This window comes from Strongylocentrotus purpuratus, unplaced genomic scaffold (genome assembly GCF_000002235.5).
Source record: "Strongylocentrotus purpuratus isolate Spur 01 unplaced genomic scaffold, Spur_5.0 spur5_scaffold_17, whole genome shotgun sequence".
NCBI classification, from domain to species: Eukaryota; Metazoa; Echinodermata; class Echinoidea; order Camarodonta; family Strongylocentrotidae; genus Strongylocentrotus; species Strongylocentrotus purpuratus.
Genome location: NW_022145602.1, coordinates 19,247,107 through 19,319,195, shown reverse-complemented (window position 1 = coordinate 19,319,195; position 72,089 = coordinate 19,247,107). Strand labels below are relative to the sequence as shown.

The 72,089-nt window shown below is 36.5% G+C and overlaps 1 protein-coding gene and 1 long non-coding RNA gene across 2 annotated transcripts; both read left to right on the top strand.

The window, feature by feature from the left end:
• The first annotated feature begins 15,910 nt into the window (after positions 1 to 15,910).
• On the top strand, positions 15,911 to 28,741 carry LOC115924930. The gene is made up of 3 exons (XR_004064485.1): positions 15,911 to 16,067; positions 23,428 to 23,586; positions 28,574 to 28,741. It is a non-coding gene; the product is annotated as an uncharacterized LOC115924930 (long non-coding RNA).
• Positions 28,742 to 42,308: 13,567 nt separating this feature from the next.
• LOC100893802 lies at positions 42,309 to 70,154 on the top strand. Its single transcript, XM_030988286.1, has 5 exons — positions 42,309 to 42,401; positions 44,277 to 45,333; positions 64,538 to 64,664; positions 66,496 to 66,625; positions 67,664 to 70,154. The coding sequence occupies exons 1-5, from the start codon at positions 42,309 to 42,311 to the stop codon at positions 67,799 to 67,801; spliced, it is 1,545 nt and encodes a 514-aa protein (XP_030844146.1). The 3' UTR covers positions 67,802 to 70,154.
• Positions 70,155 to 72,089: the final 1,935 nt, after the last annotated feature.

The window sequence follows — 72,089 nt, the reverse complement described above, 5'->3', positions numbered from 1 at the left end:
AGGTCATCTCAATATCAATAAAGATCCCCTTTCGGGACTTATCTCTGTCATCTTTTTTTATTTCTAATTTTGTCTACTTGAAATATCGTAAAGTGCATGGCGGAATAAAAGCGGGACATAAAAGGGGGATAACTATTACAAAAAGAAAAAGGACTCACGGGACTCATCACATAGTCTGTAAGTCAATCACTTCCCGCCAGTGATGTGACGTCACCTCAGCAGGTATTCATGAATAAGCCACTTCGTAGATACAATCTGCGCATGGGCAGACAGATGCAATTTATACCAAAATTGTAAAACCCACCGAGATAAATACTGGATACGTGTTCATGAAAGTTATGTTATCATTCATTATTTTATGCACGGATGGTACATTCTTTGGAACACAGGTGGAAGGAGTCTTACCAAGACGGCAAACAAAGCGTATTCATGAAGTACATCATCCATGATGACTTTAGTAGTCATCATATTAAAATGCACAAAGTGGGACTCTCCATGTGCATATTTTTACCAGGGAGATCCCTCCCATCTCCCTGTTTTTACTAAGCGCTATACTACGAACTGCATTGTTGAATTGAAGATTTAAGCAGGGCTCCCACTTAGCCGAGTTGGAGCCTCGAGTTGTGGCGAGCTGGCGCGATCTTATGGCAAGCAGTTTTATCATTAAAAAATATTTCTTGATATCAAGAATTAAATTCTTGATATCACGAAATCGAGTTCCTGATATCACGAAATCGAATTCTTGATATCAAGAATTACCATTGCTTTACAACATAAAATTATTTCTTCATAACAAGAATTTATTTATTGATATCAATTACTAATAAAAACGGCTTGCCATAAGATCGCGCCCGCTCGCCACAACTCGAGGGTTCCAACTCGGCTAAGTGGGAGCCCTGCTTAAGAATAACCACTGATCATAAAACCGAGGACCTTGACTTTAAGAAAATAGATCACTTCACAAATGCCTGACTGGCGACCCTGAGTGATTGAACGTCACGTCATGACACTAACGATGTAACCCGCATTCCAGAGACTATTGAATTCAATAAGCTCTAAAGGTTAATTGAATTTGTCACTGTATCTCAAACTTTGAATAGATTTGCCGGTTGGTCTATTAAATAATAAATGACCTGAGTATTAAGAGAAACTTCAACAACCTACTTCTTGGGGTGTTGTGGTCCAGTGGATAAGTCTCCGGATTGTAAACCAAAAGGTACGGGGTTCGAATCCCTGCCACAACACTAACGTCCTTTGGCAAGACATTAATCTACGTTTGCCACACTCCACCAAGGTGAGGTAAACGGGTACCTAGTAGGATTATTCCTTGAAATGCACTGTGCGCTGATAACGGCTGCCGGAGCTATAAAGCTAGGTAGAATGCTCTTTGGAGGCGGATAAGGACGTATATCATGAAGTGTTATGCGATATACAAGAACAGATTATTATTAGTAGTAGTATGAATCTCTCCCATTACACATTCGTAGTATTGATCGTTATATCCTGCTTATATCCCACACTCGGTGATATAATGTGCATTTTTTCCCCAACCTGTTTTAATTTATTTCGTTATCTTAAATCGTCATTGCCATTATGATTTCTTTGACAACTTTGTTTTTGTATTTTGATTGTATTTTGATTTGTAACAGTTGTCCGCCTGATAGGCTTTTATTTGTACTCTTTTGTACTTTTTGTGGAAAACAAATTGAGCTTATGAACTTACGAACTCAAGGGGGGGCAATTTCCTGCTGTTGGTGTGACCATGGACCTATTACGGAATAGGTCCATGGTGTGACATAAACTCAGAAAGTAACCATTGACGAGCGCTGGCTTTCAAAGGGCGAGAAGACCTAGTCTGCATGCACATACTCTGATTTTACACTTTACCAAAAGTCCTTTAGGACCTTGATCAAGGCCTAGCTGTGCCAGTCTCTGGCTGTGTCGAGCTGGAGCAGCTAAAGTACAGAGACCATGCAATATGCTGTCAGAATAGTCTCACAGCGCAGACACTGTTACGCTAAGCTACCGACAACGGTTTGTGCCTGCAAACTAAGACTAACCACCGGCTCAACCTGGGAACTTGACTTTAGCAAGGAGTCACCTTGTACAAAGACCTTAGTAGTGAGGACATATCTGCTTCAGTACCATACAACAAAACTTACGAATTTAACCTGCTTTCTAGATACTATGGAATTTAAATGACCAATCAGGTGAATGGAATAATTTGTCAGTATCTCAAACTTTGAATACATTTGCCGTCCGGTCTAATGGATAATAAATGACCCGTATAATGGTTTTCACTTTGCTCTTTCAAAATATATCAGCAAAAGTCCAGTTCGTGACTAGCCACTTCGAAGACACTATCTGAGCATGGGCAGATAAAGTTTATTTGTATCAAAATTGCGAAACAGATCGGAACGACTGCTGGATGCGTGTGCGTCAAACAAAATGTATTCATTAGGCACCTCCATCACACTGGCATTAATTATTCTAAAATACACAAAGTGGGATTTGTCCAAGTTTAAAGGATCGGTGGATATTTGAAGGTCAATTTAAACAACAGCTTTCTGCTAATGTCTACACAGGGGGAAGACCAACTTTCATTTTAGTATAATTACTGCCTACGTCATTGAGGTGCTTCATGAATACCATTTTGTTTGCCCTCTTGAGAAGAATACTCCCATCTGTGTTCCATAGATTGTACCGTCGGCGCATAAATGAGTACATATTCATGAGCACGTATCTAGTGTTCGTCTCGATGGGTTTTTACTCAAGGCCATTTTCGCAATGTAATCAATTTTAATGCACAAATCTTTTTTATAAGTGCCTCGTTACAAATCGTTTAATTTACCTGATACGAATGCCTGTATTCCAATTTTCAGAATGCGAATTGCATACATACCGTGTTGTAGGTAGGACAAGCAATAATCCTACCCACCAGCAAATAGACCATTTTCGTAATGTAACTAATTTATACCTAAGTTCCTCGATGCGAATTATTTAGTTCACCTTTAACACATAATTGTATTTCAATAGTTCGAATGCAAATTGCATATTACGCTCGTCCTACCTAGCAGCAGTTGATGTTTGCAATTTGAATTCTGACTATTGAAATATATACAGTTTTTAGTAACAGGTGAATTAAATATTTTTTAACGAGACACTTAACAAAGATTTATGCATTATATTTGATTACGGTACATTACGAAATTTGTCTATTGTAGTTCGCGCGACCTTTTCTTGCCCATGCGCAGATTAACCGGCCTTGCACAATTACTGTTTTACACCCTTTAAAGGCACACTGTCCTATTTTTGTTACGTTCACACATCCTGTGTATCCATTTCAGTTCCGGATATTTGTAATTATTATAAGGCGTGATTTTTCGGCATGATGTCAGAGAATATCATTAACGCATTAACACGTCTATCAAAAACAAGGTAAAGCAGACGACCATGGCAGAGGTAAATATGACTCTTTAAAAATACATGTATGCAATTTATAAATTTGTATGTATTATACATGCATTTTTTACAACTTCCTCTTTTACTTCTTTTCTTCATGTTTCTCCTCTCCGTTTTCCTGACTTCATGTTATATTCTGTTTTCTTATTTGTGCTGCCCAAGCAATCTTATCATTTAGATATGATGTATACGGGTTGCAGGATGTTACATAGTCCATCATAGGAAGTAATAAATCTGGATATAGCGCTTAATTGGTACGGAATACCGCCTCTATAAAGCGCTTTACAGATATTATCATTACCCCTATCATCGAAATCAATCATGAACACAATGTGCACCATTCCCACTCCCTGGGGAGCATTCCTCCTATCATGGTCACATTTTCATTTCATTTCATTTCATCAATTTTCATTTCTGAATACAAAATAAAGTCAGTAGACATTAAAACATAATGTACATGGAGAAAAAAAATTACTGTATGAACTTAGTTTAATAGGAACTGGCCAGGGATCCTAGATAAGGGTAGCTTGGTGCCTTGTGAGCCCTGATGCGGAGGTACAGCAAAGAGAAAATGAGAATGATAGGTAGAGACTGAAGAGTGATTAGGAGAGAGACTTACAGAGAGAGACAGAGAGAGTAAGACAGAGAGATAGGGAGAGAAGAGAGAGAGAGAGAGAGAAGGGGGTGAAGTGAGAATGAATTACAAATGATTGCACACATCGTTGCTAATAAAGAATACATTAATATTCATGATTAAACAGTGTATAGGGAGAGCAGCATTAGCTCCACTGCTACTTTGAATGTACACTCTGAGTAAATATTAATTTGATCCAAAGGCAGGGATAATTTGTCAGGGCCACTATGTATATTTGATTTATGTGCCGTAGTGTTGTTAGGATAGGCAGGTAAAATTAATTTGACTGTCTTGTTGGATGAGGAGGCGCGATAGCTCAGTCGGTTCAGTCGGTAGAGCAGTGGTCTCGTAATCCGGTGACCCGGGTAAGGCATTAATCCTCATTATCAGGTCCCTCGCAGAGGACCTAAAGCAGTCGGTCGTCTGGCTGCTTACTTACAAGCATTTATGCTTTCTTAGCAGTCAGGTAAAATAACTACCACTACCATAAATCAATGAGAATGTAAGTTGAAACAGGATGCACTTGGTCGTGGTAAAGTCGAAACAGAAACAGTGCAGTCTGTACAAAAATTAATATCATTAAATTAATATAAAATGTTACGGGTATTCAATGTAAAAACCGAGGGGGCGTTGTGACCTCTGTAGCAAGATCCAGTGCAAATACATATCGCCTGTTTTATATATCTTTAATAATATTGAGTCGTCCAGACATTCGAAAATCGCCAATATCAATTACATTATGTTATATATGTATACACAGTAGTAAAATAGTATTATACAGTATGAATAAAACGTTTAAAGCCCGTTTGTAATAGTTGGGACAGGGGAAATAGACCTCCCTGCAAGGTCACTGACAGGTGGTTATCTCATCAAATCAGCTCTCAATTAACATAAGAAAAAGGGAATCATGGGGGACCAACAGGCACCGATTAGTAATTGTTTGCTATAAAGAGGGCGCAAGTAGATACAATTTAGACAGAACACAAACATTGTGTGAAATGGTTCCTTGATATAAACTCGAATAAAATTAGTATCGGTTTTCTGTTCGATCATAGTACCATGAGGGTATATTACAATTTCTATCACAAATGCTTTCATCCTCCTACTAGATCCCCATTTCACTCCTCGATGTGGAGTGGCAAATGTAGATTAATGTATTGCCAAATGACGTTAGTGCCATGTCAGGGATTGAACCCACGACCTTTGAAAGTATGGGTGTAGCGGTATGAATTTATCAAAAACCGAATATTTCGCAAAAACTTTCACAGCATTTTGCGTAATTTGTTTAATCATGTACACAACTATATAATTTCTTGATTTATTCGCCCTCATTTGTAATATATTTCAAAAAGCCCTCAATCATGTTCATGTACTTCATTATCTACCATTCCCCTTTGCTTCACAATGTAATCGGATGACCATGCAGTACTCGACTTTATTTGTAAACTCCAGTCTTCTTTCCCGTCCAAAACGGACGAATTGGTTTGCAGAATAGAAATTGATCCTCAATGGTAATTTCGTTTCGAACACCTTTTCAATGGAATAATTTTTCAACTTCATTTACGTTGGTCCTCCTTGCTTAATAGAGGGCGATGTTACAGTGATTGTGTTGATTTAGATCAAGTTCTCGTAACAAACTGAATAGTCAGTTCCATTCATTGTTTAAAAAAAAAAAAAAAAATGCCGGCTGTCTGTGCTATCATGCCTGCCGCCCTCTTGTGGGCAAATCAAGTCATGACAATGACCATGATGAAGTAGAAAGGAAAAAAGATAACCCAATTTCACCGTTTTGAGAGTACTCTATGTATACAATCTAGTAATTTTAACATAGAGACAATTTCTGTCATCATAGTGATCTTTTCTTTATTGCGGGATCTAGATTATAATAATTGTTTAATAATAATTTTATTGCCGTATAAAGTAACTCGACCCCTTTATTCTTATTCGATTTGTTTGGTTTATTCATCTATTTATTTATGTTTAAGTTTAAGTTCATTTAAGTTTATTCATTTAAGTTTAATCATTGTATATGTTATTTTTGTAAGTTATTTAATTATTCTACTTATAACTTTGTTTATTAATTTATGTAGGCCTATGCATTTATATTTCCTTTTTTGTTGTTTATGTATTCATGTATGCATGTAATTATGTATTTATTGATTTATGTATTCATGTATGCATGTAATTATGTATTTATTGATTTATGTATTAATTTATTTCATAACATAAGATATACCATGAAAGAAAATAAATTCCATAATACCAGTTCAATCAAATTACATTAAACACAAATCCGTTACTGTCACGATGGAATCCTAGAAGAAAGTTTAAAGATCTCTAGAAGAAGACGTAGGAGAATGCTTGTTTCTTCTTTTTTTCTAGGTATTTCATAATGTTCTCTTAGGACCAGTTAATACTATAAGTAGACACGGTAAAGCGCCGGAAGGATCGATTTGAGGTTTACTGGTCGCAGTGAAAATCCAGAGCCGAATTAGAGCCCCAGTCCGCCCGCCCCTGCTCAGGGTGTATAATCCTTATCATCTTTAAAGGAAACTCCAACCTTAAATGCTCTGAAAGAAAGCAGATTGATGAAAGTTTGAATGAAATTGGACCACAAATTAGAAATTTATGAGTTTTTGAAAGTTGCAATCACTATACGTAATCATTGAAACTTCAAATTTGTTGATTCTGTAATGTCATTGTGACTTAGTATTGGACACCTTTCTATTTGTTTGAACACACAAAATGACTCAAATGTAAATGTTTCAAAATATATGACTCACGAAGGTCTTTTCTCTTTAGAGACCCTATGATAATATGCAATCTTGGATTTTAGTAGTGTCCCAAGATGGAGAAGAAAAAAAAAACTGAAATTCGTAGTAATAATTGATGGACAAGACAAGCGGGACAGTTGTCCATGACTACGTCACAACAATCATCAGTACGTCACAGTTTACTGACGAAATTGCTAATTTGAGATTCGCGTATATAGATTTAGTGATCTCACATTTTAAACGTTCATAATTCTCTTACTATCGGTCCGAATTTCGAAATTTCATCAAATTGAATCTGCTTTCTTTCAGAGAAATTTGCTATTGAGGTTGAATTTTCATTTAATTTCTTAAACTAGATGTAGACTTCAGGCATTCTAACTTTAATACAAGCACGGCCTCTAAATGACAGTTTACCACAATTCCTAAAGTCTTGAGCAGTGCCTGTCTCTGTCACTCTCTGACTGTTTCAAATAAGCAGCTGAAGTACAGAGCCTATGCAGAATGTTGTCAGCCTAGTCTCACTGTTCAGACAATATTACGCTCAGTGATTGGCAAGGGTCTGTGCCTGTAAACTAGGTTATTCGGCAGTGGGAACTCGGATTTCATCAATAAAGTGCTTCGGGATGCCCTCGGACAATTGGTGTTCCGGCTCATTAGGAAACACAAGGAACAAATGGCAATCAGTCACCACGGATACACAAACATATCACGCACTAGCTAAATATGAATGGACCTTGCACGCGACCAAACTCAAAATATTAAAGGGGAAGTATGACATATTTTGTCCACTTATGAACAGTATTGATCATGGAAATATGAAATTAAATATCTTCTCAAAGTGGTGTTCAGGGGGTGTTTCATGAACTAAAATCGATTTTTAGATCGATTTTAGGGCTTAGTGAAACGCCCCCAGTAAAAAGAAAGATTTCATATCACTGATTTACAATATACTGGCTAAATGTGAATGGACCTTGCAGGCAATGAAGCTCAAAATGTTAAAGGAGCTGTAAGACATCGATGACCATTATAGTGACAATCTAGGGGGAAGGAGATTTTGATCAAGTTCTAATATCGGACTCCCTCCTTCACTTTGTCCAATTATGAACATACTTGACCATGGTAGTATTGAATATGTTTTGAAAGTTGTGTATAAGAGGCAGACATTAAAACAAACTTTATGAGCTTTTTCTTTGTTTGCTTACTTGCTGCTAGATTTTCTGTTTTTTCAGTAAACAATTTGTATAAAGAATGATTGTATTCTGCTTAAAATTTGCCTAATCGTGTTAATCAAAATTACCTCTTTGCTGTATTGCTGAACAGCATGGAGACACACTAACCTCTGATGGGGAGGGCCGGAGGAGACACGGTTCGTTCTGGCTTACTCGCCTTCCGAACTTGGCAAATGATAAAATGATAAATATACATAGAGGATAAATAACTGATGACGGTTATGATTATCAGTACGAATAAATTGTTATCTTTGTTCTAATGGGAGTGCTAACAAGTCGAAATCCTTATCTCTTATTATCCCTCACCATGATTCGTGGTCGAGTGGTTAGGTCGCCGGACTGTCGGTCACAAGGCCCGCGGTTCGAGACCCGCCGCGGCACTAATGTCCTTTGGCAAGACATTGATATACAATTGCTACACTCAACCCAGGTGATGTAAATGGGTACCTGGTAGGAAATAATTCTTTGAAATGCTAGAGCGCTGTAATGGCAGCACAGCTAAAGCCAGGGTAAGTTTCAAGTTTGGAAGCGCTTAGTGATTATTATTATTATTATTATTATTATTATTATTATTATTAAACGAAAAGTAATGAAGTGTATTAAGAAAACTCTCACCCCATCAAACTCCGAAACGTTTTGTTCAATAATAATCTGTGTGCGATTCCTGAGATAAATAATTAGATATCAATCAGAAATACTTTTACTTTCATAATTTTTATGTTTACATTATTTTTTATTTTATAAAATAGAAATAATAATAATGATAATAATAATAATAATAATAATAATAATAATAATAATAATAATAATAATAATAATAATAATAGCCTAATAGTCCACTCCAAATTTTATTGAACCGAAACGGAAATTCTTTTTGCCCAATTGATCGTGAGCCCGGCAGCCACTGAGCAGCGCCAGATCGACGTTGCTCTATCCCTTATTGTTGAACGCCAAACAAGGTAGCAACAACTCCCAGAAATAGATAAAAATATATAAATTAATGAACATTGGTAGTCACAATAGATGACAAAAATTACAAATGAGTGAAAATAAATCAAGACTAAACAAAAGAATAAGTAAATACCTAGATAAATGAATCAATTAAAATAACGAATTAATGAATGAATAAACAAGTAAATAAACAAATGAATACACAAATGCATACATACACACTCCCTAAAATACATGTATACACCCTTACATGACTACACAAACACCCGTACATAAATGAACAAATAAAGTGCAAAGGGTAACTCGACCGCGATGACTGAATACTTTGATTGTTTACTGATAAAAATGACCTTCGGTGATTAATGAAGATTATGCCAAATGACTCATGCATTGTTCTTATGATGACGACACTGACCAGTGACCATAGACTCATTGCACAATCAACTAGTGACAAGATCAATTTAAAGCTTATATGTACAACTTCGCTCCCCGTATATAGTCTTTCCTCACAGTATTTAAACAAAGCAAATCAAATCAGTTAATGTGTGAATATCATGAAGAATATAAAAGAGAGGAAATTATAAAAAATATCAAAATTAAAGATAACTAATTTAAAAAAAAACAGATTGAAAAATCATAATTAGATAAACATGACAATATCTCATTATAATCAAGGAAGGGTGCAAACGATAATTTAGTGGTCTTGGTTGTCCCGCCGCCCCCCCCCCCCCCCATTATCAGCAGCTCCCTTGTTTTTTATCATGTAGCCCCCCCCCCCCCCCCTTCCTTCTTCACAACGAACCTTTCTTTAAGCCTTGGTTCAGCCGCTGCTTTCTTAAAAATCAACAACTTGACTTGTACTCCTCCCGATTCTATCATGAATGTAACTATCTCTCCCTCCCTTCTCCTCCCATGCTCTTGTTCCATGTTTCATCCTCTCTAATCTCATTTTGATGCATTGCTTCATATTGTACTTAATGTTATTTTCATTCTCAAAAGGACGTCACTTCAAACGTATGCTTAAGACGACCCTTTTGGGGTTTTTTTCTTCATATTTTTCCCTCCACAGGGATTTTATTGATTTTCATTTTAAACACATACAAAAATATATATTCAAGGTAATTTACATAATAACATAAATAAAATAAAATTGGCTTTTCAAGATACAAGTATTGTTGAGCTGTTGAGTTAACAGAAAACTAACAAATAAATAATTCATTTCTAACACTCATGGAAAGAAAAACAAATACAGAAAAAATATCATTTTAAGTAAACAAATTCCTGAATTGAAACCATTTTCTTGTGAATTTATTATTTCTACAATTCGAATTTGCAATATACTTTTCGTTTTTGAAGTAATTTATAATCGAAACTCTAATACTATCAAAGTCGGGCAATTGTTTCTTTATTTAGGAAGTATACACCATCTGTCGCACCACAATCAGTATATAATTCAATGCATAATTATTTGAACCTTTTAAACCAAATAATTTATCTTGTAATGAAAATGTTAATTTATTTCCGGTTCCAGTATTAATCCAGTGTTCTAACCTACCCCAAATATTTTTAACATGCGTACAATCACATAGCAGATGTATAACTGTTTCAATCTGTTCATTACAAAATGTACATTCTTTTCTTGGGACTAAATTCATTTTAAACAGTAGATCGTTCGTATATAATATGCGTTGCAAGACTTTAAACTGAAACCATCGTAAGCCCACATCAATGGTACAATTAAATCCAATAGAACAATATGTTTCCCAACTCTTATCATTCAGGTCGAAAATGCATTTCCATTTAAGAAAACTTTTACATAGTCCTTTTCTTCTCTTTAATAATATTGCATAGATATGTGAACATCCTTTAATACGTTTCATAACAAATGCCATTGTATCTGGGAAAAGAGGTTGTGGCACCTTGTTAAAAATAGTACAATTGTTAAGCCCTTGTCTAATTGCATCGCATAATCCACGATAAAAAAGAAAATTTATTTGAATATTATACTTTTCTTGAAAGTGTTCCAGAGAGAAAAAATCACCATTTGTGTCTAAAATATCGTTAACAAAACGAACTCCCTTTTGACACAATTTTTTATTATATATTGAGCTATTGCCTATTTTAATGTAATCATTATTCCATAAGGGTTGGCAAGAAATGTTATCATGATGCATGGACAAGAGCGTACTATAAACCATGAACATTCCTTTCCAAAAAGGTTCTTTGTTTTACCTGCCAGTTCCCGAAAATAATTGTTTCCCATATATAATTTTAAATCTTGCCGTTCAGGCAAGAAATATTGCAAAAGACAGAGGATATTGCTATTTATTGAGCCAATTACTAATCTCTTAATCCAGGAAATTTTTAATGATTGGCAATGTGTGTATATATCTATATCATTTTAACCCCTCCGTCTAAGTAACTTTGTGACATTTGATTTCTACTTATTTTATCAGGTTTCTCCCCCCATATAAATCTATAAAAGTGAGCATTTATATCTTTCAAAAGATTTTCACCAGGATTAGGGAGGGACAAAAAAGGGTAGTTTAATTTGGATACCAACAATGACTTGACGACAGTTATTCTTCCAAGAACAGTTAAGTATCGTCTCAACCACGATGTCATTTGACTTTTTATTTCTTTAAATTTTTCATTATAATTGTGAATTATTAATTTGGGCAAATCCGTACAAAAGTCTATACCTAAATATCTGAAATAATCATCAAACACCCAATTTAGATTTCTATTCAAAAGAACGCCATCTTTCTTGTTTTTAAATCCTCCAATCCAAATCGCATGTGTCTTCTGTATATTAACTTTTAAACCAGACATTGCATTATATTTATCTAAAATGTTTAATGCACTGTTTAATTCCATTACTGACCCATTCAATGTTAGAAGAGTATCATCTGCATATTGAATTATTTTAAGTTGTCTACCAGGTAAGCTCAAACCAACAATGGAATCGGAATTTCTAAACAAGAGACCTAGTATTTCGGCGCATAATAGAAAAATAAAAGCTGACATGGGATCTCTTTGACGACAACCTCGCTCTATTGAAAATCTTGGAGACAGGTGTCCATTGATGATTAATACACAGGATTGAGCATTTTCATAGAATACATTAACCCATTTTACAATAGAGGGACCAAACTTAAAAAAGTGCAATACTTTTCTAATAAAATCATGAGAAATAGAATCAAATGCTTTTTCAAAATCTATAAGCAGCAATAAACCAGGAATGTCATTGATATCAGTATACAATAATAAATCATATAACAAACGGATATTCTCTCCAATGAAGCGCCCTGACATAAAGCCTTTCTGGTTTTCATGTATAAGAAAAGGAAGTACGTTCTTTAATCTGTTTGCTATACAAGAGGAACCTAATTTATACATGTACACCACGTTCAATAAAGATATGGGTCTCCAATTTGTCAAATAATGTCTATCTTTTTTTCCTTTGGAAATTAAAGTGATGACTTCTAACTTCTGTGTATAGGACATTCCGGATGAATATGCAGAGTTCAAATATCTCACTAAAAATATGTGTAATTCTTTCCAAAAATGTTTGAAAAATTCGACGGTGTATCCATCGAGACCAGGTGATTTATTATTTTTCATATTTATAAGTGCTTGATGAACTTCATCAATAGAGAGTTCTCCTTCGAGCTTCTGTGACATTGAAGCGGTTAATTTACTTATATCTGGATCATTTAATATTGTATTTAAGTCTACATCAACAACAGGATTATTTTTATACAATTTAGAGTAAAATAATACAACTTCTGATATAATATCATCATGCGATGTTATCTCCTTGTTTTCAGTAGTGACCAATTTGCATATACGTTTATTCACAGCATTTCTTTTTTCTAAATTCAAAAAATATTTTGATGGTTTCTCGCCATATTCCATCCATTTAATTTTAGACCTCATCTTTATTCCTTCCATTTTTTCTTTTCTTAGTGATTCTAACTGAACTTTCTTTTCATTTAATATGACTAAAGCTCTATTATAATAGAGCTATATTAAAGCTCTATTAATATGACTTAAGCTCCTTTATGGGGATATGCCCTGTCTTCATCATTCATCTAAAGTTATAAGATTGTAAATGTAATTATGTTGATGTATGTGGAATGAATAAATATCAAATCAATCAATCAAATCAAACTCATTTCCTATAATACTCATCTTCATTGTTTATAATCCAGGGGCCGATTAGGAGGACTGATCTTTGACCTTGACCTTTAGAATGGAAAATGAGAAATATGTTGGCCAAAAGCCTAGGCCTACATATTAAAAACTCAATTACCTTCATTCTCATGATAGGAATAATGACTTTAAAAAGTCGAAAAATATAAATATTTAACAAAACCGCCATGAAGCAAAATGAAAAATGTTCCTCATAGTACCCAGTTTGTAAGATTTTTAAATTTGCCGATAGACAGATTTCCAAAAATATTATGAGCTTTAAAAAAGATCACAATTTCTTGATTTGCAGAGAAATTGTTCTAACAATGTCACCCCTTTCTCTAGAATAAACCCTGACACACCTGACACCCCTGCCTGGGAACATTAGTTATACAAGAGGGTAGGTTAACCCCCTTTTATCTTGTGTTTACCCTGTTTACCCTCAGCAGGTGGGGTGGCGCCCCCTCCCCCTCCCCCACCCCACCCCATCTCCGCTGCAACTATAGGTATTCCTCCGTGGGCTAGCTAGTTACGAAGAGACTTGCGCACTGCGATATCATGGCAGCGAAATGGCAATTTTAAATCATTCAGAAATACGCCATTATATAATCAATAGTTTTAGTCACAGAACAAACGATAATTATTCAAGGAAACGCAGCTAAATTATTCAGTTGTATGGACCTTCATATAATAGAAATTATATCAACGACTTGAACATTAATGCTTCAATTCGTAGTTCTTAGCAGTCTTCTAATTTCACAAACTATCAAACCTTCATAATTATTTTAGTCCCTGATTTCATATTGTCTGAACTATAGACTATTTTTATCCATGCTCATGATGAAGCGAAAAATACACATCGACGACAGAAATGCGACAATGCGTGACAGACAACGTCCCATTTACCTCCGACTCAAATTTCCATCAAAATAGGCCTACACCCCTGTTGAATGGGGAAAGTGGCGTATGCTTATCAAGCCATTCCACCGTGTTCCCTGCAACAAACTAATTAGCAACATTTCTCAACAAAATCGTAAAGCAGTGGCGTAATTACGGCGAACGGGGGGGGGGGGCAATGGGGCACCCCCCCCCCCCCGATCCATTAGCGAATTAAAGAAAAGGATGAGATGGGAGGGGGAGGAGAGGAATGAATATGCTAAGCCTCAAAGCACCCCGTTATTAGTATTTTTTGTTGATTTGCATCTCATTTACCAGGTAAGACCGGCCCTCGCCCCCATAATGCCAGTGCCCTTGAAATAACTTGACCAACGCTACCCCATGGCGAGTAAGTCCTTTTTCACTTTTTCATTTATGCGGATCAATGTAAAGTGGGTTTTATATTTTGAGAGTTATGTGCCCATTGTTAAGTTAGTGTTCAATCAAACCCCCCCCCCCTTTTTTTTTTTAAATAAATAAATGATATCCCCTGGTTACGGGAATTTCAGTCTACAGGGATGTCAAAAGAGGGGGTAGGGTATCGAACACTAATCGGATTTTCTGTTAGCATATCTTAGACTGATAATACCGTTTTAGGTATACATGTTTGGTTTGTCCTTTAGTTTGTAGTTGATTTGATGTGATTTTGTTTGTAACTCGTTCGGCTTTTAAATATCATAATTATGAAGAGAATGTCAAGGCAGGTATTATGCAACGAAAAATGCCATTGCTCAGATTGATTATAAAATATAGTTCAGTTGCTATCAAACTTCTCATATTGTCTGGTAATATTGTATATTGCTGCATCTGAAAGTTCATTATAAGTTATATATTACATACTGAACGAAGAGACTAAATCCTAGTTAACGGTAGCTTTTGAGCACGTGAAATCCTACTTCAGGATGCTATAGGAGAGTGTCTATCGGCGTGTCACGAGTACGTTGAATAATACTTGCCCACCCCCCCCCCCCCCCCCTCCCGGCCTCCTGGTTTAAAGGTAATGCAAAGTTTTGGGAAATTCCGAAAATCGGATGGATAGTAATTCTTTAAAATTTTGATATATTTGGATGCCCCTGTGAATGCATTATAAGCCCTAGAAAATTTAACCCCTAAAACACCTCTGCTTTCGAGAAATTTAATATTCTAAAATTTACCGGTGCTCCCGGTAAATTTCAAATATTTCAAGTAGCGCCTAAGGCCATTCCATGGTAGCTGCGATCATGAAAATCTCAGAATATGCAGTTCTGATATATAATTTTCAAACGGGAATAGCAAATCGGTCGATTGTATTCAAGTAACATTGTTTTAAAGCTTAAGTAATATCAGTCTTAAGAGGGCGCAATACAACATAAAGAGTTTATTATTTACAATTTCATCACTTTAGACTCGATTTCAACCGCGACAACGTATATTGTATGATCGCATATGCTTCCAATATGTTCGTTTGAACCAAATTCATGACGCAATACCAAAACTTTCTATTACCTTTAAACTATGCAAAATTTACAGTTAAGATTATGTGAAACTATCTCCCTCACACGTCCCAGCTGTGTGAGATCCCCATGATAATCATTAGCAAAACGGGGGAAGTCATTCCCTCCACACGGATGACGTAATCTAGCTATGGCATCGCTGTAATTCACTATGTAGGCTATGCATTCCTATCCCCTTCTTGTACCCAAGAGGGGCACTTCCACGGGTGAACGGATCAATCTTTAATTTTTGTCACAACGCTTACACGGTTTATATTTTTGCGTAGCAGTGTACATCACTTTCTATATTGGTGACATGCTTGGAGTTGATTGTCTTTGGGTGCAAAGGAATAATTAAGAGGGAAACATTTCATGATGGCCACATAGAATTAAGAGTATGTACGTCCATAATTTGGTAAGTTTTATCGTTTTGTATACTTAATTTGCCTTGTTGAATTACTGGAATACTACTGATGTCATTTGGAAGGGGGTACTTTTGCCCCATCTATCCTCTATTCTTCTAATTAAAAAAAAAATGTGTCTCTTAGAATACGTTACATACTTGTATTCTTGATCTTGGTTGTTTTTTTAGTTGACAAAACCAAACATCGTTCTTGATGGGGGCAAATGGGTCAACGCCCCCCCCCCCCCCACAAAAAGGTGTAGAACTTCAAACCCTGGAAAATTAACTTCAACCGACTCTAATGTTCCTTGTAAAAAATAACAGGCTGATTTTCATCAGATGCCTTCTTTTAAAAGCAAGCAAGCAAACAAACAACAAACAAACCCCCAAAATGGGGATATCATTTCCTCCCCCATATACTATAGTGCAACATAAGAGCTTAACCTGACTGCTTACTGAAATTGTCTTTGTCATATAATTACATCATGAATCTATGAGGGTCATAGGGGAAATGAGCGAACGAAGGGATACGGCATTCGTGAGCATTACCCCCCCCCCCCCTCCTCCCCCCCCCCACCAACTTAAAAAAGGGGGAGAAGAAGAAGAAGGAGACGACGACAAAGAAGAAAAAGAAGAAGCATAAAACGCAGATAGAAGACGCTGTTAATGTAAGGCTTCTTATTAATCTCGAAAAGTCATATTGATAGTGAAAGGATGTTGTATAAATTATGATTTAATTTCAAATCCACATGGTATGTTTCCAAACTACAATACACATACATATAGGCCTTTAACGGTGAGGCATGATCTAAACATCAAAAATCACTTCCGATATAGTAATCCAACACGGCACCTAAACGAGCTAAAAAGTAAGCTGTCTCTTTTCTTTCTTTGTGCTGTGATCCCTCTGTGCTATTTTAAAACCCTTCAGTTATTTCCATTCATATTTTCAGTGATCAGCTAGGAAGCATGACTCACAAAATATCGCCATTTCCTGAAACTATTTTCAAATTCACCCTGGTTTATGTTGTCGAAAATGACCCATGACTTATAAACATGTGTTTTTGATAAAAAGAGGACATACAACATGTTTCGATTTTTGGTTCAAGGATGATCGTAGGAAGCTATACCCATCTAGTCTGCCAGATGTAATGCTAATATATGACACAATAAAGTGAATTACATCTGTATATAATATTTTGAAGATCAGGGCCCCGTCTTAATAAAGAGTTGATATTAATCGCAACTTATTTGCCGTTGAGACTGCAAACTTGCGTTTGACTGGAGAATATGCGATTGATTTGGATTAAAGCTCAACTCTTTATAAAACGGGGTCTAGCCTAGAACTTAAGATCGATACCTCCTTAAAATTAAACCCATTTATAACAATATTGCATGTTGTGGTTATTTCAAATTATTTCAAACATTCTACGCATTACATGAAAGAATGAAATATCTTAAATAAATGCACCTTACCCCCCCCCCCCCCCTCCAATCAAACAAGTTGGTCTTATTTACCTATTTTATTAAAAGCGGCTTAGTGCTTTTGTTGCCTACAATTTTACATAAATTGTTAAACGTATTTATCATAGTTTATGGTTAAGAAAAAAGATCACCAAATTGATGTTTCTATATTTAATCGTGGAGTAACTATAAATCTTAATTTTGTATGCTATGATATGTTGAAAAATCAAATTGCCTTCATGTTTATAACTACAGCAAATGCTTTATCATCAAAATACCATGACTTTAACCTCACCTTTTTATGTTATTATCACCATTACTATTATATTTTCTATATAAAGACAATGTGCAATCTAACACTTTACTATACTCGCCAAATAGTGTACAAGCGAGTGTACTTTAGATAGGGTTCAACATATTCTAATTTTGGACAGCGTGCTTACGTACATGAATTACTGAGCGCTTGTAATTAATCAAAATGCTAACCCCTCCATTAATTTTTAATTGATCGAGGATTTAAAGCAAATCTCCCTGAAACACCGTAGCCTCTTACCAAAACAATTTCTTCAATTTTGTATCTCACCTTTGAATAGCTAAAATTACATCAATGCTCATAATGGATAACATATGGAATAATTCTATACGCAACTCATTGCCATCTGTGAAACAAATCATGGAAATTGTCAACATGACTTGTCAAGTTCATTTATTTCAATATGTTATTATTATTATATCACAGAATGTTTTCTATTTCCATTCACAAAGTAGTTAATTTAGATACCATATCAGTAGTTTTAAATATGATTATGTTGGTACGTGTGAAGCAAATGATACAAATTAACACATTTTTTTAAGAATTGAAAATAAACTTAATACAATTTTTGCTCACCCAAATTGAAGCGTCGACATTTTCGTGGTATAGGAACAGTGTATTGGAATCTAAATAACTAGGCTTTTGTATTTTTCTTTGAGTGAGCAACAAACTTGGTTAAAACAATAAATGGGGTTTTATCAAACGAATACAAGTAATTCGACGGAAGGAATATTTAAACAATTTATCAATATTAAATTAAGAACAAGTTACAAAAAAAGTAACTTTAGATCACTTTTGATCAGCTCAAAACTTTAACTCTTAATCGATTCTTTTCAAACGACATTATACAACTTCACCAATATTACCTGCATGCTTCATGAATCATTTTGGACAGACGAAAAACAAGACGTCTGTAACCGAAACTAAGTTTGACGTAACACTTGTACTCTTGTCTGATTCCAGCATGTGATGGGGCACAATACGAACTACGTAATTAGTCATCCATTTATAGATGATAATTCCAATGACATGTTTTTTGTTTATATAATTCTTAATGAGGCCCAAACAGAGTACTAATTTCCGAAATAATAGACATGGTTACCTTGTAAAGCAGGCCTCGATCCCGTGCACGGCTCTGAATGGAACTACTTTGATAACGATCGCAATTACTAAATACAGTGAACTTGAACTTACAGTTTTCAACAGGGGAATTATTTGGATTAGATTATTGCAGTAAAGTACTAGTTATTAATAATATAATTACTATATTCTGCGGACCCTGTCATTACTATTCCACCGGTATTGCCAGATACATGTAGGCCTACCATTTGACGTCTGTGTCGAGATGAACAAATTTATTGTGGGCAAAACACCTTGTCTAAGGATGTAAGCAACAAGCGAGGATCGAACCCGGAACCTATCGTATGAGAGACAAGAGCCTTTACCAATAAACCACAGTGCTCCAAATATTGTATTCCAAGAAGATATCTGTTTTTCTTTTTCAGTGATATTACAAGTCACCATACCTTGCACATTGAATGTCATTTATAAATTAAAGTGCAGCATTTAGCTAAGCATGATTTCTTTTTCACTCGCCAAAATCTTTACTCAAGACTTGATTAACATTTCCGCAAACGACTCATTCTTGAAACCCAACATTGCCATTTCATCCCTCTTATACAACTATTCATATGGTATGTACTCGTTTATTATGATGAGAAATGCACACATTCATAATTACTTGATGCATTATGCCATATAAATCGTTTTCTTGTAAAAAAAGAAATTAATAAAAATGAAGAAAATACATTAGGCCCTTTCGCACAGCGGTCATCACAATATTAATGACAGTTAGAGAGGTTTTTTTTTTACCTCACTTTCTTTGCCCATGGCTAAATTTGTCATGGAAAAGTGTCATTTTCCAGCTGTTTCACAATCTGGTGCACCACTTTGTTACATAATGATAATGAGTTTTGCTTACTCAGGAAAGCGTCATCACTTTCAATCTATTCTTCCTGGGGCCCTGCAATTATTCATACCCAGCAATTGCCGTTTACTCATTTACACCTGGTTGAAGAGTGGTTAATGTGGGTTAATGTCTTGCCAAAGGACATCAGTGCTGCAGATTGGGATTCGAACCCCAAGCTCTTGGATTGAGAGTCAAGCGAATGAACCACTCTACCACGACACTCCAATAGGCGTCATGCAGCTATATTGAGGGGTACACAGTGTTGAAGCCATGTGTTTATCTTCCGATGTTAGGCTCTCAATAGAAAATCACATTTCGACTGAAATGTTATCAAACAAATTCAAATTTTGACAGGAAACATCGCCCAGTCATACTGTGACAGATAATGATTCCAATAATGTTTATAATCATTAACCCAATTTAGTTGTCTGATTTTTTAAAGGTGGAAAATCGGTGCGTCATGCATGTGATAGTGCAAAGAGGTTTATATCATGATGAAAAATAACCCTGAGATTAGAAAGAGATATATTTATTCAATTTTTATATCACCTGTTCGAGTCAGTCATCGATACTGGTGATATCGGCATTACCCTGATAGTGCATGTGAGAAATGTGGAGGGTGGGGAAACGGTGAAAGAAATGTACCTTTTTAAGGGGAAGTAATCTTCATGTACACAAGTTATATTTCAAAAATATATTTGAAATTTAAAATGTATGCTTACAGGTTTACCCTTTATGTAGTACACGCTGTCAGGCAAGAGATTTTATTATATCTCTGTTCTGTTTTCTGATTGGTCAAGCCAAGGCACTGGAAGCTGGGGTTCTTGGCCCAATCAGAACAAAGAATAGAGATAAAATTGAAACAGCACCTTTTGCATGAAATGTGTACTGGATTTAGCGCATTGTGAAAGAAAACATAATTCTGCAACATTTTTGAGGTGAAAATTGCATGATTTCGATCTTCATGTGTATAGAGACACATGCAATCGGGTGAAAATGGATTAAGCGCCTTTTGCATGCCAGCTCTATATAATGGGTTTCCCTAGGGTCTTCATTTTCAATATGCCTGAATCGGATTTCAATGATGATTGTTTTGCAATTCAGAATATAGAATTAGTTTATCAAAAACAATCGAAAGACATAGAAACAGATAGACAGATAAAATATAAAATAGAGAGAGCGGAGATAAAAAAAAAAAAGAGAGAGAGAGAAAAAAGAGAGAGAGAGAGAGAAAAGAGAGAGAGAGAGAGAGAGAGAGAGAGAGAGAGAGAGAGAGAGAGAGGGGGGAGAAAAGGAGAAAGGGGGCGAATTCAAATATACATTCAGGCCTTCAAATAGAACAATTATGAATGGAAATCTTATGAATCGCTTAAGTTATACTTCAATTAAAAAAACGAAGTATCTTTGAACGATTCAATGCGGGGAATTATTAATCATCGGATATTCGGGAGGTGCTAGACTTAATCCACTGCGGGAGATTAAGGGCTTATGCACGTCCCTTCCAAACATTATTCGGTACGGTATCGGAGAAAAGAAAATGTATCTATTTCATTGTAGCTTCGATATTTGTACTGGTCTTGAGTTAAATAAGCAAAATGCTATAGGACTATAACAATAATACGAGAACCTTGCTACTAGACAAATAGTCCATAACTTCCGAAGCAAGTTCGATGAAAATATCACTTGGACGTTCCAACATGAGTACATTTTTAAAGTTTTTAATTTCAATTGCCGATTGTCCCTCGGTTACATTCCCTCATTGTATTCTTAATCAATTATTTTATCGTTGAATTATTTCAATCATTGAATTATTCCAATCACTAATTAATTTAAATCGAATTATTCTAATTATCTTTCACTCGGGTTATTGACAGCGCCCATTCCCCGAACCGACCCTTGATAACCCGTCCATAACCGTAAACTTTTCCTCAAGTTAATATTATTAAAACCACAAACAAAAACAAACAAACGACCCCCTCCCTCCCCCCCCCCCAACACACACAAACAAACAAAAACAAATGCAGTGTGTATTGAAAATTCATTATGATTAATAAAGTTCGAAATCAATTTAATGAGATTTGACTTATTGTATGTTTTTAACTCTGGGCACAATCCGTGACATTTTTTAAATAGTTTTCCGACGAAAATGAGACCATATTACATCCGCCTAAAAGTACATTGACCGGCTGGGGACAAAACCTTAAGCAGGATGATGTAAATTAGTGTGTTTCTAATCATGGACTACGTGGGAAATAATAATTAGATTGTCGGAATTTATTGACGTGACTGAGGAGAAAAAATTTATAATTTTCATTAAAAAAATGGCCCGAAAGATAATAGAATGATGTTATGCTTCGCCCGAAACTAGGGGGGGGGGATGTTTCACAAAGATTCTAAGTCGAACTTAACTCTAAGTTGGACTTAGATATCATGGAGAGCCATTTGAAGCCTTACAATGAAATATATTCAAAAGCAAAACTTCAAGTATTTTAGACTTTTCATAAATTCCAAATTTTAAAATAACTTTAACAAAAAATATTTTCACGGATGCTAATGGCTTTCCATTTTGTAGGGGAGGGCACAACCGAACTGTGCATAGCTTATCGTCAATCTTGAGCTGTGGTATTGGAATCGTATGTCGAGAGAACATGGCTATAATTCATTCTGGATTGCTTATCCTGCAGTATATTGATTGTTTGAACCAGTAAATAAAAACAACCTCACAAAAACTTGCTGGAAATCATCTTCAATAAAAACCACTACTCTCATATGCACTTAGTGACCTGTGTTAAGCACATGGTGTCAGGCCTACTTACATTGATTTTCTTATCTTTCTATGCTCATTACTCAGCCCATTTACATTTTCTACCAAAATCGTTTGGCACATGTAATTTATTTGTAATCTTGACCATTCAATGTAATTTTGTTGTTATTTATTTATTTATTTATTTTTGATATTTTAATAGACAGGGTGACTCATTGTCACCAATAATGGTGGTCTTCCATGAGACCCTATCTTTAAGCATGTTAAGTGCACAACAATACTCTATCACTTGATTTAGTATTTTTGAGAACCTCTCCCCCCCCCCCCCCTCCCCTGCTCCCCAACACGCACAATTAAACAAATTGTGGATCTGGATTTTCTAGAAAAGGAAGAACGGAGAGGCTGTAAGCAACTAAGATATAAAGAGAGATATGAAATGGATAATCGTGTATGTTTGGCAAGAAGCCAAATCATTATCTTCATTCACAATGCAGTTTGCTTCATCACACATGTACCGCATCAATAATCATTGTAATTTTTTAAACAAAGGCAATTCATTAATCTCTTCATCTTTTGAGAGCTAGCGATTTAATTAATCACACTTATAATGATAAGCAATAACGATTGAATATCTTTGGGCGGACTGTAAACAGATATAGTCGCGATTGTTCAGGATCGAAATTATTAAACCAAAATAACAACTTATTTTACTATAGTAATCATACAATGTCGAATCCCAATGTTTGAGATTTAGTCTGCATAATAATGTAGCATGTAAATTCACAGATTGTGTGATTGTCGATTCATTTATGATATTGTTCATTATGATATGTATATTTTTTATGTCAATCTTAATTGGCAGCATCCATGAAAAACAGTCGATGACTTCAACCTGTTCGACAGCGTAGATTAGACTGATATCAGCAACTGAACTTGTCGACGAGTTTCGTGCCGCCGCCGGTCATGTTGGAGACGAAGATCCGAGTACCCAATGGAAGGGAAGCGGGCAAAAAGGATGAAGGTAGGATTTACTTTTTTATTTTGTAATCACATGTTTCTGATCAGATCTCCTCCTACTCCTCCTCCTCCTCCTCCTCCTCCTCCTCATCCTTTTCCTCCTCCTCCTCCTCCTCCTCCTCATCCTTTTCCTCCTCCTCCTCCTCCTCCTCCTCCTCCTCCTCCTCCTCCTCCTCCTCCTCCTCCCCCTCCTCCTCCTTCTCCCATCCTCCTCCTCCTCCTCCTCCTCCTCCTCTTTCTCCTCCTCCTCCTCCTCATCCTCCTCCTCCTCCTACTACTCCTCCTCCTCCTCCTCCTCATCCTCCTCCTCCTACTACTCCTCCTCCTCCTCCTCCTCCTCCTCCTCCTCCTCCTCTCCTTCTCCTCCTCCCCCTCCTCCTCCTACTACTCCTCCTCCTCCTCCTCCTCCTCCTCCTCCTCCTTTTCCCCGTTACGACAACCATCATCATCCCCATCATTAACGTCATATTCATTATCAATATCATCGTCATTATCACCATCATCATTATCATTTTTATTTTGTAATCACATGTTTCTGATCAGATCTCCTCCTACTCCTACTCCTCCTCCTCCTCCTCATCCTTTTCCTCCTCCTCCTCCTCCTCCTCCTCCCCCTCCTCCTCCTTCTCCCATCATCCTCCTCCTCCTCCTCCTCATCCTCCTCCTCCTCCTCCTCCTCCTCCTCCTCCTCATCCTCCTCCTCCTCCTCCTCCTCATCCTCCTCCTCCTCCTCCTCCTCATCCTCCTCCTCCTCCTCCTTTTCCCCGTTACTACAACCAATCATCATCCCCATCATTAACGTCATATTCATTATCAATATCATCGTCATTATCACCATCATCATTATCATTATCAAAATCACCATCACTTTTATCATCATCACCATTATTATTATCATCATCAACATCATCATCGTCATCATCACCATCATCATTTTCACTATCAGCAGCAGCAGCATCATTATTATTATCATCATCATCATCAATATCATCACCATCATTATGTTATTATCACGACCATCGTCATTACCATCATCATCTCGTGCCCCCTTCTCTCTCTCTCTCTCTCTCTCTTTCTCTCTCTCTCTCTCTCTCACTCTCTCTCTCTCCTTTTCTCTCTATCTTGATTTCTTTTCTTACCCGTCCGTATTTCTCATAACCCAATTAGGGAATATTACATATTTAGCACATTCCTCCACGGCACCAAAAAGTTAAACAAAAATAGAGAAAAAATGTTATGGTCTAATATAAGAGTAATATTTTGGTAAAAAATACATGTTAATAATCATACTGTCGGGGTGGGGTGGGGGGGGGGTACTGTGAGTAGGAAGCTAATTCATGATAACATGAATGCTAAGTTAGCCATTAATAATATTCAAATTGGAGCAGAATGCACTAACATACTTTTCCAATATCAAATTTAACAATTTGCAACTTAGAGAAGAAGAAAAATGTTTTTATTATTCTGGCTATGTGCGTGAATGCTTGACATACCCTGTCAGTGACTAATTACTTTGGTACATGTTCCTGTCTGACATAACCTAATGGATTATGCAATCAGTCTGTATACCCTGAGTGACAGGTGGAATGTCTATGAAGCATAACTTGTAACCTGCGGTCCTCTGGGTGATGACAATTAACCTGTTATCACTCCTGTTTTGTTTTCACCCTTTCATGACAATCATTTGACATTTTTATTTCATGACTGTATCGTGTTTCATGCCAAGAGTTTTAACAAGTGGAAACATTCAAGATCATTGTTTTTCGATCAAAATTTGAAATTTTGTTCAACTGTTCGGTAATATCCTAGCCCACATACTTGTTTTCTGAGACATTACATTACATTTCAAGAATGAAGCGACAAAAGATAATATTATTGCTGCCAATTTGAAGAACAATGTGCGATCAATTTGAATAGCCCTAGAAATAAATCCTGCCCTAAAAGTGTTAAACGGATACAGGGGCGTTCTTGGGTGGGAACAAGCAGCAAAACATTTGTTTGTTAATGACTTCTTAAAATCGAGTTATGTTTGTTAAAATATCATTGACCAGCTTACTACTGTAGACGTCAAATTGTTTTGATCGAGTTTTTATTTTAACAGAATACAGGCCTTAATCAATGACGGAATTGTTGCCCTTGCACGTTTAGGACGATAAGTAAAACCCCGTCTTAACTGGAAAATAAAGTCGCGGTGTCGTCCAGACGTTGTCCGGATGACATTTACCCCCTTCCAGTTACTTGAAGACACGTCAATCGACGTGACATCGAGGTAAATCTCACCCTAGTCGGGCAAGGGTGAGATTTACCTCGATGTCGCTTAGATATTGTCCGGACGTTACCCCGATTGACGCGTCTTAACTGGAAGGGGGTAAATAGGGACTTTTAGATTTGCGTGGACTGATACGTGTGACGTCCATTCAAGGCAGAGCATTAAAAGGACGTCCATCGTAGCAATCCCCATTGTCTTCGTGCGAATCTAAAAGTCCCTATTGTCATCCGGACAACGTCCTGACCACACCGCGACAGTAGGGACTTTTAGATTCGCACGAAGCCAATGGGGATTGCTACAATCGACGTCCTTTTAATGCACTGCCTTGAATGGACGTCACACGTATCAGTCCACGCAAATCTAAAAGTCCCTTTTATTTTCCAGTTAAGACGGGGTTTAGGTATATGTTTCAACATCAATTATTCAGGCGCCGCGTGGCAAACCGCAAGACAAGATATATATCATATTAACCCCCCCCCCCCCCGCCGCCCCTTCTGATAATCATGGGTCTGCCCCTTGCTTGTGTAAGCGTGATATAAGCCTGATATGTTGTCCCATGTTGACCGTGACGTGTCTTCTTAAAGGTAATACAAAGTTTTGGGAAATTTTGAAAATTGGGTGGATAGTGATTCTTTACAATTTTGATATATTTTGATGACCCTGTGGATGCATTATAAGCACTAGAAAATTTAGCCCCTAAAACACTTCTGCTTTCGAGAAAATTGAATATAAACATTTACCGGTGCTCCCGGTAGATTTTGAGAAATTTCAAATAGCGCTTACGGCCATACAATGGTAGCTGCGACCATGAAAATCTCAGAATATGTAGTTGTGATATGTAATTTCCAAAGGGGAATAGCCAATCGGTCGATTTTGGTCATTAAACATTGTTTTATGGCTTGATTAATATCTTGACCTTGAGAGGGAGCTATACAAAATAAAGAGTTTATTAGCTACAATTTCATAACTTGAGACTCGATTACAACCGCGACAACGATCACTGAATATTGTAAGATCGCATATGCTTCCAATATGTTCATTTGAACCAAATTCTTGACCCCATACCAAAACTTTGTATTACCTTTAATATTCATATCATAAAACTCTTTAAACAAATCAAGAATGGGACCTCGGAACAGATACATTACGCAACACTGCTTCATATGGCCCCGTAGACAATAGCATTTTTCATGGAATTGGTTAATTAGTTTTTCCTTGGCCGATTGAGGTTCAGTCTCCTTATATAATTTTGCTGGTTTATAATTCTCTATTTCTCTATTAACAAAGTTGTAAATTTGATATTGTATACCGGGGCCCTGCTTACAAGCAACCTGCTTATTAAGGGTATCGCTCCATGTTTATGTTTATTTTATTATTTTAATACAATGTGTCAATACCTATTTGTTCTTTTTTTAAAGATGGAAAAATAAATTGAAATTGAAATTGAAAATATGAACCCTTATTAGTCGGAAACTACTTTTGTACTTTTGTTTATTCAAGTTGAAAATGAACTGAAGAAACGACCGATGATGACACTTTAATATCGAAAAGAAGGTGGAGATATAGTGGTATAGTGGTTCATTCACTTGACTCCCAATCTAATGGTTGAGGGTTCCAATCACAGACCGGCATTGACATCCTTTGGCAACAAAACATTGATCCACATTTTGCCACTGTCAACCGAGGTGTTAAATGAGTACCAGGTAGGATGCGAAATTCATTGTAGAAAGCTCAGCATTGTGAGCTTCGTCATTTTAATGGCGCCTTGCTAGAATGCTCCCAGGGAGCGGAGAATGTGTATACAATGTGTGTGTGCGTGCGTGCAAGCTTGAATCATTAACTAGTGTTAACAATAATATCTGTTAAGCATCGGCGACGTATTAAGCGATATAAACCCATAACAACATTATCATGATATACTGTTTCATAAAAACAAAACGATTACCAATGTCCATGCATTCATCACTTATGCCCAGGTAGAGTTTGTTTATGAATAACAAAATTAAAGCGCCTTGAGCATGTTCATGTAGAGGCGCTATATAAATACCAATATGTATGTATGTCTCACAAAATGCTATTCAGAACTGAAATTTGTATCCTACAAGCTAATGTGGGTAACTGGTTTTACAAATGAATAAAATGTTAGGGAGTGAGTGGGATTTAGTCTCTCTCTCCCTTTCCACAAATTTAATTTCAATAAGATAAAACATTTTTACTTTGAAATTTAAAGAGTGCAAATAGACATATCGGCCATTTTTGTAATAAAAAAGTGTAAAATTAATGAGAAATTAGCAAATAAAAACGTGTTTCTGTTTCGTGTTTTTTTTTCTCTCTCACTTGCTCTCATTATTGACAGTTATTATCATCAATATCAAATTTTATTTTGTATCAATGTATTAATTGACTAAAGCATACGTGCTTAAAAATAATTTACGTATTTTCGTTTATGTATGATAATTTTATAATTCACATATTCAAGTGAAATCTTATTTATGTTGAATGGAATCGAATAAAGATCACGACTTTATAAAAAGTGTTGATTCTTTTCGGTAAGTGATTTCTCATAATTTCATTGCAGTATTCAAATGTACGAGATCTCAAAATAAAGTTTTATGTCCTTACTCCATTTCTCTCCATCTCTCTCTCTCTCTCTCTCTCTCTCTCTCTCTCTCTCTCTCTCTCTCTCTCTCTCTCTCTCTCACTCTCTCTCTCTCTGATATAGTTTATGATCGTACCGACGGAGCCTGCTTATACTGCGTAGCTCAGATACAACCCCTCGCTAAGTCAAGCACAAGATGTAACCGGGACTGGAATTCTACCTCTGATTCAAAGCTTCTGACAGACGAAGAGGAAGAAGAAGCAAGCTTTTCAGCTAATGTAGTGTCTCAAGAAATAAGTAAGAAGCTTACTCTCTCCGTTACCAGGGGGTGTTTCACAAAGATCCTTAGTTGAACTTATCTCAAAGTTGGACTTAACAGTTATGGAAAGCCGTTAGCATCTTTAAAAATAGTCTATAAAAGCTATTTTAAAAGGCATAAAATGTTGATTCACATCATTCATATTTTCTTTCATCAAAGATATTTCATGTTATTGATCTGGAATTTATGATTAGTCTAAAATACTTGAATTTTTGTTTTTCAATATATTTTATTTTAGTGATGCAAGTGGCTCTCCATAATGTTTAAGTCCATCTTAGAGTTAAGTTTGACGCAGAATCTTTGTGAAACACCCCCCTGATTTGCAAATGATTCTATGTTTTTTTTGTATTGAATGTCACCATGGTCACAAAGGGTACTGGGGATTTACAAAGCGATGTTTGCATAATTATATTTAAAGAGAAGGTTGAGTTCTGGGAAGAGGTGACAAATAATTTGTGATCGTTATCATTGTATTATGAAAGTGTGGATGAACATCAGATACAAAATGTTCACTAAAAAGCATTGCTCTTCAAATGCCTTAATATTCTAAATATGGCATGTAACATCATAAAAATCGAGACGGATTTTTATACCACATGCTCGTGTAGTCCCATATACATCTTTCTCTGTCCAGTGCTTGTTACTTTACCGAGACAGGGCCAATTTTTTTTTATCATTTTGATGATTCCAGAACCTTGCAGTACACACCAATACTAATATGCTAGATGATCAACCTGTTCTGATCGATTCCACAACGTTTCTTTCATAATGCATTCGCATGAACAGAACTCAACTTTATCTTTAAGTAGGATGGTGGAAGCTAATTAAAAAGTTTCCAAACCATGCCTATCTATCTTTCTTCACAATTAATTTATCAGCATTAATTCGCTAATTTCCATGTGGCTGTGGAAATATCCATCCATCAAGTAAAGGTTTTATTCTACAGATTCTAGCCAAAATTACGTTTTAGTTACATAACACTCTAACTTCGTTAGGAACTCAAGTGATTACCGTTAATAGACCGGTTATTAAACTGTCATTTTTCTGGTCTGTTTATAAACACTGTCTCCTCCAATCGATGCCCAGGGTGTCTTTATTACTAGTTGGGGTGGGAATAGAAAATAGTCTCCTCCAGATATGTATAACAAACTTTGTTGTATTTACTTCTTTTTTTTTAATTTATTTTGATTTTATTTCTGCATGGTTCATTACATTACATAGTATGATCAAGATGATTATAATCAAACAGTAGCAGTAGACTTATACTACGACCATAATACATGTTCATTAATCACGCTGGTAATACTGAAGAAACACACAGTGGTGTGGCAATATAAGCCTAAGGCTTGAGACATCGTCACATACATGTATATTTCATTCAATAAACAGTTCTGCAATCGATACAAAACAAAGCAAGCAGTTTAATCGCAACAGCATAAATACTGATTAATTAACTAACTAAACATGTACCAGACACGATTAACATTAAATGCTATTTTCTGGTCCCATTTATCCTTTCAATGTTAACCATTCACATTTGATTGTTGCATTGATGTACTTTTGTTTGGATAATATACTTCAAACTCAAACTCATGTATAACGATCAATATGCATAAAGCATGTAGTCTGTAGGTAACTGGATTCAGTTACCACTCCACACATTACAGTGTACATTCTCCACTCCCTAGGAGCATTCCACGGGCGAGTACATACCAATCCAATTAAACTAATCTTCGAAATTCTACAGGGATCAGAGGAGTATTCTTTGTAAGTGACGTACCAGGGCTCGAACCCATGGCCTGTGCATTATGAATCACGTAATTAAACCACTCGTCTACGACACCTATTGTACTAATTTTGCCAACCCTTTTCCTGAGACAAAAGTTATTAATGTTACTATGAAAAATGACAAAAAAGAAGAAGAGAGAAGAAAAAAAACTAAACATGTACCAGACACGATTAACATTAAATGCTATTTTCTGGTCCCATTTATCCTTTCAATGTTAACCATTCACATTTGATTGTTGCATTGATGTACTTTTGTTTGGATAATAAACTTCAAACTCAAACTCATGTATAACGATCAATATGCATAAAGCATGTAGTCTGTAGGTAACTGGATTCAGTTACCACTCCACACATTACAGTGTACATTCTCCACTCCCTAGGAGCATTCCACGGGCGAGTACATACCAATCCAATTAAACTAATCTTCGAAATTCTACAGGGATCAGAGGAGTATTCTTTGTAAGTGACGTACCAGGGCTCGAACCCATGGCCTGTGCATTATGAATCACGTAATTAAACCACTCGTCTACGACACCTATTGTACTAATTTTGCCAACCCTTTTCCTGAGACAAAAGTTATTAATGTTACTATGAAAAATGACAAAAAAGAAGAAGAGAGAAGAAAAAAAACGACACGATTCTACATGTATCATCCGTATATTAGAAAGCTCTTTCGCACGTGGTTGTCAATGTTGGCTTTATCATGTGTAATGAGCTACGGCAGATGGTCGTCTCATTACTGAGGGGAACATGATGTGTGCGTTTAGACGTTATCATTTATAACGGATAAAAGCTGGAGCAATAAGGAAGTTACTCGTTAGGGCCGGCTGATTTAATTAAGTTTGAAGAGAGGGTGTGAAAGTAAAGAGGGGGTAAGAGCGAGAACCAGAGGGGGTATAGGGATTAAGGAAGTGTGAAAGAATTAGCGTGTTAAACTGTTTTCTTTGTATAATGTTCTCCATATTTCACTTTGATTATCATCTTGTAGATACTGATGCCATAATAAGGATAAATTGTGTAGTTTTGTATTACTACATTGATATTAGCAACATACACTTACATGTATCTCTATATAGAAGAGAAGATGACATTAGACTGAAACATATATTTCTATAATCTGCAATTCACTTTCCGAATCTCCTTTCAATAGCTCAATAATAATTGGCAAGTTTTTAAAGTCAATTGGAGAGATCGAAATAGGTGGCAATAGAAGTGCATTGTATCTCAACATTCACCTAAGGTTCAAATGCAAGTTTCTTCCATTTACCTCCATACGACCCCCCCCCCCCTTCTTCCATCCGTTTATATCTAAGTTTTCATATTTCATCGTTAACGCCAACGGCATCTGTCGTGAAACTATGTTTCGAGCATGTTCCTGAGTTCACCCACAAACGTCCGCAAGTCTCTCAAAGCCCTCTTTTGGGGGTATTTACTTGCCATTTCCCCGTCCACCCTCTCACTCTTATAGGGGTGAAGGCGACCCCCCCCCCCTATATTTCACTACTGCACGCTAGCGTTTGGCAGATCGGCACAACGCCCTCATGCATGCCAGCCGTACAACGTAATCTACAATTATTAGCATTTTCACGAATTTTTAAGAGCGCAAATTTAAGAGCGACTATTACTTTACAGAAACGAAAATGAGACTTATTTTCATGATTAGTAAGTATCAAACTCTACATGGAGAAAAGAATGGTTCAGCGGATGTTTTCCAGTCCCAAAGTTTCCTTGCAGTTCAGAAGTTCCTCAATCTTGAAGTTCCTCAATCCCTAACTTTCCCAGTCACGAATTTGAAAGTGCGAGGAATACATATTACGCTGACCCACTTTTAAACATAACGGGGGCGTTAAACCACACACTTACTAACACTTGCTAGGTTAATAATAGCAATGATTAAGTGATGACGAATTTAAGTCAATTGTGTTACTTTCGGACAAAAAGTTTACTTCTTTAGCTCAAACTGTGCCAGAAATTGCTAGGCCAGAGGGTAGTCGCCCCAAAAGTCCGAATTCAAACCATCGCCGAAGGACAATCTTGCACGAACAGCACGATGTTGACTTGTGTTTGGTAGTTGATGTTACGTAATATTAATAATATTTAATTTTTATATAGCGCTTATTACAAATGTCTCTAAGCGCTTTACAAATATACTATTACCCCGGTCATTGGATTCAGTGCTTGCCCGCACACACTGTGTGCACAATCTCCACTCCCTGGGGAGCATTCCAGCCAGGCGTTACTTGACGCTCAAAAACTGTTTGACCAACAATGACGGTCGCATCCTACCGGGTACCCATTTAACACATGGGTGGAGAGTAGCAAGTGCGGGTAAAAATCTTGCCAAAGGATATTAGTGCCGTGTCGGGATTCGAACCCTCGACCTTCACATCTCCAGTCAAGCGCCTTAAACCACTCGACCACGACACTCCCATAATATTATAACATCTACTTATGTTGCAGTGAATCCATGTTTTCTGATTCTACACTAAACACACTAAAAGGACTATTGATGTCTTAAAGGGATTGTGCGTTATCAGTAGGCCTATAATGTATTCATAGATTCTTAATATCCTTCCAATTTGATACACAAAAATCAAACTATCGTCTATCAAATTTGAATTTATCAACATGAAATATAATAATTGCACATTCAAAGTTTTGTTGTTGTTGTTGTTAACCAGCTGACCTACCTAGCTCTCGATTTTTCATGTGTCGATTTTATTTTTTAATCCGCGACCTGTATTTCTATACATGTGGGTCCTGTCTCACAACGCGTCGTGATTGAACCAGATTGATTGTACATGTAAGTCCTCTAATCAGTCGTAAACGAAATGAAACCTGTCTCAGAACAGTACTACGGTTGACATCAAGTCGCAATTAATTTGGATTAGTTGGTAAACTATATAACACCTGACACAATTCTCTCTCACGCAATTCTATTGTGATATAATCATGAGTTGGCTCAATATGGCAATAACTAAAATATTGGTATTAAAAAGGCATCATGCTGCTTAATGTCTCTGAGTCATTTAGGCTTGAAAACTCCAGCATTTTTTTGAATGTTTTACTTGCAGAGTAACGTGTGTCTCGTTTAGTTTGGGCTAAATTTGTTTCACTGTTAACTTTTGCAATTTTTACTTTGCAATTGGCTTACCCAACCTTTAAGAAAAGTGGCGTATAATACGGCTAATATTAGCTTTGAAAGCTGATAGGTCGAATATTGTCACTCAGTCGGGTTTAATGTATTATGAACAGGTTGTTCATTTCGACCTGGACAAACTCGGCAGGGTCGCAATATATGGGGCAGTGATTGACTCATCTTAAAAAAAGGAGTATGATATTTCCCAGGATGATTACGGAGAAGAAAGTAATGAAGTGATGTTTTAACGACAGACTGTGGAACGTTTCAAATAAACAAATTAGGTCTTTCACGCTATCGGTTTGGCTTTAACAACAACATAGCAGCTGGATGTTGGGAACAATAGACTCAAAAGTACAAACTGGGATAGAGGTAGGCGTTGTTTGATCCATTTAAGAATACAGGACGGAAACATACAGTGCGGAAACATACAGTGCCAAGATGGTTTGAGAATGCGAACTTGAGGAGGAAAGTTCGAATATTCATCTTCGCGGTCCCTCAAACGTACTTTTATTTCTGTTGGATCTTAACAGCAGTGTGATGAGGATTTAGGAATAGCAGCTGATTTTATATTTGTGGCTTTGCACCTTCTACATGCAAAACGTGGATTAACTTATCCCCTCTTGTGGGATTATCCGTTTTGGATTTAGTCTGGATTACCTTTCACCAAACCGAAGGATTTTTTAAACGAAAGACTTCTTTTTAGATGGACTGAGCATTTTCATCGAAATAAAGCTCAAAATTGTTTCAAAGAAGTTGATAATATTGCTCTAAAAATAAACATCGTCATTGTATTTAAATTGTACAGCTAAATATAGTTTGACTAGTTGTCAATAAGAAAAAACTTGAGAAAAAAAATTACTCTCTGGCTTAAAATGGTTGCATTTTCGATGAAGTTTTATTTCTCAATTCTTCATGTCAGCCTTAGTCATGACTTATGTTGTTGATCGCAAAGATACTGACGTAAAATCAGTGAAAGTGGCGTTTATGGCCTGCAAGGAATTCGAACGTTATAGAAACTAATCTACCTTGGTCGCTTCCGATCTGTTCATCTGAGTTTTGTGCTGGTGGAGATTACATCTAGACTGTCTATTCAACGTAACAGTATGGCGGAAATTATGTATCAATATTACGAAAACTTGACCGAAATGCGGCCTCTGTCGAGAAGACATTCGTCCCGTAAAAGGAGTTTCAAGATGAAAACACAATTACTTGGTAATGACATCTTTGGATTTTTTGATTTCTATAAATTAAATTATTTGGAAAAAACATACTTGTACGATAACGTAGCTGTGTCTTTCTAAGAAAAGATTTAAACTTAGTTTCACGCTTTTTCCTTTAGCTGAAGTCGCGACATAGGGGTTTTGTACCGGAATCGCCAATCGGCGACCTTTTCTAATTTTTAATAATAATAATAGTGATAATAGTGATAAAGAGCATAATAATACTGATAACAATGATAATAATAATGACAATGGGCTCTTGTTCTTAGACTTGACACTAATGGCGCTCCACAATTATTACACTGGTTCTAGCATTAATTGTATTCATTCATTTATTTTAGCTCTTGGACAACAAATACCTTGTTTGTTTTTTTCGAGTTGACTTTTGTATCACCAAAATGATCATTGTAACGACTAACGCTACACTATTTTCAAATAGCTTAAGGGAGCCCTGGTGTAGGGTGGGGACTGCCCCGGTCTCACCAGGTAAATGTGAATATGAGAGAACAAGGCAATCCAGCGCATAAGGGGAGGATGTGGGAGGGGGTCGTACTACCATAATTTCAAGTTGCCCTTATATTATCCCTTGTCGACTCCCCCTCCCCTTTTCGCCATTCTATCGTACTATGTCCTCATGTGCCCCTAGAACATACGCCACTAATAAATTGAATAACATAAAAGGGAAGTTTTCGATTTCATTTTTGTTTCCTTTCTTTTTTTTCCACACCTGAACCTATTTCCGCAAAGGAAAATAATTAAGAAAACTAAACTAAAGAAGGGAATGCGTTCTCAGAATCCTGTTCTCAACGAAGTATTAAAAGTCATCATCTTTTCCATTGGCTTGTATCATAAATTTCTGCTCATAGAGAAAATAGAAGTTAAGAATAGAAGTTAACATTCAATTACTAAAACAAAATGAGAACCTTCAGCATGCCACATTAGATTACTCGCCTGAAAATACGAGTACAATCTTGGTTTTTGTTTGGATGTCTTTTGTTTCTGTTTTACTTGTCAAGCGTTTTGTGTACTTATCTCACTCATGATAAAGGAATTTTTAATGTTTTTTCCTTCTTCTTTTTTCTTCCAGAGTTGCAATCTGACCTGACTGCAGCACAGTACACAATATCTATGCTCAGGAAAAAGGTCGCAGAGTTGAAAAAACAGAGGTAAGAAACTTTGACAGCAACTATAGAGTAGGAAACATTTCACGTTAAAACAATTAAAATGGGTTTATTGGTGTAACGTAAATCTGCAATACATCACACTCATGAATGAGTCAAAACCAATAGACCATTTTCAAATTTTATGCTCAAATCTTCAATAGTCGAAATGAGAATTGCATACATTTATTGTTGCTAGGTAGGACAAACATTATGGCTCGTCCTACCTAACAACATGGAATGTATACAATTCGCATTCTGACTATTGAAATACAATAATTATTCGTAACAGGAGAATGAAATAAATTGTAACGTGACACTAAGTTTTGTGCAGTAAATTTGATTACATTACGAAAATGGCCTTTCATTTCCCAGTCTATTAGCATTATATTATCGCTATATAGGGGCCACAATATTAAATCCCCCTACACACGCAATAAATGCAAGACGAACAATTCCGTCAACATTAGAACTTAGTTATCTTTCTTCACATTCTATTACAAATTGCTGTGATTAAGTTTTGCATTAAATACCAAAGGAAAATTCCCTCCTAACTTGCTTTCCAAACTTACCGCTATAATTGACATCTCAGGGTCTGGTCCTTTAGACTATCAAACTTTACACTCATTTTACCTCATCTCTCTCTTCCTCTCTCTCTCATACACACGGTCATTTAAAAAAATGGTTCCTTTAGGGGCTCTTTTGAATGACTGCCAAAAATCTGTACTTGTGGTCAATTTGTCACACAAATTTCTCGTAAATTGAAATGGTTCAAAGAGTAATTGTTAAACAGGGGAAGACGATAGTGACAGAGGAACGGTTGAGTGAAAGTTTTAGAAATACAAATCCTCAAATCCTATAAATACATAGTAATGGTTCATTGCAAGTTTAAGAAGTCCATCACTTTAAAGGAATTGGGTACCTTTGCTTCAGATTCTAAACAAAATGCTGGATGTAGCTCATGCTGCAATCATAATTATAAACCTTTCGGTCAGTCAGGGATCCCATGACTTTTACAAGCCGATCGCCCGATTGATTATATTTATGAAAGAAATTCGAAATTTCAAAAACCATTTTCCCAACGGTTTTTATAACACTACAGTCAATTGGGGAGAATGAGTATGGTAAAACCGGTCACTCAAATTTTTTTTACTTTTTTGAGGCATTTCATGATCATTTTGAAGCGCAATTTGGTTAGGGCTTCAATATTACATCATATCACATGCAGAGTCACAGACAATAATAACACGTAGAGCCATGCATCTCAGATTTGAAAAACTGGAAACATTGTTAAACAATGCCTTTATGCATCCGATAAACAATAACAAAATGTTGAATTTTGAAGACGTACACATCTTAATTATTGATGTAGTCAACCGGGGGGGGGGGGTGACGAGATGGGGGGATGGGATGCACTGATCTCGAAAAGTGCTAAGAATTAAGAGATTTGTAAGGAAGGAAAAACCCAACATCTGGCATTTTTCGGGGCGCATCGGGAGGGGGCGTGGCCCCTAATCCATGAAGCTAAAAGGCCTGCATTATCTGCTCTGAGGGATTCTTTAGGGGGATGCAATTCCGACAAATCTCTAACAAAAATTATTTACTCAAGGAATGCCAGATTAAAAGATGTATGGGCCATTTTGTCACCCCCTCCCCTCCCAAAATCCTTCCGTGCTTTGGATTGATGTTTCATCTCTCTCTCTCTCTCTCTCTCTCTCTCTCTCTCTCTCCCTCTCCCCTCTCCCCCCTCTCTCTCTCTCTCTCTCTCTCTCTCTCTCTCTCTCTCTCAAGGGTTCCTTTAATCGTTGCGGTTATGTTTCAGGCTTGACCCCTCGATATTAGGGAAATATCTGCTTCTTCTTTCCGTGTTTTGATGACACATGACAAAGGAAATGAGCAATAACGTTGAAGTCGTCATACAGTACACTTACTAACAATCGGGGAGATGGGGCGGGAAAGTAATAACTCCTGTGAGAGTCCAGAAAGAATAATCTAGGAATTTAAAATTAATTCAATGAGCCTTTATTTCACTGTCGCAAAGACTTTTAGAGAAAATTGCAGAACAACTCAAAATTCAAAGGGGCCATTTTGGAACCCGCTTAAAAAATAAAATAATATGGTTATATTTATATAGCGCCGGTATCCGCCAGGTTCTGACGCTCATGGCGCTTTACACATATTACCCTGGTCGTAGCAGAGCTGCTAAAGTAACTAGCGCTCAAGCATATCAGGTACCCATTTATAGAAATCAGGTTCGAATTATATTGTGCCATAGAATGTTATGAAATCGAATAAAGTGATAGACAGGGCTATTATATATTGAAATTGCAGAAGGTTGATTTCTCTAAAATATTCGCGATCGTATTCATAAGAATATTGTGATTTTTTTTGTTAATATTTTGTCGAATGATGTTACGGTTGGGTCACTGTTTTAGTGGTTAAACCTAAAGGTCGCTTATACCCACCACTAATTGATGTTTTCCCCTTTTTTGTATGGGGGGGGGGGGGTGTTGAGCTAATCTGCCCCACTCCCCCATCTTTACAATATAATGTTGAATGTTAAAGCACATTTTTTCTTTTATGTAAAAGAAAACATGTGCTTTAAAATGCACTGATGTGTGGCAGTGTCGTGGTATAAGGGTTCATTAACTTGTCTCTCGATCCAAGGATTGAGGGTTCGAATCCCAGTCCAGCACTAACGTCTATTGGCAAGACATTAATCTACAATTCCTCTCTCCAACCAAGTGTAAATAGGTATTTGGCAATTGCTGGTGTCATTAAAATAATAATAATAATAATCCGGTTTTTTATATAGCGCTCAATACACCGATCCAACGATGTGCCTAAGCGCTTTACAGATATATTATTACCCTGGTCATCGGATTCAGGCTTACCCGCACACAATGTGTGCGCATTTTCCACTCCCTGGGGAGCATTCCAGCCAGTCGCCATTTTACAGGCGCACACTTGCTCGTTCAACCACATGAACGTTCGCATCCTACCGGGTACCCATTTAACACCTGGGTGGAGAGTAGCAAGTGCAGGTAAATATCTTGCCACAGGATATTAGTGCCGTGTCGGGATTCGAACCTTTGACCTTCGTATCTACAGTCAAGCGCCTTAAAACACTCCCACTCCCACTTATAATGTAAAGACCCTCATGAAGAAAAATATTGATGCTGATGAGGCTCTCCTGGGCAAAATAAATCATTATTATTAGGATGCGATACTATTTTTATTTCTGAACTGACTAATTCAAGCTTAAGTTAAGTGAGGTTGACAGCTCTCTTAGAAGGGCGTTTTAATCCATGCACTCTTTTGTACTTGGAATTCGATTCTTGTCACCTCCTGGAAGACACCATTGCCAAGTATTGTGACATCATAATGCCAGGGTGTCACGTCCACAGTTCTGTAATCCATGGTTATGGAATATCATAACCATACACGCACCTTAAAACATATCTGAGATTATTCTTTAAGTTGATTGGATGGTGATGACGACATTATTGTTAAAACGTAGAGTAACTTAGAAACAAAATTTCTGAAATGTAAACTTTACTAAATTGTATTGATTTGATAAAGGTAGGAACATCATGTGTTTGTGTTTTGAATCTGAAGCTGAATCTCAATAAAATGATGTTTAAACTCACATATCCCTGTCCCTGTTAAAACTAACTTTACTAATTAACAACAGGACTGCTATCACATGATTTTGCTACTAATGCATAATTTTATATCAAAGATTACATTAATACTATTTATCACAGATGTCACTATTATACTTCGAGTGTATTAAAGGCAATCTTTAATTTGCCTTTTCTTGACGTAGGTAAATAATAATAATAATAGTTAGCTCTTATATAGCGCATTTAATTACCGAAGGTAATACCAATGCCCAATCTTGGTTATCTGCAATTGATTATTTATACAAATGAATGTACAATATTTATGTTAGTAAAGAATTGAAATTTCTATGTCCGATGGGAATAACAAATGAATGAATTAAACAAAAATAAATAAACGTGTAGACATTGTGAACGGATATAGGATGGATAATACGACTCAGAGATACTAATAAAACAGCTCATTAAATCCTATAATGTTGGTAACAACAACATTTTAGATATTGTTATTCTTGTCGTTTTTACGTACCTTGTAATTGCTGGAATATGTTGCTACTGCTATCGTGATTGTTTTATGTTCATATATATCTCATCTGTTTACATGCAATGTATCGATTATATCTGTTATGATTTTAAAAGCATCTGCCATTCGGTCCTCTAACCGCGAATGGTTTCTTATCAATAATCTGTTTTTAATAGATTAACTAATTAATCAATAAGTAAATAAGTATATAAATAAATATTCTCAATACATTCGTGTAGAAGCAGATGAACATATGTTTACATTCAGGTTGTTGCTCAATTAAATAATCCGGTCAACTGAAAACAAATATATAAATAGTGACTATAAATAAACAGTTGTTGCTCTTTCTCACGGTAGCCAGATATTCTTTTGGCAACCCCTAAAAGGGAAATCCAACCCAAATAGACAACTACTCTAAAAGAAAGCAGACACATCAGAGAAGCAAATTGATAAAAGTTTCGATTAAATCTGACTAAATATAAGAAAGTTATCAAATTTGTAAAGTTGTAATCACTAAACGTATGGGCACTTCAAATTGGCTAAAGCGGTAATGTCAATGTGATGTACATTGTAGTGCCGGACTACTTTCCCATGTGTTCCAACTTATAAAATGACTAACAAATTATTTTTTCTAAAATGTATTGCTCAGGATGGTATATTCTTTTTAGAATACATGTAATATGCTATTTATATATTTTGAGTAGTGCCCGAAGGGAGAAGGAACTTACAAGAAAAGAAAACAATTAATGAAATTTTTTGTACGCGGCAAATGGGAGAGTCAAGTCCTGCGTCACAATCCACTGACCGAAATACTAATTTGAGATTCAAATACACTTAAATAATCTCATATTTCAAGCATTCATAACTTCCTTACTTTTGGTCCGATTCATTTCAAACTTTTGCTATTCTGCTTAAGTTATTTTTCTGCTTTCATACAAATCAACTTATTTCAATGATTGGATTGCCCTAAGATTTCATGACTTTCATTTGTATGCGACATGTATAAAACACCAGAGCCCTGTCTTATAAAGAGTTACGATTAATCGTAACTTATTTGCTATTGATACCAAGCGCAACTATGTACACACATGAGATAGGAGACTGCAAACTTGCGATTGATTGGAGGAATTGTACGATTGATTTGCATCAATCGCAACTCTAAATAAGACGGGGCCCAGAAATATTATTGCATTGTCCTAGATCCTTGGGGGGAGGGGGAGAGCGACTGGGCTGACCCGCTCCCAACCTCATCGGAATGATTAAATTACCGATCGATATTTAAGCACTCACTCAGTGAGATGTTCTTCCTGTAATTCTTATATCATATCTACTATTATTTTGATGAAGAGATAGCACTCTCACAGAATTAAAGAGTCAAGTTTTGAGCCCGTATGCTCCGTTCGCTTGCGAAACAGTGAGAGTGAGAAAACTTATGGGAAGCTACATCAGCTCCATATTTTGTATACGACTATATATGTAACCGTGTAATACTCAGTGGCCCGTGGCGTTATTTCAAAAATATTTCTGGCCCGAATTACAAAATATGTAAGAAGATCAAGAACAGAATACATTTGTTTTTTTAATATTAAATGTTGTTATGAGGTTAACTACTAAATACATTCGTACACCTTGTAAATGCTATATGTTTTGGGTGTTTTTCGTAAATCAAGAATGAAAAGTGGACTTGGTTGAATTGGGGTCTTTGTTAAATACTTTTATATTTCAGCTTCAATATGTCATATTCTCAAGAAACATAAATCGGGACGGATCCATTTTTCACATGCTTAAACAACTACAAAACTCTGAAAGGATGTTAATAATTCAGTGTTAACATTACATAGTATAAAGAACAAATTGTCCTCTCGTTTTTCAGGTTTTCCGGTTTATGTTTTTATCAAAATGTTATTTCGTATCAAAATACTTTATATGAATCTTTTTATGACTTTGTCCTCTGTAATATTATACGCATATTAAATATTCACTTATGTTTAACTCTCTCTCTCTCTCTCTCTCTCTCTCTCTCTCTTCTTCTCCTTCTTCTTCTTCTTCTTCTTCTTCTTCTTCTTCTTCTCACAGTCTGAACATGATACCTCTCAAGGTTCATGATGAGATGTTACAGAGGTCCACTGACCGTGCTCTTCTCGCTGAACGGAAAGTATCCGTGCTAGAACAAGAGGTAATTAGTATAACTATTATTGCTCAAATTAAAACAGCTAAATATATTTTCAGTTTTATTTTATTTTATTTTTCTCAGTTTCAGTATATTTTCATATTTCACATGTTGTATAAATACATCATTACATTTGGCATGTTACATTTTTGTAATCGTTTTTGGATGCATTGATACAAACAAACAAAATAATACATAAGACTAAGTTAAATAAAGAAAGAAATATGATGGAGCCTAAAGAGGTCATTGGCTCCGGAAGTTATAACAATGATATATTTGTATGCATCTCGATTCCAAATTGAAATGGTATATTCATTAGTAGGCGCCATGGCTCAGTGGTAGTGCAGTGGTCTCGTAACCGAGAGGTCTCGGGTTCGAAACCATTTAAATGCGCTCTTGCCCTTTTGGTAAGGCATTAATCCTTATAACCAAGTCCCTCGGAAAAGCCTTCAGTTCATTGGTTGCTTACTTACAAGCATATCAAAGTTTTCCTAACATTCAGGTAAAATAATCATCAACCAATCATTATAAATGTGTAGGAATATAAGTAAAGTAATAAGGTCCTTATCTCGCCTTCGGCATTGTATAACTGAACCAAATCTGTATTTGGTATATAATTCAATCATTTTCGATTTTTGTATTATGCTGCTATTTTATTTGATTGAGCGAGAAATAAATAGGCCTACTCTGACCGTCTTCAACAAAAATGCAAAACATCGCAGGTCGTATTTTGTTTTTAATACTTTACAGTCCAGACTTTATTTGCACTTACATTTATGATGGTCTACAAGTTTTTGCGTAGTTTGGCTCCTCTTATTTAGAAGAATCCTTCAAATATTGTGATAACTCATACTGTTTGAGATCTCAAAGAAATACATTGCGACCATTCTATTTTAAATGTCTTGTGATAAGGTGTGATATATTGTGATTTGGACATTTAATACCACACCATACCATACCATACCATACCATACCACACCATACCATTCAAACTCTACTACTTTTGTCACATGATGGCGCTATGACAAACGACCATCGATGCCTTCACGACCTCTCTCACTTGAATTAGAGAAAACTTTGTTATAGTTGAAGCGGACATTCATTTTTAACCGGATTTTCCCCACCTCCATCAAAGCCAATATAGTATCAAGTTGAACTCCCTCTTTGTGTGAAAACACAATCCTTTTGATTATGACATTAACATAATTATATCGTTGCTATAAACTTCTATCAGTGATTGATAAATTGCATCATGCATTCCATCTGTAATCGTTTTGAGTGATAAAGTGTCTGTTATGTCCGAGAAAGTATTTATTTGAAAGAATATTTTTACATTGAAGTGTCGTTTCCTAAGAACTAATGTCAACTGTTTGTGTTTGTTTTGTTTTATTTTCCTTTTTGTAAATGCACTTGATGGGGTATTCAAAATTACTAGTGAAATTTATTTTTAAGCCAAATGTAAAACTATAGTTGAATTTTAACCCTTAGCCTATAAAACACTTCTGAAATAACATAAACAGAAGCACCCCCCCCCCCCTCCCCACAAACAAAAAACGGCTTCCTTTGGCATATCTTGAAAAATATGCAATGGCATTTTTAACCAACGAACCTTCGATAGAACAACCTGTATCTTATATTAAAGACACTGTCCTTCTTTTCATGAAATATTGTTGACATAGTAGGTTGATAGAATTTACAAAGACCCAAAAGCCTTTATCAATGTGTGACTGGATATAAAAGAGTAACATCTGAAGATATAGAGAGACTGAGGCTTTAAAAGGGGTCATTCATCAACATATTTTGCCCTGAAAGATAACTGTAAGTAAAACAATTTAGGTAATTAGTCCCTTTAACCGTTTGATGTTTTGGTTATTTGATCAGGTCAAGATGTTAAGTGCACAGCGAAGTGAACCTCAGATATTCACTTTACCTGTGATGCCACCAATATCAGAATCACCCAGTGATGATTACGAAGAACCTCACCGTGAACCTCATCATAGCCTCGGTGAGGAGACCTCCAAACCACCACGTGTACCATCAAGGTCACAGGGGTTAGGGGTCATGCCATCTGTGATCACGTCCTCAACGCGTGATCGCACCAAGAAGGTCAATGACCACACCAATGACCTGAACAGACATGGCACAACTGGAAAGCATACTCTTGTTCTTGCCAATGGACATGCCAATATCCATGACAGACAGCAGCCATCCCCAAGGACACTTCCGGTTTCGACCTACCCACGTGGCATCAGTGTGATGCCTTCGGTGGTTCCTCAGCCGGTCATGCCATCCATTGCGACAGTCAGGTCAACAACAAAGAACGGCCACTTTGAGGGATATCCTGAACCGCACGTTACCAATGGCTCAAAGACACACGGACGCAGTTCCAAGCAGTCCGCCAAGGCATTCCGCAAGAACAACGGTACTGTTCACTACATATCCGCAAGTAGTAAGATCGAGCGTCTGGTAGCACAACCGAAGGCTCGTCGAAGACCAAGTGTACATTCCCTGGTTACTCAATCCATTATGAACCTTGATGATCAACGAGAACGTGAACATTTGGAGGAAGAAGAGCGAAAATGTCTTCAGGCTGAACGGGAAGAGATGGAAAGACTCGAGCGGGAACGCGTAGAGATTCTTAACAAGGAAAACAAAGCATCAACCTATAAAGGAAGGTTTAGGAAAACAACGAAGGCTTCTAAAGGAGGCCGATCTTTTCTATCTCGTATCAACACTTCAAAGCCGAAAGCCGCGAAGTCTGGTACGCAGAAGTCCTTGTTGAGTCGGATGCATACCAAGTTCTTTACAACGCGCAGGAAGACCCTGAGGCACATCTATGACCTACCGGAAGTGTCTTCACTGGAATCATGTAGCTTGACCTCGGACTACGAGACACCTTCGCAGAGAATGCAGGACTTTGCAGCCACGCCTATGATCTGTAAGTATAACGCTCTTTGCTTTTTTCAAACACGTAAATCCTATCATGTACATTGTATTAACAACTATTATTGAACGTGAAAAAATGCTACAGTCTCTGATCTAGAATAGTGATTCATTTCCACTCTGACGAAGATCTATATAATTTGTTTTCATTTACATATATTTATAGTATCACGTCCATTTCATTTCCAGTGCATTCCCAATCATCTATCCGCCCATCGTACATACGGATGTTGATTTATCTTTCTTTTTGTCTTCATTATTCTATTAAAAACAGATAATAAAGGTACTAAACATCCATTCGTTAAAAACGTAGGTGCCATAACTTCAGGCGTATGAAAGGTTTAACAAAATTATATCAATTATTTGCAATATATTGTACTGATAAGATCCGTTTCCATAGCCATTCATGTTTACTTGAATCTTGAAATATTACCACAATGACTATAATCATGTTATTCATTACGGACAAGATTTATGGACATACTAGATTTTGTCGAGAATAGTATAAAATCGTGTATTATCTTTTAATTTCCAATTGGGTCGGACATCATCTGTAAAAAATATATGAAGACTTGAATTTGGTCTAGACTCGAATTTGGTCTAGACTAGAACAAGATCGCTTTTGTTCCGACTTTGTCCAAGCAGTCTGTGTTCTATTTTCTTATATTAGGTCCAAACCCGGATATTAAGAAACGGCTCAAACCGCGGGTTCACCCGCGGGTAAAGACACTCAAAAAGACCGGGAGCGTCAGAAGAAAACCGAGAACGAAGCGGACTCTCCCGACCGGTTAGTGTAAACGCATTACTCTGGCATAACACCGTCTTAAGTTGGACTAATCCAAAAAATGAACTTACTATCAATAATTCTTTATCGGTTTTTAACAGAAAATGCATAAAATGATTGTGAACCTGCTAAAATTGTCTTCGTTTTATGATTTGTTATTTGCTGATTTAAATTTTCTTTTGCTTTGGTTTCATTACACTAACTACTAACCAGATAAAGTTTAAGAACAATTGAATGAGTTACCCTTCCTCCTTGGGAATACACAATGTTAGAAATTTAGTATTAAATTCAATATCAAATTGTTAACTTTTCTATGCCTGAAGTTAGCACATGCTATGTACCACGCCTTTCACCTATACATTCTAATTATCACAGCCTTTCACACCTATTTTAAATTCCACGGAATGAATTGCACTTTACATGCACGTTTCATTTTTCCCGCAGTGCATGTGATGTCTTCTCAGTGTGAAATAGCCTTTGTGTTTACACCAGAAACGCCTTAAGAACGGTGATGTTATTCACATTAAAGTTGTTAATGTTTGAGTTAACGCTTTACCCCTAATACATGTGTTTGTGGGCGTGTGTGTGTTTACGTGTTGAAAGAAAGGTTATCATTGCGTGTGTCCTTCTGAACAGTTATATATCTTCAGTTTGTTTCTCTAATAAACTTTGTCATTCTTTGGTGTCATAATCTGCGCACACTTTACGTTGATCGTAAATGAAACTGTTTTGCTGTGAATGTCAATAGTATGATGGGGTTTGTCGCAGATGGGGGTTTGTCACAGAACTGGACATTTCTGAGGGGTTTGTGTTTCCGGACACTTAAACAAAAAAAACATCAAATGTTTACTTAGCAAAGTATGCATCATTAAGCATATTGCATGTAAACTTCTTCAAATCACAGATTTAAATCAACTGTCCGAATACAAAACCTGTCCGGACACATTGGCCCGAATTCACAAAGGAGGTTTGTCGACACACCTCCTTTTGTTTCGCCAAACCTCATTTGTTCTTTACAAGCCAGGTTTGTTAAAAACGCGTAAAAACCCGTCATATGACGTACGAAAACCAAGGTTTGTCGACAAACCTCCTTTGTGAATTCGGGCCACAAGGTCTGGGCATACTTATTTCATTCAGTCTTGTCATCGACAGAGTGTGATTGTGAAGCAAATCAATGTGCAAAAAAAAATCGGCGAAAGACCCTGCACTACTGTTGCAGCCTGAACAAAGTATAATCTTTGCTGTGTTAATTAAATCAGAGAACTATTAATGTTGTCAATATGTCAAAGTCTCACTACAATGATGGAAGAACACTATATGACATTGTGTTGCATTCAGCGTGAAAAAAAGGTTTATTCTTCCATGCTTTGGGAAACTCAGTCTCTCATTCTTTAACACCTCGGGGGGGGGGGGGCGTTTCACAAAACTTGTCATCAGTGACAAATGACAATTTGTGTTATAAGCTACTGAAATCCTTGCTTCTGATTGGTTATCAGTAGATTTGTCACTGATTTTTGTCATTTGTCATTGAAAAAAGGCTTTGTGAAACGGGTCCCTGGTTTATATTGAGTGTTAGGTTGTCGCTATCGGAGGAAGTTCGATGGTTTAACAAGCTTGACAAAGATGGCACATGCACTAACTAAGCATTGTATGGACTGTAAAAATGTAGTCTGGTCTTCGATGAAGAATCAGATGGTACGACCTCCCACCATATATGCAATGAATACATTTTCATAATTTGACAAGACAATAGCGACGCCAACATAGACTTGTTCTGAACTATTACCGCCCCTAGCCTCTTGGGAGAGCCAGCCGTGTCCTGACATAAACAAAACTTCGTGCAATAAGAAAAATTTTGCGACAGCTTAGAATTATGTAAGTGTTTCATTCGGGTTTAAACCTAAATATTTTGTATTTTAAAGGCACACTGCCATACTTGTAGCTACTTGCTCCCTCTATATAGGAAACTTCCCCAATCGGTGCCTGTTGTCCCCCATGGTCCTCTTTTTCTTATGTTAAATGAGAGCTGAGTTAATGAGATAGCCACCTGTCACAGTGACCTCGATGGCTCTCTGTGTGGTCTAATCCCTTCAGGCCCAGTAGTGGTGACGGTCTTTAAGGCTAAATTCGTATTTAATATAATTTCACAGATACGACTTTGCGTCAACTTCAATTTTGACACCACCCCCCCCCCCCCCCTTGCCTCCCCTTTTACGTTTCCCCAGCATGGGTTAACGGAATTATTATTCAATCAACTACTGGATACCCCACACAGGAGCAATAAGTGATATCTGATATATAACTTGAATATGGGCGGGGAGAATATTTAAACTAGAATTAGGAACTTGACGGATTATACACTTAATTCGTCAGGATTACATGCAGATCGCAGTGCTTGAATTTAAAGCCAATGGATTGCGGGAAGAATGTTATGCCAAGAATCGTAAGATATTTCAGTGCATGTGTATATATAAATATAAAGTGTGTACGGTTTTATGAACTAGAAATCTTATGAATTTGAAATCGTATCATTTGTAGTGTTTGAAATTGACGTGTTGACCATTTGATTATAGTGTTGCTGTTATCAGTTCTGATGTTTTTTTCTTTCTCGTTTATCCCATTTTGTTGTTTTTAATGCTACTGCTGCTGGTAGTGCTGCTGCTGTTGTGTTAGCTGATGGTGTCGTGTTTCATGATGATTATAATGAACATAATTTGAGTTATGCGTGTAACCTCCGAGTAGTTGCATATAAAATGGCCTATACAGTACACAAGATGAAAGTATATGTAAAAACATAAAAAGAATGTGAAAAAGAAGAATAAGAACAGTCACGTTTAGTGGTCACTGACCAGTATGACACTATACTGAATGCTTAACATATGTTTCAAAGATAAAAACCAAGATATTGTCACTTCTTTTTCCATTTCCTGTCTTTTGCTTTGAGTCAGGGCAATCTTCGCTGTGTCACCAAACTTGCCTATTTTTCTTTCTTTATATTCTTGCGATTCTCATATCCCTCTTTCCGTAAAGTCGGTCAGTTCAAGGGCAACACATTTTCCTTGATAGCTCTAAAAATAAACGTTAAAATCATAATGGACGTAACAAAATAATGCACATAATAATGTTAACTGATCTTATGGTGTTTCTTACAGTGAACGTAATAAAAATAAACCTGTATCCGCAATATTAATGGCAGGTATGAAATGAACTAGACCGAGAGAACAAGAGAGAGAGAGAGAGAGAGAGAGAGAGAGAGAGAGAGAGGGGGTGGAGAGAGGGGGGGGACAAGTTTTAAATATTGTTTGAGAGGTAAACTTTCTGTTTTCTTTGAGATTTTAAAGTAGCCACACCATATCACAGACACTAATAACAGGTAGGGCCTTGTATCTCAGATTTAACATTGTTAAACGATCCCTTTAACATAAACATGGATTTTAAAATTGAAGAAAAACAAATCTATAATTTTCACTTAATGGGCTATTATTATGGAGGCAGAACACGTTCAACACTGTCTTGTATCCTCTCAGACACTTATGGTTATTAATGATTGATGATTGGTAGATCTCTTAACACCCCCATCATAATATGTTTTACTGGCAATATTCTACTGCTATGTAAACAATATCCTGGTAACCATGACACTATTCAAATAGAATAGATCATGATTTTATGCAGGTATATCGTTTTTCGAGTTATTTAGGGAATAATATGATTTCGCGTGTTGCATAGTGGGCTCTCAGATAGGTATCTATATCATATTCTCAACGTCTATTTATTTATTTCCATGTTTGTTGACTCAGAGGTGTGACTGCGCAAGGTCGTCTGATGATAATTGTTGATTCAGACCTTCCTTGTATGGGAATCTCATATTTTTCTTTCTTTTTCGCTATTTGTATCTCTCTCTCTCTCTCTCTCTCTCTCTCTCTCTCTTTCTCTTACTGTCCCTCTTCCTCTCTCTCTCTCTCTCTCTCTCTCTCTTTCTCCCTCTCTCTCTCTTTCCTCAATCTTTCCTCTCCTTCGATCTATACCCAACTCCCCTCTCTGTGTTTCTCTCTCCCCTTCTCCCTCTATCAATCTGTCTTTCTCCCTTTTCCCTCTCCCCTTCCCCTCCCTCTGTCTCTCCTATCTCTGATCTCTCCCCTTCCTTTTCTCACCCCTCTCTCTCTCTCTCTCTCTCTCTCTCTCTCTCTTTCTCTCTCTTTCTCTCTCTCTCTGCCTGTAAGAAAAGAATTTTTGTTATTATACTTAATCTTTGTCATTATGATCTCACTATTACACGTTATTACCTATTTTGATTCCTATAATTTTTATGTTTGCTTTTACTATTGTACAAAACCTGTAATTCGGCTTTCGAGCCGCGATTGATTTTTATTTCAATAAACCGTTACTACTGCTACTACTACTACTACTACTACTACTACTACTACTACTACTGCTACTACTACTCTCTCTCTCTCTCTCTCTCTCTCTCTCTCTCTCTATATATATATATATATATATATATATATATATATATATATATATATATATATATATTATATCTCTCTCTCTCTCTCTCTCTCTCTCTCTCAGTTTCTCTTTATTTTTTCCGCTCCATGCTTGATTTAGTTTGGTTATGATTCGTCTTCCTTTGTTGGTCTTGAAGATTCAGTTCAATAACAGACTCGACGACTATATATAGTTCCGCTTTCAGTTCACCACAGAAAGAACAAAAATATTCCGAAACATAATTCCCCATAACTGAGAACAATACGTGAAAAATCCCCGGCGGTCTATCCTAGTGCGAGTGGTATGTATACGTCATCACGAAAACATGCCCCAACAAAATTTGCAGCACTGCCAAAGTTTGTTTCATTACACGGAAGTTAATATCATGTCGTAATGGCAAACGTATCAATGTTCGCACGCGGTATATTAAATATTTCACGGTCATTGATATATAGTTACGGGGTATGATTATTTCGATGACAGACGTACTTATTACTCGTGCATTGTGCGAGTAACATTTATACTTCGCGGACGATCGCTTTCCGTGCGTGAATGTATGTCTTTGTGATATCTCGTCAAGGAGTTATATTCAAGATAAGGCTGATTAATTTTATTGGAATCAACTCTATAGCCTTTACGACGTCCAGGTAAGTCTCCATTTTCCATCTAGTGAGAAAATTGTTCTTTAACTGTATTTCAATTTAAACATTCACTATAGGCCTATACACAGGTGTGTGGTATACCGGAACTTTGACAATCTAAGTTTCATTAAAAGTGGAGTATTAATGATCATAATAATTGTTTGCAGTAACTCCAGTATGTTCTAAAATTAGGTTGGTGATAATTGTGTCAGTATTACATTATACACCATTTCATTTGAACTTTACTCGTAGCTCACAGAAAGATATAGGCTAAGTAATCGAATTTCTAATAAATAATTCACTTTATGATCAGTCATGATAACATGTTACATGTAGACTTGAGCTATTAATGAACGCGTCTGATATTACACCTGTAATTATAAGTGTAAATTAATGAATCGTAGATGATGTTTCGCTTTCAGTTATGTTATTAATCGGGGTGACAACGAGTTTGCAATATCAATATTTCAGGTGTGTACACAGACATTAAATGAGTAATGAGCATACAACGACCAACGATGCATATACTACACAATGACCACAGTGGCATAGCACGGGCCTAGTCATTCTGGGGGGGGGGGGCACAGGTCTTACGGGGGGTCTGAGGGGTCGTATCATTTGCCATTCATGTTCATTTTGCACAAATCTCTTTCTTTTCATCTTGATTTCTATTTGTTTCTAACCCTCTTTTGTCTGTTGGAACATACCTCCCCGGAGCTCCCATTATGACGTCATTGCTCCTAATTGATTCACAACGACTTTGTAGAAAATCACGTACCGTACATCATTTCTACTTTGATTGTTATTGTGATTTCATGTTAAAGTGAAAACAGATCTTGTAAACATCAGCAATTTCCTCCAAAAGATTTGTATAGTATAGAATGCATGATTCATGCTCTAAATATTGATGCGAAATTGTCACCTTATTCATATCAATCGATGGAGCAGTATGTAATTGAAAATCCCTTGTATTATACCTAAATATGGCAAGCATTCATGCTTCCTCTTCATGCACACATTGAATTTACATTTATTCTCACATGTACGATGACATCATCGGAAAAGGGGAAACTCCCGGAGAATCTGTGTGCGGAGTTTGATGTTTGCCTTTCATGGTTGGGGGAAGATGTAAATTGCCTGCCAAGAAACGAAATTGCCTCCTTTTGTTCAAAACCATTAGACACAAGCATGACAGATTGCCGCAAATAATTACGTACGCAGCTACCCTAGATCATTTACAATTATCAGATTTATGATGTTATAAATATTCGGTAATTCAAACATAAAGACAAAATCATTTTCAATTTCATTTTCTTTTCAAAAGCACAAGACCATGAAATGTATATTTTTTTCCATTTTTTTCTTTGCAATCACACTTCCTACAAAAGGCATCATAACATTAAGGTTTGCTGGGTTGATAAATTTACATTTTCGTCAGAACATTGCCGATTTAGACATTTCCTTTTGATTGCAAAGATATTCGGGACTCTAATCTAAAGGCGCTGCCAAACGTGCTTTCATTCACATACGTGTACCTATTTAAATTTGGCAATTGTTTGTCGGTTAGATGAAGTGGGGAAAACATTTTGAGGAAGTTGAATATTAATGAGCAGTAAACAACACTTGTTATGAGCTACTGAAGTTGCCAATATCAATAGAATACTTGGAATATGTTTAATCAGATTAATGCGTCAAGCATTATTCACCAATAATTATCCCACTTATTCTCAACATTCCAAATTGAGAATTTAAATGAGTTCGATAAAATATCATAATCTTACAGGTATGGGGTTGTGAACATATAAAGTATAAATAATTTGATTAAATTTCCACGTATCCAAAACAGTGGCAAAATAAAAGCAAACATCAAAAATACTGAACCGCAAAAGTCAGAATTTGTTTTTTTACTGGCTCCCGTTCTAATGCTGTTTTCAATATAGCATGTGTGCCAATAGCATAACAAATATAATGTGGTACATCTAATCATCTAACTTTTCCTCCATGGTTTAAAATCAAATAATTTCATTATAATTCATTACGCGTACAAGGAATATCTTGTCTACATTTATGTCATTCTTTATAAATTAACACAATAATACAAAGAAATTTAATTTAAGACCGAAAGTAAGGAACAGTATTAAAGCCCCTAGACAAGGCTAGATGAATTTTATTTATGGCATCGCATTTATTACATATATGACACTATTCAGTAAAGATAACAGTTTGACAATTTGATTCATTAATGCCTCCAATATTAACGAAAGTTCTAAATTTACCGAATTAGAATCCTCCTTGAATTACAATTGACGTAACTTGGAATTCTTGTTTCGTTCATATTACAGGATGTGGGCATATTTGCCGGAGCTCACATTTCAGACAGTTTTTTCTTCTTCAGAATAATCCTATATATAGCAAAAAGGAAATATGCTTATAAACCAGAATGCATTTTTAATTTCCTAATCTTTATTTAAGGAAAATGTGTGGATCATCGTTCCTTCTTGTATACAAAGATATTATATCTGATTTATTTATCTATTTGGAGTTGTATATTCACAGGGTAGCATTGTCGTTTACATCACGACTTTCCACAATGGCTATGTTGGCCTGGCTTAGTATATATCGATTATACAATTAAGATTTAAAAAATTAAACTATAGACAAATTAGTTGCTAAGCTTTATAGAGAAATACCATATTTTTTTTTTTAAATGTAAGTTTATCACAAGTCGGAAGTAAATCACTTTCAAAACAAATCATTGTAAGAATGAGGTAAAAGATCATTTCATATCCAAAAGAATGGGACAAAATTCCTTTAAAAATATATATATACCTAAGTTTTAAAAACGATAACTTTAATACCCCGTTTTGATTTCACGGTAAACTAAATACGTATATATGAGGTTACTCTTTTCTGAGTAATGGATATTTCAGAAATTGATATTGGTGCTAGATTAGGGCGACACACGAATTGATTTGATTGATAATCCATGGTCAAAGTTTTCAGTTTCACATAGCATCATCGACTCATCCTGCGTACTGTATGTGTATGAGTTAACCGCCAAAAACAGTCACAAATATGTTGCAAATTCTTTCAATAGTTTCCCTATGTAGAGGCCTTAAACTAACTCCTCCACGATCCGAAAAATCCTTAATAAAATTACATCCGACATAAAACAGGTGTACGTAATTTAAGAGTATTCACTTCAAAATTAGATGGTCATTTTCTGCCAATACTATTTAGATAATATGACACTGTAACCTTTGCATTCAAACATATTCTGATTACCGACTTGAGTACACGTCACATATCATTATTACATATAGAATGTATAATTATAAACAAAATACCTTGGCCCCGATGGTACTTCAAAACACATCAATGGATATCATAATTATTGATCTAAGCCGTTATGTGGTATAAAGGGCAAGCCTAATTCTAGATTCCATATACATGTCAAACATTTAATTTGCCAGAGAATTATTGACGTTTCTACACCGTTGACGATCAAATGCAGAATAAGAATAACATGTCACATACACATACAATATCTATACCCCTTCCACAGTGTTCTGTAAATAAATTTATCAGGTTCGATCATTATTTCCACAGATAATATACAAATATTCTATTAAATGATATCCATTTTTAATGGCTAAAAAATGATCATGATCATCGCGGCCCAGGACTTAGGGACAGAGTAATACAAAAATGACAACATGGATATTTCAACACATGTCATAAAAAGAAATGCACAGTGAAATGTATAATCATTTCCATTATTTTCACGGTGTCAAAGCTCTAAAATGTAACCATTTCTTTAATTATTTCTCGTCTTTGAAATTCGTTTGATATATATATTTTTCCATTTCATGATAACATTTACAGCTGAAGGTAGTTGATTTCTTAATTTAGCAGAAAACATTTCACGTCTTTCAACCATCTGTATACAGGTATCATAGTAACGTTCATCATTATTTCAAGAGCAAAGTCCAAACAATTTATTTTGATTGATAAGTATAATCCTTTCCCCCGTATTATTATACCCAGTGCTCAAACTTCGAGCATATTTTACTACAATAGTGGCAAAACCATGAAGGAAAAAAGTCTTCGAATATTTGTCATATTCCAAATGTTATTAATAACAATAAAAGTTAAGGGTTGGTAATTTAAATTCTATGTTAGATTTCCTGATTGAATGTGTCATGATGGCTCGTTATAAAGATCGATGGTGAAACGCGATTGTAAATGTCAAACTGATATACAAACTCTGATAAATACAATGAAAATGGGGATTTTAAATTCGTCATAACTAGCATATCTTTTTGTTGGTGTTGCTCTCGAAGACGCCATGGGAAAACGATCAAACGATGTATACGCATGACTCTCGTTTTTGTTTCTGGTCATATATTTACTAGGAAGCTCGTGTGAACTAAAGGGTCGGTGATCTCGGATTATCCTAGTTGTCCTTATATTGACTTTCATATGACTATAAAGTAGTCTGATTCCCAATTCCTCTGTCTTTCTTTCTCTCCATGTTTCTATAAGTATTATCTCACCCTCTCTCACTATATCTCTCCGTCTTTCTTTCTCTCTCTCTATTTTCTCCCTCTCTATCTTTCCGCCTTTCTTTTCTCTCTGTCTCTCGCTCTGTCTCTCTCTCTCCCTCTCTCTCTATCTCTCTCTCTCTCTCTCCCTCTCTCTCTCTCTCTCTCTCTCTCTCTCTCTCTCTCTCTCATGTTCACACTCTTTCGCTTACACCCCCTCCTCGTATCTTATTGTGATCTTCGGTGGACAATATCGAGACATTAGACCATCATTACCCCTTCTAACGTGTCTTTGTTTCCACGCTGACTCGCCATCTTTATTATTATTCATTTATGTTTTCTCTCTTTCATCCTATTAACCCCTCCCTCTCTCTCTCTCTCCCACACTCTCTCTCCCACTCTCTCTCTCTCTCTCTCTCTCTCTCTCTTTCTAACGCGCAAAATTCATTATTCAAACATATACACCGTCACACGAAACCAACTCCCAAAATAATATTTTTTTATAAAAATAACAATGTGGTTAATCGCACCGATAATCGCACCTAACATCAAGTCTAGGTGTAAAACAACATATAATAGGTGTCAAACAGAGCATATCTGACATGCATGTTAATTATTTGTGTTGTATTATTTCTCTGTTTCTCTTCTCCACAAGACGCCACGTACTGCTACGGAGACACACACAAACATTCCTCACACACACACGAATGGATACTGTTATAACTCCATAAGGTTTGACTGTGACCGCGAACCGAGTCAAAATATCATATTAAGCATCGTTAATGCAATTATAGCTGTCTGCATTCTATGCAGTCCATTGTGCGACGACGGTATAGCAGCGAATAGGGCGAGCATCTCTATCTAGGAAGAGAGAAAGAAAGAAACACTGGAAGTGTATTACGTCATCACTGGCATCATCCCCATCTTTCTTTGTAATCGCAAGCGAGCTTCTGCAACATGACAAGAACAGACGTAGCATACCAAGCCGTAAGCAAAGGCGGAGAGGATAGCGGGGGAAGCGCTGGAGAGAACTCTGAAGACAGGGACGAGCTTCCGCAGCATAACGAGAATAACCATCATCACAAGGAGAAACAGGAGCTGCAGCAGCGACCGAAGAGGAAAGAGAAGCGGTGTTTGGACGCGGATGACGTGATCGTCGAAGAGGAGGACGAGCTGGACGATGAGTCCGAATCGAACAACAACGATCCACCATCGCCCACGTCGTCAAAGGGAAGAGGGAGTGTGTTTCGAAGGACCATGTCGTTTTTAGTCACACTACCGCGGAAGCTGTATAGCTACGTACGAGGGGTCTTCTACACGCCACAACAGCGCTGGTCAAGGGGTAAGTTATTATGGACAGAGTCCCAAGAGTGGTCCAAGAATAATGTAGCTTCTGTTTAAGAAAACTGTTCGTGTGTTACGTAAATAACATACAAACAGTTGTGCGGTATGTATATTTACAGTCAAATACGTCTACCAGGGCGACGCAAGGAAAACCTTATTGGCCATTCTTGTCAGGTGGCCTTTACAAAGAGGTAGCCTTCTAGATTGTCGATTTGACTGCATTCAGATGTGTACGCTTAAAGTAAGGGTTCATAATACATGTTATATATGGATTTTGTGTAAGCATGCATGCAAAGCTAAACAATATAATTCACAGTACTTGCATTTGTTTTATGCATACCGTCATTGTCTTATTTTCCCATCAAGTGTCGTTTTTAAATGGTAAAAGATGAGCGAGGAATGAGAGAGATTTTTGGAGGGGAATGAGAAGGAGAGAGAGCATGAAGGCAAACTATAGTGGCGATTATAAGATGGCTTCTAACAAGGACATTTTGACAGATGTTGAAAATCATTTTGATAAGAAATTACGACTGCATGCTCACAAAAGTGTTACTGTCTTGATGCTAAATATAGACGTTTGTTACACCTAACGCCCTAATAATGACGACGAAATAAGTGCGAGCGAGGCATGGAATGAGTGAGCTAGTTACCATAGCAACGGGATGGCAGCCAGGGATGCAGCGTGATGCTGTATAGGCCTAGATGTGTTTCCATTGTAATATCTGTATTTGTTATGTGCTTGCATGCCTACGCTTGATTGGCTACAACGCGAATGTATTATGATGTATGTACATGGACATTTTTATCATGAAAGAAGGAATCGAGGATGGCCATGATGAAGGTAGGAAAGTTGGATCTCGGGATAAATAGAGAGAGAGAGAGATAGAGAAGAGAGAAAGAGACAGAGAGACACAGAGACACAGAGACACAGAGAAACAGAGAAACACAGAGAGAGACAGAGAGAGAGGGATGAAACGTGATGCGGGTTACATGGGTTAGCTATCTATATAGAAGTATTATTGATTGATAGCCATATAATAATAGACATAGCGTTAAGTTACACTATTAGATATCGACATAAATAATAATAGCCTTTTCAGATAAAAGGTTAAGAGAAAGAGAAGATGGATCGGTGACCACTGCGTCGGGTTTCATCAATGCTCTCCCCCATCAGCTTTGAAAAGAGCTGCTTATTTCTTACTGTGGAGGTGGCAAGAGCAATGTCTCCTTCTGTTGCCACCAGGGCAGCGTCTCACGAAACCGTCAAGTATAAGTTCAGCGACATCCCATTGAATTGCTTGAATTAAGTTTAACACACGTTTCAATGGGATGTCGGTGAAGTTGTACTTATGACGGTTGTGTAAGACTCTGCCCAGCTCCTTCTTCTGGAGCACAATTAAATGGATGACTGCACGTTGCTGAACAACAACCATTGACAAAATCAATTTTCTAAAAAGTCCCATAAATCTTGTCACCTGTAATGGGAAAGGTGAAATATTGATAAGACATAATAACGTCCTTCTAAGTCGGGTTATGAACTTATTGAACGCCCTTTGTAACTATCTAGATCTACATGACCTATGACCTGTATGTAAAGACAGGTAGAGGGATGGAAAGAGGAAACAAGCCAGCATGTATAAGAGACCATGTAGCCATAATAATATGCACATAGACTCATACATGTATACACTAAGAAAGAAAAAACACCATGCGTGGATGTGAGAAAGAGAAGGAGCAAAGAGAGAGAGAGAGAGAGAGAGAGAGAGAGAGAGAGAGAGAGAAGAGAGAGAGAGAGAGAGAGAGATAAAGATAAAGTGAGAGAGGGAGAGAGAGGGGGGTGAGAAGGAGAAGGGGATGGAGAGGGCTGAAGGGAAGGAGAGGGAGAGAGAGAGGCGGTAATTTTTAGCAATGATGTATGGAGAGAACATTTTATAAGACGTCGAAAATTCTCTCCTTATACGCATTCAATTACATGGAGAACATTACGTAACTTAAACGCAGGCGATCTAAGGAAGATGTTAACCCAGAATCTGTACCTAATGAGAATAAGCGGCTGTACACAAGGAAGTCTAAGCGGCTGTACAAAGCCTAAACATCGATTTTACCTTGTCACGTGATAGAGGCTATACAAATATAACAGCACCAGTCGATTCTGGAAGGAGAGCGATGGGGAAGGGGTGAAAAGGAGAGCGATAGGGAAGGGGTGAGAAGGAGAGATAGATCAACATGCGAAGAAGGAGGAAATACCAGGACGCATAATATTTTGAGAATGAGAAAAAAAAAGGAAAAACAAGATAGGTGAACAGATTAGGCTTTACACGTACTCATCACCCTGGGGAGAGGGAAGGGATAGAGAAAGAGAGAGAGAGAGAGAGATAGAGAGAATTTAAATGAAAGCGATGGGGGAGAGAGAAAGAGGAGGAGGAGAGAGCGAGAGTGAGAGGAGAGAGCGAGAGTGAGATATATATATAGAGAGAGAAAGAGAGAGAGAGAGAGAGAGAGAGAGAGAGAAAAAAAAATTAAATGAAAGCGATTTTCGCAATGTAACCAAATTCAATGCATACGTATTTGTGAAGTGCCTCGATAGAAACTATTTCAATCACCTGATATTAAAGAATAATAATATTTCAATAGACAGAATCCGAAATAAAAAATTAGTTGTTGCCAGGTAGGACATACATTATGGATTATCCTACCTAGCACTACTTAATATTTGCTGTTTCCAATCCGAATATAAAAATACTATTATTATTATCAAGTGAATGACATAATTTGTATTGAGGCACTTCACAAAGAATTATGTATTAACTGACGTTACGTTACATAATGGCCCATTCAATTCGATTCAATTTTATTTATTTATCATCCGAAAATGAAAAGACAACGCATATAAACAGTCATGAATACATAACTTGGCAAAATAATAGATGAAAGGATACCTTCCCACAAAATGCACAAAGCTTGTAAAACAGAAGGCACCTGAACATATCATATGAAATGATTACAAATCAAATATAAACATGAATTACCCTGTAGAGACAAGGTCCACCCCCACCTCCAACAACAAAATCAGACATATGGAATAAAATAACTTAATGTCGTAATCCGGGAGTGCATTGAATATAATGAAGATACATCATCGTGTGCATGTTGTGATGGTTGTGCATGTCTTTATCATTCATGTACAGTAATGCTATGGAGTGAGTAATGCGTCGTCACTTGGAAAGATTTTTTAAGTGACTCAGTAACATTGCCTCAGATTCTGAAACAAAATCCTGGATTTAGCTCATGATGCAATCATAATTATATACCTTCAGGTCAGTCAGGAGTCCCAAGACTTTTACAAGCCGATCGCCTGTCTGATTATCAAGATACTTATAATTGGAAATCGAAATCAAATTTTGCGTTTTCTTAATGGTGTTTATAACGCTACAGTCTATTGGGGGAAATGATCATTTGAAGCGCAATTTATTTAGGGTTTCAATGTTACACCATATAAAAAAAACTGATAACACAAAGGGCCACGCATCTCAGACTTAATATTGTTAAACGATGCTTTTAATAGAGGGGAGAACGAATAAAGTGTTTCATGTCTGGTGATGTTGAATACTTGAGTGATGAGTAATACTTGCCACGTGAGATCAAAGAGAACGGTGTCTAGTTATCATGCTGTGAGGGGAGGGGCCATGGTGTTCGATGTTTGAATTCCATTATCGACGCACAGTGCAACAATAAACGATGTTTTGAATGTGCTTAACAAGTAGTAGTAGTAGTAGTAGCAGAAGAAGTTGTAGAAGTAGTAGTAGAAGAAGTAGAAGCGGCAGTAGTAGTAATATTAGTAGAAATAGTAGTAACTGTAATTGAAGTAGTAGTGTTGGTTGCGGCGTTTGTAGTAGTATTAGAAGCATAAACAGCAGCAGCGCTACTAGTAGTAGTAATAGTGGTACATGTAGGAGCAGCAGAAGTAGTAGTAGTAGTAGTAGTAGTAGTAGGAGAAAAAGTAGTAGTAGTAGTAGTAGTGGTAGTAGTAGTAATACTTCAAAGATGAATAGATAGGTCGGTAAGAAATAATTCAAGTCTGCCTGTGACACCCCTCCCCCCCCCCCTTACCCCACTTCTCCTCTGCTTCTCCTCAAAAATGACCGAAAGCTCGATAGGGAACCATCGTCAAAATCTATTCGTTACCTGGCAACGCCATGCTCTTGGAAATCAATACATGATGATGGTTTGTTTGGAATTTTGATTCAAGCGGAATGCCCACACGGTTAACATGTTCAATTCTTCCTATTTTACTAGTACTATTTTAAGCGTGTGTTTCTAAATGTTGACACATTTGAATTAAATATTTTTTAAATAAAAATGTATATGATTTTAAATGAATGTACAGCTCGCAACGTTACACGATCGAGTACACGATACTTATTTTCTAAGTGAAAACCGAAACTTCTTTGCAAATGGAAATTACTCCCCGGAAGCCTTACATTGTCTGCATACCTACCATATTCTCGAAGTATATAACTTCTTAAAGTCAAGAGAACTGTTTCAGAAATATACAGAGCGATTAGATTCTTATTGGTAACTTTTGGAATTGCGAATTATTTGAAGAATAAATCTACTTTTACAACCAAGGCAAACCATATGGAACATGAAATAATTCATGGCAATTGGGGCAATGATGATTATGATACTATTGCGATGATTACCACTCCTACTACTTATACTACTACTACTTATACTACTACTACGTCTGATGTTACTACTACTACTACTACATAATATAATAATATCAATAATAATGATACAAACTAATCAGAATGATAATGATTAGAAGAAGAATGAAAATGTTAATCATAATAACAACTACAATCATTACAATAATGGTTAATGTTCTCATTTTTTTTCTCAACGTGTTGTCAGTTCAGCTAAATCAAATAATTCAGACAAATTGACCCGATAGTGGCCTACCACACTGTACAGTACATGGACTTCGGTTGGGTTTCTCTGAATATGTATCTCGACATATTTGATGAAAAGAGAGGTAAACATTTACAGTGTTTACACAAAGAAACAAAATGTAAATATGAACCTGTATTGATTGGGACTAATGTGTTTGAGGCTGATGACAAAGTCCAAATTAATGCGAGTTTTATTAAATACCTGGACCAATTTTTTTGGATAATATTCATAAAAACCTTGCAAAGCCATATTGGCAACTAAAATGCTCTTAAGCTGCAAACTAGGCATTATAGCTGTCATGTATTAGAACGTTCATACAAGTCACAGTACATGTTTGATGTTTTTATTAGCAGACTTGTTTTTCCCTGCTTGCTAAGCGAAGCTCTTTGGTTTTCACTTTCACTGCTAAAGTGAGTTAATGTGTTCATTAATATAGGTACGTCATTATGAGTGAGTATATACCTTTTTTCTTCGGCAGACCTTTTTACAAGACATATTCTGTGATTTGGCTTTGAATATATTGTTTCTCTTTAAGAAATTGTGCCAATGTTATGGTATAGCATTCCTATATTATGACCAGCCGCAGACATGGAAGAGGAAGAAGGATATTATTATTCCACAACTTCAATTGAGCCCAAAATAGATTGCGGAATTCCAGAGGCATGCAAATATTAGTTATGAGCTGTTAATTTCCTGATAAAAGCAAGTACAATGCTATGGTGATAAAAACAGTGATGTGTAGATTTGCTTGCATTTGTATGCTTTATGGTAACAAGATTATGTATTTGCGTGGTGCGCAAACAGGTGTACTTATAATACAATGCATAGCCTTGAAGGTATATGTTTATCACCAATTATATAAGCCTATATAGCTGCTCTATGCTCTTTCGTATCCCCCTTCTCTCTCTCTCTCTCTCTCTCTCTCTCTCTCTCTCTATCTCTATCTCTATCTCTATCTCTATCTCTATCTCTTTCTCTTTCTCTTTCTCTTTCTCTTTCTCTTTCTCTTTCTCTTTCTCTTTCTCCTTCTCCTTCTCCTTCTCCTTCTCCTTCTCCTTCTCCTTCTCCTTCTCCTTCTCCTTCTCCTTCTCCTTCTTCTCCTTCTCCTTCTCCTTCTCCTTCTCCTTCTCCTTCTCCTTCTCCTTCTCCTTCTCTCTCTCTCTCTTCTATCTCTTTCTCTTCTCTAGTGCATAGAACTGTTTTTGTGTTTATGACAGGACTAAAGCGTTTTTTACCCTAAATTTGTATACAACAGTTCCTTTTCCCTTCTCTGAAAAAAAGAAAATGTACATGCTGATTGAATTGAGTTTCAAGTGTTGCGTCTGAGTGATGTGCTGCACAAACAATAAGTCACATATTTGGCGTAAAATGCCAAGTGTATAGACGATTAACGCCTACGTTCTGGTGGACTAGCAGCGGGCGTAAATTGCATATTACCATGGTAACGAAGCCCATTATTGACAGTATTGTCCAGCATTTGAATCCTAATGCGACGGCAAGTCACAATTTAAAGGGTGTCGGTGAAGGCACTTGTGAGTAATGATACTGAGGAGCATCTTCAAGATGAAGACGATGTGGGTATTTTGTTACGATGACGAAGGTGATAATGGTGATGATGACGGTATTGAGGATGATGATGGTTTGAGAATGATGATGGTGGCGGCGATGATGATGATGGTGATGGTAATGATGATGGTAATGATGATGACGATAATGTCGAGGAGGATGATGATGATTTGAGAATGATGATGGTAATGATGATGATCATGATGATGATCATGATGGTGATGATGATGATCATCATGGTGATCATGATGGTGATAGTAATGATGCTGACGATAATGTCGAGGAGGATTATGCTGATGGGGAATAGGAAGATGACGATGAAATGATGATGGCTGTGACTGATTTTGACAATGATAATGATCATGATGATAGGGAACAAAATGATAATGCTTATGTGAACGTGATCCTCGCCCTCGCCCCCGCCCCTCCCCCTCCTCCTTTAACCTGAGCCTGAATTATGTTATTAATACTTGACTGAAAACTAATGCCATTTCCATGAGTTGCATGCACCTTGTACAGGCACGTTACATTTCATTCTGCTATCATTAAAACAAGGGACATTTCATTAATGTTATTGAAATATATTTCATAATTGTTTATTATTGTTAACTTCCATATTTAGTTTAATTTATAATGTCCAATATCTGTGTCTGGTTCATGATCTTATGGTCGGTTTTTTACCGTGTGTTTGTTTTATTTTCTATTACCTGTAGTTGTAATTTAAATATTTTAGATTTGTATTCTAAAGGTAACTTTTTACCTTTTTGTTTAATTACTTTCTAATATTCAAATTGTAACGTCTTTATATTTTGGTTTCATTTGTAGTGGTTAGTTTATAACTTCTATGTCTGTTTTTATTTTTGTTGTATCGGACAGTTGGTCACGACCAGGACAGCGAGGAGAGTGATTGGTCATCAAGCGAGGAGGCGACTACGTCACGGTCAAACAAACAGAGACGGTCAGCTGGGAAACCAAGGGACAGACACAGACCAAAGACAAACAAGTAAGTCTGCCCTCATTGGCCCGAATTCACAAAGCAAGGTTTGAGCTCGGACCAAGGTTTGAGGTCAAACCTCCTTTTGTTTCGCCAAACCTCCTTTTGTTATTTACAAACCATTATCATTATCATCAACAAATTCATCATCATCATCATCATAATCATCATAATCATCATCGTCATCATCATCATCATTATTATCATCATCATCATCATCATAATCATCATCATCATCATCATCATAATCATCATCATCATCATCATCATCATAATCATCATCATCATCATCATCATCATCATCATAATCATCATCATCATCATCATCATCATCATCATCATCATCATTATCATAATCACCATCATCATCGTCATCAACACCACCACCATCATCATCATCATCATCATCGCCATCGAAGTCTATCATCATCAAATTAGTCTTTATATTTTTCATCATCACCATCATCATTACCACCACCATCACCACCACCATCACCAACACCATCACCAACACCATCACCATTACCATTTAATTATGATCGTGATCATCATCATGATCATCTTCTTATTTGTCATCATCTTTATGAACATCATCATGCTTATCATCACTACAATCATCAGCAACAGCAACAACAACAACAACATTATCATCATCATCATCATCATCATCATCATCGTCATCATCATCGTCACCATCATCATTATCTTGACCATTATCCCCCTCCTCCCCCAATTTTCAAAATTGTTAGACCCTTCACTCTTATAGCGAACATAATAATTGACACGTTTGAAGCCACTTACAGTTATTAATGTCGTCATCATATTGGTTATGTGCCGACTGCGACCATTCGTGTTGCCATCTAATTTGCTCTATCAATGCGCTTATCATCTGCACCTGCGCCTTACAGCCGTGCATGAATGTGAAGGCGTCGTGTGCGTATCTGTAGAGTGGGTGATGATAATGATGATGGTAATGTTGTGTCTGCGTGTGGTGTGTGTGTGGGGGGGGTGCAGACTTTCTCTCTCTCTCTCTCTCTCTCTCTCTCTCTCTCTCTCTCTCTCTCATTCTCTCTCTCTTCCTCTCTCTCTCTTCCTCTCTCTATCTTCCTCTCTCTATCTTCCTCTCTCTATCTTCCTCTCTCTATCTCTCTTTCTTCCTCTCTCTTTCTCTCTCTTTTTTTCTCTCTCTCTCTTTCTCTCTCCCTCCCACCTCTCCCTCTCCCACTCTCTCCCTCTCTCTCTCTTTCTCTCTTTCTTGCTTTCTTTTTCTTGCTTTCTTTTTCTTGCTTTCTTTTTCTTCTTCCTCCCTCCCTCTATCATTGATATATAATTGGTATAACACTGCAGATATCATCTACACCTGCGTCTAAGCTGTGCGGGAATGTTATGACGCCATACGCTAAGATGTGGGGGTAGAAGATGACGATGGTGATGATGTGTGTTATGTGTGAAGAGATAGGGTGATGAACACATGGATCTACCCCTCCCTTCAGTTTCTTTTTCTATGTGTTATTGCACATTTCATTTGGTAATAATTATATGTAGGTATTTTTTCATGTGTTGATTGAGTTATAGAAATGAATTTATTTGAATTGAACCAAAAAATTACGATCGATTAACATTTATTACAAATTTGTACTAAACAGAAAGAGGTTTGTAAGTTTTGCGATTAATTGGAAGACTTTCGTTTAATTCTAATCAATCGCAACTCTTTATAAGACGGGGCCCTGGAGATAGGCCTGGATCACCATTGTCACTTACACTATATATCCCAAAAATGACAACTTCTTTTTTAATTTGATTTTCCATCTTTGTTTTCCCTATCCCTCCACCACTACAGACCTACCCCTCCTCCCATTGCGCCTAAACCGAAGAAGAAGTACAACACGAGTCCAAGTGGTTCCAGCAACCCGCCCTCATCGCCAGATACAACATCACCTGACACTACGCCTGAGATCTCCTTTGATGACGTAAGTAAATTTCTTTGCCCCCACCTACCTTTAAAAATGACAATATATTATCCTTATTTTGAGTATTAATTGAGAAGAAGCTTAGCTTGTTATATCATTTACTTAAAATTGTAATTATAAGTATATACATCGATCTCCTCCGTGTTCATAAAATGTGTGTATGTAAAACTCTTTGAGAACCCATTCTTCGTTGAACTGTGCTATATAATATTATTATTATCATTACTATTAGTAGGTGATCTGCAGCAAATCTGCATATCACCTCTTGATCTTTGTTCTATGGTTAAAAAAAATCTTTATTCTTTCTTTTCTGTAACTTTTTGTGTGGTCACATTTTCTTTAAAAAATCACGCACCATTCAATCACTCAATTTTGCCCCACTAATTCCCCCTGGTCAGGACTAGAAGACCTCTCGCTTTCAGTATGATCACTCAAACGTGACGTCATCTAGGCGACAATTATTGTGAAATCGCAATATCAATCATATTTTCTTAACAAGCCTTAACTTAACTTCAGGTCAAGGGTCAATATCCGTTATGTTATATAGTGTCCATGTGTGTATCATAACCTGCTCCTAAAAGCGCGTCAACATTTGAAAATGCTCAAAATCACTTCCTGATCAATTTAGAGTATATTTCAGGCCAGTTATGCCGCTCAAAAACTTTGAAAAACCTACCACTAGGCCTAAGGAAAGCCTCATAAATTATGTTGCTGTTTTCAAAGTTTTGTTGAAGACGCACTTGTTTTCAGAAGCTTTTGGATAGTTTTGTTTTATTGTGTGTCTGTAAAGTAGCACTGTTAGGAGATGTTTGTTTCCATCAAAGTGCAATAGAGCAGCATTTATCAATCGGAGTGCCTCGGCACCCTGGGATGCCGCAAGACATATCTAAGTATGCCGTGAGAGAAAATGAGCTATATATAGATTTATTTATTTCTAATTGAGAATAACGTCAAGTTCGTGAAAAAAGAAATAATAGAAACCGCTATGTACTTTCATGAGGTGATAAATTTTTTCTTGTTGATGTGTTTATTTTGTAGATTGTCATTGAAACGCCCCAGTTGAAACCGTACAAGCGGATACACGGACCCCAGGGAAGGCGGAAACCGCAGCGCTTCTCAAACCAATCCGAAAGCCGACAATCCGAGCTAACGCTGGAATCCGATCTGTCGCGATGACGTCGTGGTCACGTGATCTAGTTTTGTCGTCGCAAACAAAACTTGAATCTATGGAACAAGAACCAAATAGTAACAATTTGCCTTGTGTTGAGCAATTTACTTTGAACAGAATTAAAGAAGGTGCGGAATGGTGTCCGGGGTGATTTGTATAAAAACAACGCGTCGGGATGACGTCATAATCATGGTGCTTAGGCTAATTCATGCATCTTTGCCTTGCTGGTGGTTTTGCAACAGTTAGAACTGAAAAAGAGTAAAACTGTAAGAAGATACTTTATATTTTACATTTTTAGTCTTAGACGTTTTAGACTAAACTGCATAATGCCTTTGAATTAGAAGCTGCCTTTGCTGTTGCAGAACTGATTTGTATTAATCGGAGATGAATCTTTCAATTACTGCCTTGAAATTTGTCTGATTAGTCTGATTACACTCTGGCTTTCCAAATGCAACGTGATATGTCACTGTTCCAAAGATTTTAGAGACATACTGTTCATTATATTAGTTCAATGGCTGGGTCATATCCACACATTTTACTATAACGCTGGCTATTATTCCAGAACGCACATTTCGATCGCACGAGTGACGTCACTCTGCATGGTGTCCAGTCGTTTCTCACAGCGAAACTGAGCAGTGCTTTCCTCCAGATTGTACGTAGTGTACTTCAGAAGCAGGTTCGGGTACCAGGCTACCCGGTAGGACGATTGCATGCCAAATTCTTTGTCAATTACACGTCACATGATGTGTTGATCTCAATTATTTGAATGCGTTTCGCCAAACTGTTCACATTTTGACAAAGCGACAGTTAAGGAGATTCAAATCGGGCACACCTGTCTTACATTGGTGATAAGAATTTTAAAAAAAAATATTTGTCAAGAATTTATATGGTGAAAAACTAACTAGAATGAAGTTAGAATACCGCATGTACAGATAGAATACGTACACTTTGATGTAAGAATTCAATAAATGTTGGGAATTTTTGTTTGTACATTGGTAGCCAGAAAATATGACAAATAATTTAGTGCAATTTGTCATGGCTAACCTTCAACAACATAAGACAACATAAGCGCCTCAGCGTTTTTTTTAGGAACCCGATGAAGCCCAACCGACTGAGGTAAACCGATGATGGAAATCCGGTGGGTGCGAACCGGTGAAGGCAAATCGATAAAGGCAAGGTGATTTAGGCAAACCGATGCCATGGATGCAAACCGATGTAGGACATACATTGGATGCAAACCGATTAAGGAAAACCGATGGATACGGCCCGCCGAACGAAACCGACGAGTGCAAGCTGATGTAGACAAACCACCAGGCAAACCGAAGGAAGGAAATTTATATAGGACGCAACCAGACGAAAGCAAACCAATGGAAGTTAAACTATATATGAAGGAAACCGATGGAAACAAACCGATGAATGTAAACCGATGAAGTTCGAAATGTAATAATATTCATAATTATATCGTTAACAACGAGGGCAATCCAACATTTATAATTATATGTCGTTCCTTTGTATGAAAGCAAGAAAATAAGAGAAACAGAATAAAATGGTAAAAGTTTAAAATAGTTTTGGACCAATAATACGAAAGTTATGATTGTTTGGACTTTCTGTTAAAGGTATACTCATAACTACTGTTGGCTATATTATGAAATAACAAGAACACCAAACCCATGGAAAGAACAACTCAAGGGTAATTTCAATGCACTTTTATAGCAAGGAAATCATGTTCGGGTTGCGTAATACGTCATGTTAATATTCGCACAATTCAATTTGTGATTTAAAAGGCCATAATAATTGTATTACTTTTAACATTTTCGAAGGTCTTTGCTCTCGTTATATTATATATGCATCAAATATTTTTTGAATTTAGGATATACCTTTCACACAACAATTATTTATCTAAAAATTATATTGCAGAAGATATTGATTATTGTTTAAGCAGCTTGCAAACTGTTTGCTTTAAATTGTATCTACAGTGCGTATAAAAAAAAGTATACCCCACTTTGGTAGCTTATTATTAAAAATTAATAATCAATGTTGCCTTGAAATCTTTTTGATGGTAAAGAATAATTTGTGTTCTGTATAAACTTATACCATATTCATACGGATGACTGAGCACTAGGTTCTTTAAAAAGTGCCGTCAAAATCTTGTACCAAGCTTTGGCTATAATGCACCGCACGTTGGTCAGGTAATATATTTATGTTACCGAGGTCTTAAATTCTTTTAAACGTTAAATTCTGTTTAATGCCTCCGCCCTTCGTTGTTTAAAGTGATCCAATGTATCTAAGCTTTCACAGGACCTCAAACCACATGATAACCTTTTTTTAATAATTAATAATATTAAGGCGCAAGTAAGCAAGGGGAAATAAAAGAATGCGGTTGTTGACTTGCTGTCCCTTATCACGAGAGGGCAGTGTTCATGAAACTGTTTGTGGTCGAACAGACAATCGAGTTCAAGCTTTTCATTTCTTTTTAATTTTTGTACCTTTATTTATTTTACTAATTTTAATTCAATACGTATAGCTACGGATTGCTTGTCATGGAATTGGATAAATTCGCTTTTCTGTTTACTGCTTACTATCATGATGAAAATAACTATGATAATGATGTTGATGATGATGTTGATGAGGAAGATGATGGTGGTGATGATGATGACGATGATGATGACGACGATGATGGTGATGATAATGAGTATTTACATGTATATATACAATTATATAAAAGTTGTACAGTTTAGGAAGGTTATATTTAGTAAAGTAACGAAAAAGTTCTGTACATTAGGTTAAACTATGTCAACATGAGAGTTTGCTTTTCTTTCTATTTTTAATTTTTTGAATTTTGCCTTCAAATGATTGATTCTAATGAAGTTTTTATCAATGATTTGTTTCGTATGTGAAATGTGATTTTGTTAATACATTCTAACAATTTATTTCAATAAATACACATTAAATTTAATCGATTTAATAATATTACTATTCTATTTTGGTTTGCTGATCCATATCTGTTTTCTTTGTGTTTTCTTCTTTTGTAATGACATACGGCCGCTAAGTCAGCACCTATCTTAATATTTTGATAATGAAGTGAAGATTTACAAGATATGATGATAATGCTTTCTTTCGTTCCTTATTCTTTTTATTTTCATTTTGCTTTACTTCTTATTCTTCTTCTTTCTCTTCTTTCTCCTTCTCCTTTTCCATTTTCTCTTTGTTCTTCTTCTGCAGTCGAATAAAACGGAAGAGTTAATGACCTAATTGTAAATCTGTCGAAGGCGAAAACAGATTTAAGAATGATAAGAAGGAGATCAACTCGGCTAGAAGTGGGGTAAAATAATAAGCCAGTTCACGGTTGCAGTCTGAGCATGAGCAGATCAAGGTCATTGCAGAACAAATTTTGAAATACACGGAGAAGAAATACTGGATACATGCTCATGAAAGTTATGTAATCATTATTCAGTCATGCACTTTCAGTGCACTCCTTGATACACAGGTGGAAGTATTCTCTGAAAAGGGGAAACAAAGGCTATTTATATAGCACCTCCATCGCTGTAGGAGTGATTATTTCAAAATGTACAAAGTGGGACCTCTTCATATTTTGAAGATCTGTGGATATTCGGGGTCATTGCAGTAATTTGCTAACCGTGAACTGGTCTATTCTAAATATTTTCGACGGAATTCTCAATGAATAGATGTTTGAACATTAACTTGAATTTGACTATAGATGGCGCTTGACAGTTATTCTCATAGCTCTGGCATTTACAAAAAGAAATCACATTCACGACCGTTGCATGTTGCTGGACATATTTTGTTTTCTCTCTCTTATTTCATTAATCAAAACCTATATATCATTTTGATGATGATGATGAGTATTATTATTACTATCATCATTATCATTATTATCAGTATTATTATTATTATTACTATTATTATTATTATCATTATTATTATTATTATTATTATTATTATTATTATTATTATCATTATTATTATTATTATTATTATTATCATTATTATCATAATTATTATTAATATTCCCTTCTCTTCCTCTCTCACCACTGTTTTTTTTTCCATCGCCCCCGGTCTCTCTCTCTCTCTCTCTCTCTCCCTCTCTCTTTCTCTCTATCTCTCTCTCTCTCTCCCTCTCTCTTTCTCACACACATACGATTTTAACTTGAAGTCCTACCTAGGAGTCATGATAGATCATCAATATTACCTAAGGAGTGCATTGACTCTTACATGAGTCAATAGAGTTAATAAGGTAGATTAAATGATTTAATTAGTTGGATTAAAAGATTTCCG

Bases quoted from the DNA above. Each gene is read 5' to 3' on its own strand.
- LOC100893802 (XM_030988286.1), top strand. From the start codon at position 42,309: ATGATACCTCTCAAGGTTCATGATGAGATGTTACAGAGGTCCACTGAC. The intron at 64,665-66,495 runs GTAAGTCTGCCC...CCACCACTACAG, and splicing joins CACAGACCAAAGACAAACAA to ACCTACCCCTCCTCCCATTG. The intron at 66,626-67,663 runs GTAAGTAAATTT...TTTATTTTGTAG, and splicing joins CTGAGATCTCCTTTGATGAC to ATTGTCATTGAAACGCCCCA.